Raw genomic sequence first — 72,089 nt, 5'->3', positions numbered from 1 at the left:
TCCAAAGAGTAGGCTCTTCATATAAGGTGGCCAAATTATTGGAGCTTCAGCTTCAGCATCAGTCCTTCCAATGAATATTCAGGGTTGATTTCCTTTAGGATTGACTGGTTTGATCTCCTTGCTGTCCAAGGAACTCTCAAAAGTCTTCTCTAGCACCGCAATTCGAAAGCACCAGTTTTTCAGCTCTCAGCCTTTATAGTCCAACCCTCAAGAAGATATTAAGAAGAGATGGCAAGAATACACAGAAGAACTGTACAAAAAAGATCTCCTTGACCCCTATAATCACAGTGGTGTGATCACTCACCTAGAGCCAGACATCCTGGAATGAAGTCAAGTGGGCCTTAGGAAGCATCACTACAAACAAAGCTAGTGGAAGTGATGGAATTACAATTGAGCTATTTCAAATCCTAAAAGATCATGCTGTGAAAGTGCTGCACTCAATATGCCAGCAAATTTGGAAAACTCAGCAGAGGCAACAGGACTGGAAAAGGTCAGTTTTCATTCCAATCCCAAAGAAAGACAATGCCAAAGAATGCTCAAACTACTGCATAATTGGACTCATCTCACACGATAGTAAGGTAATGCTCAAAATTTTACAAGCCAGGTTTCAGCAATACATGAACTGTGAACTTCCAGATGTTCAAGCTGGTGTTAAAAAAGGCAGAGGAACCAGAGATCAAATTGCAAACATCCACTGGATCATCGAAAAAGCAAGAGAGTTTCAGATGAACATCTATTTCTGCTGTATTGACCATGCCAAAGCCTTTGATTGTGTGGATCACAATAAACTGTGGAAAATTCTGAAAGAGATGGGAATACCAGACCTCCTGACCTGCCTCTTGAGAAACCTGTATGCAGGTCAAGAAGCAACAGTTAGAACTGGACATGAAACAACAAATTGGTTCCAAATAGGAAAAGGAGTACGTCAAGGCTGTATATTGTCACCCTGCTTACTTAACTTTTTTTTTCTAATTTTTCTTTTCTTTTTCATTTATTTTTATTAGTTGGAGGCTAATTACTTTACAATATTGTAGTGGTTTTTGGCATACATTGACATGAATCAGCCATGGGTTTACATGTGTTCCCCATCCTGATCCCCCCTCCCATCTCCCTCCCCACCCCATCCCTCTGGGTCTTCCCAGTGTACCAGCCCTCAGCACTTGTCTTATTTAACTTACATGCAGAGTACATCTTGAGAAACACTGGGCTGGAAGAAGCACAAACTGAAATCAAGACTGCTGGGAGAAATATCAATAACCTCTGATATGCAGATGACACCACCCTTATGGCAGAAAGTAAAGAAGAACCAAAGAGTCTCCTGATGAAAGAGGAGAGTGAAAAAGTTGGCTTAAAGCTCAACATTCAGAAAACTAAGATCTTGGCATCTGGTCCCATCACTTCATGGCATATAGATGGAGAAACAGTGGAAACAGTGGCTGACTTCATTTTTTTGAGCTCCAAAATCACTGTGGATGGTGATTGCAGCCATGAAATTAAAAGATGTTTACTCCTTGGAAGGAAAGTTATGGCCAACCTAGACAGCATATTAAAAAACAGAGACATTACTTTGCCAACAAAGGTCCGTCTGGTCAAGGCTATGGTTTTTCCAGTGGTCATGCATGGATGTGAGAGTTGGACTATGAAGAAAGCTGAGCACCAAAGAATTGATGCTTTTGAACTGTGGTGTTGGAGAAGACTCTTGAGAGTCCCTTGGGCTGCAAGAAGATCCAATCAGTTCATCCTAAAGGAAATCAGTCCTGAATACTCATTGGAAGGACTGATGCTGAAGCTGAAACTCCAATTCTTTGGCCACCTGATGCGAAGAGCTGACTCATTTGAAAAGACCCTGATGCTGGGAAAGATTGAAGGCAGGAGGAGAAGGGGACAACAGAGGATGAGATGGTTGGATGGCATCACCGACCCAATGGACATAGGTTTGAATAAACTCTAGGAGTTGTTGATGGACAGGGAGGACTGGTGTGCTGCAGTCCATGGGGTCACAAAGAGTTGGACATGACTGAGTGACTGAACTGAACTGTGTGTATATAAGGGTATGTGTTTTCTTACTTGGTCTATAATCTCACCAGATACACAAAAATTTACCCTCACACGTGAACACACACACAGAGTCTTAATCCAGCTTTTTCACAAAATATGTATCTAATTTGTATTTAAAATATATTTCAAACTATATATATATAGAATATATACACAAGTACACACAGTTTCATGCATGTAGGAATGTATGAATTTATATAATACGAGATTGTCTATGTCCCATTGATTCTATCTATGTCCCAGTGGTTCTCTTTGCTGTAGAACCCTGACTGAGACCCAATTTATTACAAAAATTGAATTCATTTGGCTTCCTATGGTTTGGGGTTGCTACTTGAACTCTGTCCCTCTCGTTGCTGGCAGAGAGCTGAGTATCCTCTCATCATTCTTAATGATGAACGAACAAGAGCCACTCCCAAAAGTAAAAAATGAAAATGAAAGTTTTGTGTGCCTCTCTTTCATCCACAGCCTGCTTTTAGTTACTTACTGTCATAATTTAAAATAAATACTTAGTTTGGTGGGTTACACAGTGATGACAACTGGCACAATGACAAACGGGAGTGTTCCATTTGGCAAATTGACCAGGATATTAGTCCCTTAGACCAGCTGGTTTTCAGAAAACTGGCTGGGCTTAGTGCTTTCACATATAATATCTCATTTAACCCTCACAATAACCTCATGAACAAGGTACTATAATCAGATCTGAGGAATAGGATCATCTTTGCTTAGGGCACCCAGTGGGTAAGTGGCAGGGGTGGTACTGGCTTAGGGCACCCAGTGGGTAAGTGGCAGGGGTGGTACTGATCTTGGGTTAGTCTGTGTCCAAGGCCCTTGGGATCAACCTCGTCACCCTGCTTCTGTCTGAACAAGCCTCAGCCCCTCTCTGCAGAGATGGTGAGACCTGTAAGCTCTCTTGGTGGTCTTAGAATATGTGCTCTAAAAGAGACTGAGGCCAGTGATGTGGGAATATGCAAGGACCAGGCTTTACTCTGTGTGGGCCATTCTGTGATGCATGGGGAGGCTAGCTCCATGCTGTGGGTCCTTGAGAAGCCAAGGTGACTATGGTTACTTCTGCTTTCTAAGGCATCAACATTAACATCAAGGCCACTTTCTCCTGGGACTCCTGGCTCAGCTCCTCTAATCCCTTCACAGTCACCTCTCCAGGGGAAGGCAAAAAATTAGGTAAATAGCTCAGGTAGGCTCCTTCTCTAATCAGAGATCAGGGTTGTTTTCCTGCTGGTATTAACCTGGTTGGTGAATGGGGATATTCTTGCTCACTTTTCTGCTGCTCAGAGACAGGCATGAAACATTTAGAAGATCCTTAGGTCACGAGAACTTCTTCTTGTTCCTTGGATACTGGTTTCTTGCATAGCAAGTGAAGGCTCAGGAAACAGCCTTGAGCAAAGTTGTCTGAGCTCCCAAAGTATTGTCACAGGTCAGAGGAAGATGGAAAATCATCTCTTGGCACTGCATGTATATGTCCATGCAGGAATGTGTGTGCACATATGTGTCTTTGTATTTGTACATCCCAGTGTATTCAGTGGGTAACTGAATCATATATCGACTCTCAGTATGTAGGAAGGATTTAGATAGATTATAAAGGGCTGAAAAAATCTTACTGGTAGTGTGTGTGTGTGTGTGTGGTGTACATGCACATGCTGCCTAGGTTTATGTTTGTGTGTTTTAATTGACTGCATGACTGCATGTGTATCTGTGTGTATGTAGTATGCACTTTTTTGTGGGTTGTACTTTGTCTCAAGGCTAGGTGTGATGTTTATGTGTTGTGTTGTATGTATGTGTTAGTTTGTTTGAAAGTAACACACATCTGACTGTTTTTAACCTAGAATGAGTATCAGTCATAAAGTGAATGGATGTTGGTCTCTGAGGTCTATGATTTGTGTGTGTGTGTGTGTGACTACATGTTATTTTCTGTTCTATTCCCAGTGTCAAGAATAGTGTCTAGAACATGGCTGAATAAATCAAGGTATTTACATTAGTCTCCTTTGAAAGAAAGCCTTGTTTGCCACTGGAAATCTCATGCACTCTGTGACCAAAAGGATGCAGACAGAAAATTACAGCAGAAAATATGCAGTTTGTCTGAATTTTGATACAGTCTCTAGGCAAAAAAAAAAAAAAAAAAGCACATGGTTGTAATGTACTCATGGTGACAACAATCACCATACCTCAGTCTTTGATTTTTTTACTCCCTTTATCCCCAGCAGAGATTAAGAAGAGAATGAGGAGGGAAAACCAGAGCAGCGTGTCCAAGTTCCTCCTCCTGGGGCTCCCCATCCAGCCAGAGCAGCAGGGCGTGTTCTTTGCCCTGTTCCTGGGCATCTACATGATCACGGTGCTGGGCAACCTGCTCATCCTCCTGCTCATCAGACTGGACACTCGCCTCCACACCCCCATGTACTTCTTCCTTAGCCACTTGGCCTTCTCTGATGTGTTTTTCTCATCTGTCACTGTCCCTAAGATGCTTGTGAACATGCAGACTCAAGATCGATCCATCCCTCATGCGGGGTGCATAGCACAGATGTATTTTTTCCTACTTTTTGTTTGTCTTGACAATTTCCTTCTTGCAGTGATGGCTTATGACAGGTACATGGCCATTTGTCAGCCACTCCACTACACCGCCATCATGAGGGAGGGGTTGTGTGTCCTACTGGCAGCTGGATCCTGGTTCGTCTCTTGTGTCCACGCCCTGTTGCATACTGTGCTTCTGTCCCAACTGTCTTTCTGTGCAGACAATACCATCCCCCATTTCTTCTGTGATCTCGCTACCCTCTTAAAGTTGACCTGCTCAGACACCTCCCTCAATGAGTTAGTTATCTTCACTGAGGGGGGCATGTTTGCCTTCTTGCCATTGAGTGCTATTTTGGGCTCTTATATCCGCATTGGGGCCACCATCCTGAGGGTCCTGTCCATCAGGCGAATCTGCAAAACCTTGTCCACATGTGGCTCCCACCTCTTTGTGGTATTTTTGTACTATGGGACTCTTGTAATGATTTACTTCTTTTCTTCAGCAAACAATTCCAAAGTCAAAGACATAGTTGCTTCAGTTATGTATACTGTGGTGACGCCCATGTTAAACCCCTTTATCTACAGCCTGAGGAACAGAGACATGAAATTGGCCCTGGGGATTCTTTACAGGAAAGGGATTATTTTTGCCAAGTAACAGTTACCCACTTAAGGATGCTTTCAGAGACAGGTCCTTGAAGAATTGTGTAGGTGACGGCAGTAGATTGTAAAAAGGGCCACAATATTTTGCAGCCCTTCCTTCCAAGTGGGAGTTTATTTCCCTACCCATTGAATCTGGGCAGGACTTGTTACTTATTTTGATTAATACATTCAGTGAAAGTGAGGTTGTGAGTGTCCCAAGCCCAGGTAGATTGTGTTCCTGCCACTCTCAGAACCTTGAGACCTCCAGGTGAACTAGTCCAAGCTGGGCTGTGTGAAGATGTGGGGCCACATGGAGGAGAAGCAAGGTGCTCCAGCTAACAATCAGCCTGTTCCCAGATGACCTGGCAGATGACTGCAGAGGTATGAGTGAGTCTTGATAGCTCAGTTGGTAAAGAATCTGCCTGCGATTCAGGAGATCCTGGTTCAATTCCTGGGTCGGGAGATCCACTGGAGAAGGCATAGGCTTCCCTCGTGGAAGGGCTACCCACTCCAGTATTCTTGGTCTTCCCTTGTGGCTCAGCTAGTAAAGAATCCACCTGCAATGAGGGAGACCTGGGTTCGATTCCTGGGTTAGGAAGATCCCCTGGAGAAGAGAAAGGCTACCGACTCCAGTAGTCTGGCCTGGAGAATTCCATGGACTATAGAGTCCATGGGGTTGCAAAGAATTGGACACTACTAAGCAACATTCACTTTGCTGAGAACAGTTGAACCTAGCCTAGACTAAAAGCACCATCCAAGTGAGCACAGTTCCAGCCCAAATCGCCAGCTTGTGGAAATGTCATATAAACAAGTGGTGGTTGTTTCAGTGACTAAGTTTTGGGGTGGTTTGTTATGCAGCCAAAGCTAACTGATACTGATACTGCCCTTGTCTCTGGTACCCATCAAACTTTCCTTGATTTCAATGGCCCCTCCTCCTTTTTGGTTCCCTCTATTTGGATTGTGTTCCCTGCCTATTTTTCTAGAACCCACTGACTTTACAACCTCTGATATTATAACTCATGGCCTTAGCTTTGGGTATGTCTCTTATCTTCATTATTTTTTAATAACCTTTGGAATCTGGCATTACCAGAAACTCTACTTTTGTAAAGTCAACATCTTAAATTGCATCCTTATCTATTTGAATGACTTACTATAGTATCAACACACACGCACTTCCTTTTCTGAAGGGAAATATTACATATTGTATGTTTCCTCTCTAAGAAGAGAAGCAATCTTTGGCTATGATTACAGGTCTGAATAATATTGCATTCTGTGTGTTACACCTTCTTTCAGTTCAGTTCAGTCGCTCAGTCGTGTCTGACTCTGCGACCCCTTGGACTGCAGCGCGCCAGGCTTCCCTGTCCATCACCAACTCCGGAGCTTACTCAAACTCATATCCATCGAGTCAGTGGTGCCATCCAACCATCTCATCCTCTGTCATCCCCTTCTCCTCCCGCCTTCAATCTTTCCCAGCATCAGGGTCTTTTCCAATGAGTCAGTTCTTTGCACCAGGTGCCCAAAGTATTGGAGTTTCAGCTTTAGCATCAGGCCTTCCAATGAATATTCAGGACTAATTTCCTTTAGGATGGACTGGTTAGATCTCCTTGCAGTCCAAGGGACTCTCAAGAGTCTTCTCCAACACCACAGTTCAAAAGCATCAATTCTTTGGTGCTCAGCTTTCTTTATAGTCCGACTCTCACATCCATACATGACTACTGGAAAAACCATAGCTTTGACCAGACAGAGCTTTGTTGGCAAAGTAATGTCTCTGCTTTTTAATATGCTGTCTAGGTTGGTCATAACTTTCCTTCCAAGGAACAAGTGTCTTTTACTTTCATGGCTGTAGTAACCATCTGCAGTGATTTTGGAACACCACCCCCCCACCCCCAAATAAGGTCTGTCACTGTTTCCATTGTTTCCCCATCTATTTGCCATGAAGTGATGGAACTGGATACCATGATTTAGTTTTCTGAATGTTGAGTTTTAAGCCAACTTTCTCACTCTCCTCTTTTTCCTTAATTTACTGATGCTGAGTTGTGGTTAGGACTCTAGGCTTTTGCTGCTGAGAGGACAGGTTTAATCTCTGGCTGGGGACTAAGATCCCACAAGCTGTGGGGCACAGCTAAGAGAAAAAAGAATTTTCAAATGTGATATGATATTTTTCTTTAGAATAAAATTCCTAAGAGAAGTTAGAATCAAGGTATGTGGAGTATTATTTGTGGATAAATGTGGATAAATGAAAAGTCATAGAAATAGTTAAGATGAAATGAATAATAATTCATAGTGTGTAATAATTCTCATGTAAATGAGATAGAAATAAGCTGTTTTGTTTCTTTGTCCTTTTGTCTATCATTCTTAATAGTTATAGAAAGTAAATATTACTTAAAGTAATGAAGTTGAGAATGTTTGCTTTTTTAAAAAAAAATTAATGTTTGCATTGTTAATGTAGTTACAAGTTATATGTTGCATCTGTTTCCTGAAATCTAAGTATACTGCAAACATTTTGAATTCATTTTTCTTAAATTTGTCTTCCCTATAACAAAAGCCCAATAAATGAACACAGGACTGATGGAAGCAGGAAGATCAGTTAGAAGCTACAGTGTCCCTGAAGTTAATAAGTGGTAGGTTAGGATAAAAGGTCCATCTAGTCAAAGCTATGGTTTTGCCAGTAGTCATGTATGTATGTGAGAACTGGACTACAAGGAAACCCGAACCCCAAAGAATGGATGCTTTTGAACTGTGGTGTTGGAGAAGACTCTTGAGAGTCCCTTGGGCAGCAAGGAAATTAAACCGATCAATCCTAAAGGAAATCAGTCCTGAATATTCATTGGAAGGCCTGATGCTAAAGCTGAAGCTCCAATACTTTGGGCACCTGATGTAAAGAACTGACTTATTGGAAAAGACCCTGATGCTGGGAAGGATTGAGGGCAGGAGGATAAGGGGATGACAGAGGATGAGATGTTTGGATGGCATTGCCAACTCGATGGACATGAGTTTGAGTAAACTCCAGGAGTTGATGATGGACAGGGAAGTCTGCTGTGCTGCAGTCCATGGGGTTGCAGAGTTGAACATGACTGAGTGACTGAACTGAACTGAAGTGAGGTTAGGGTAATAACAGAAGTAGTAAAAATTCAGTAAAGACTGATTAGCTGTAAATTAGGACCAACAAGAGTTGTTGACTAATTGGACATGAGCAGAGTGTGAAAGATAGAGTCAAAGATGCCTACATTTGGATTTAACAACATGCAATTGTCATTACCTACAATGGTGATTGTAACTGTGAGCTTCCCAACGGCTTAGCGAGTAAAGAATCTGCCTGCAATGTAGGAGACACAGGAGACATGGGTTTTAGCCCTGGTGGGGAAGACCCCCTGAAGAAGGAAATGGCAACCCTCTCTAGTATCCTTGCCTGAAAAATCCAATGGACAGAGGAGCTTAGCAGGCTACAGTCCATGGGGTCACAGAGAGTCGGACATGACTGAGCATGAACACCGTGATGACGACAATGGTAATGAAACAAATTGTGTATGCATGTGTGAGCAGCTGAAAGTGATGTTTCTAAACAATAAAAAGATAATAAACAAAATGCCAGACAATGTTAGTAGCGCAGACGGTAAAGCATCTGCCTGCAACACAGCAGACCTGGGTTCAATCCCTGAGTTGGGAAGATTCCCTGGAGAAGGAAATGGCAACCCACTCCTGTATTCTTGTCTGGAGAATCCCATGGACAGAGGAGCCTGGTGGGCTACAGTCCATGGAGTCACAAAGAGTCAGACACTACTAAGCAACTAACACACAATGTCCTAAGCACATCATGTGTTTCAACTCATTTAATCTTTTCAACTACCTTAAGGGGTGAGGGGGTTTGACTGTTACTCTTACTGAGCAATTTTAATGACAGAAATGGTGCAACCATGACGTATCTAAACTGGAAATGAAGGTGAAAAAACATTGGCAAACGTCACACATAGACACTCTCCACAGATAAATATTTGAGAGTTTTCAGATGCTCCATAATTTTCCCTGAAGACCCAGTTGGCCAGACATACCTTCCTGGTTTTTTTCTTTCCTCTCTATAGGTATGCATCCTGTTTTTGCCATTTCAGTGATAGCTGACTATTCTTTGTTATTTCTTATATTTTTTAGCAGGCTTTCAAACTAAACCAAGTGTATCTGAGTAATTTTTTGCTATCATTTAATGGAAGAGAAAAACATGTGATACTATAGCCAAACTTATAGGCCACAATGATACCTATTGTAATCCTAAAACTAATAGTTACACTTTGCTTTATATTCTAATTTTTTTAAATTTATATATATATATATATTTTACAAATAAAGAAATAATTTTTAACACATATATACCTATATGATTTAACTGGACCCTAAGATAGCAAAGGGGCTTCCCAGGTGGCACAGTGGTATAATCAAATGACCTTCTTGTTATTACTGTATTAAAAAAAGAATTCATCTTTGAGGATACTCATGCCTTTCTTCTCAAGTATGCAAAATAAATTCTTAGTTCCTCATATTTGATTAATAGCCCTGTGTGGTAACTGACCAGGAGGGCACTAAGACACTAGTTCTGGCCAGTGTACGGTGTTGTGTGCAGAATATATATGTTTCGGGACCAAGGTGTGGAAGTAGGTTTGGGCTGTCTACCATCACCCTGGTGGCCACTGACATGAGACATAAAGATACACTTTGTTCTCACTCTTAAGGGTCTTTTTTTTTTTAATGTAAGAAGCAGAAATTTTGTAAAACAGATTCCATACAAATAACATAGCTAGCAGTCATAAGTAAGAATCAAGCTAAGAGCTTCCATGAGGTGCAGCTCAGTATATCCCAGGTCACCTGACTTAGTCTACTCTGTACCAATCCTTATCTTTCAGGGAAATTATATACTGACAGTGTCCATAAGGTACACAGCCCAATTTCCTAGTGTTACTAGACTGATTATCCTTAGTATGATTTAATTGTTCACTACATAGAAGAGACTTTAAACTTAAATTACCATCAGTTCAATTCAGTCGCTCAGTCGTGTCTGACTCTTTGTGACCCCATGAATTGCAGCACGCCAGGCCTCCCTGTCCATCACAAACTCCCGGAGTTTACTCAAACTCATGTCCATCGAGTTGGTGATGCCATCCAACCACCTCATCCTTTGTCGTCCCCTTCTCCTCCTGTCCCCAATCCCTCCCAGCATCAGGGTCTTTTCTAGTGAGTCAACTCTTTGCATGAGGTGGCCAAAGTATTGGAGTTTCAGCTTCAGCATCAGTCCTTCCAATGAACACCCAGGACTGATCTCCTTTAGGATGGATTGGTTGGATCTCCTTGCAGTCCAAGGGACTCTCAAGAGTCTTCTCCAACACCACAGTTCAAAAGCATCAATTTTTTGGCACTCAGCTTTCTTCACAGTCCAACTCTCACATCCATACATGACCACTGGAAAAACCATAGCCTTGACTAGATGGACCTTTGTTGGCAAAGTAATGTCTCTGCTTTTTAAATTACCATAGCCTGGTGTTATCTACATAAATCCATCCCATAATTGTGGGAGATTTTATTCCTTGCCTAAAACTTTGCATGTTGCTCTGGTTGAGCTTGAGTAATAGAAGAAAATATTTTTATGGCCAGGGTCAGAGCAGGCATTATTAATTGGCCACATGAAGGGAGTCCATCTAGTGAATCAACAGTGACCTGAACATGACTATAATTTTTCTTTTGAAGTAAATTTCCTCAGGGCCAACCAATTAGAGCCTTGGAGTGGAAACATTCACCAAGGTAACCCAGAAGTGCTGGACACAGGTAATCGGTCACAGAACCAACTACTGGCTTGATTTAGAAAACTAGCGTAGGATCATGCCTATGATAGAAAAACATTTGATTCATATGCAAAGATCTAAGAAATCAACTTTTCACTAAGAAGAATCAGATTAATAGATTAAATCAGAATTCATTGATCAGATAATTCAGTCATCATTCAATATGAGTGCTATATCAGTGTCAATGATCCTAGATGTAATTATATTTTTTTTGAAGATACAAAGATAATAATGTCAAGAGCTGATGTTTATGGTGCACTTATGGTGTGCTTAAGCATGAATCACCTCATTTAATCTTGATAATAACTTCAAGATGACAATGCAGTTATTATCTGCACTTTACAGCTGATGAAATAGGGTTGTACTTAATTTGCTCAGGGCCAACAGTTAACTGGCATAGCCCAGACCCAGTTCTTCTGAGTACTGAGCCCAAGGACTCAATCTTCTCCCCCTACACTCTCGTAGAAAGGCTCCCCTCCATGCTCTGGAGTCTTTCCCAAAGGAGAAAATGTTCCTGCAGCATGTGAAGTCAAAGCTAGATTTGAGCTCACGTGGTAGCAAGTATAAGTGGTGTGGGGGTTTGCAGAAGCCAGACTTTCTATGCTGCTGGGAGAAGCTGACCCAGTGCATCGACAGCATTAGTGGTGGAGGATGACTGAGCCATTCCTACTTCCCAACTGGAACTTGGAGCAGGCAGAGAGGAGCCCAGGGCATCCCTGAGGTCTGGGGCACCCTCTCAGGTAGCTTTAGAAGCTCAGCCCTGTCAGCCCCTGCACAGGCTCCTTCCCAAGGTCTGGTAGGAATTGAAGGCAATTAGTCAACTTTGACTTTTTCTTCAACCGGGACCTGAGGGACTTCTTGGAATCCTCTCTGAGGCTTGTAAAATGGTCTCCTCCTGCCTGTAGCTCTGGAGTTCAAGGACAGACACAGGAAGCTCAGGAGGTTATGGGCTCACAGAGGTTTCCTTACTTTTTTGTTCCTGGTGTTCTCATCAGAAGCTCAAGACTTGGGAAATTGCTTGGATTACAAGGTGCCCGAACTCACTAAGGAGCGGCACAGGACAGAGGGAGCTGGGAATCCTAGGTGGGCAAGGTCTGTCTGTGTCTGGAAGTGTGTACCATCCCACACAGGTCTGTGTGCTGTTTCTTTGCTCCTTAATGTGGATATATGTATGTTTTCTTCATGAGTAGTGTGTGTGTGTATTTACTCTACATTGTATCTATAGGTAGTATTTACTGGGGGCAGCTCATTGGTAAAGAATTCACCTGCAACGTGGGAGACCTGGGTTTGATTCCTGGGTTGGGAAGATCCCCTGAAGGAGGGCATGGCAACCCACTCCAGTATTCTTACCTAGAGAACCCCCCAAAACAGAGGAGCCTGGCGGGCTGCAGTCCATGGGGTTGCAAAGAGTCAGACATGATTAAGCAACAAAGCATAACACAGCATAGTATCTATTGGGTAGTCCTTCTGAGTGAATGGAGCCTGAGTGCCTCACTCATTGACTGCCTTCACCTAACTGGGTGTAGATCAGTGGAGGCTAAAAGTGAAAGTCGCTCAGTTGTGTCCGAGTCTTTGCGACCCCATTAACTGTAGACCACCAGGCTCCTCTGTTCATGGAAATCTACAAGCAAGAATACTGGAATGGGTTGCTGGTTCCTTCTCCAGGGGATCTCCCCTACCCAGGGATCAAATCTGTGTCTCCTGCTTAGCAGGCAGATTCTTACTATCTGAGACACCAGGGAAGCCTAGGAGCATTTCATTTTGCAATGACAGTATATGTGTGTGACCACGTATGTTGTTTGTTGCCTGACTGTGAAGAGGCCTGTCTGTGCCATGGTGTGCTTCTTGTATGATTTCTGTGTGATATGTGTGACCTTGTGTTTTTTTGTTATTTAATATGTGTGTTTGCATGTATGAGTCTCTATTCAGAGTTAGAGTTTACACCTAATACGTGATTTTTATGAGTTACTGGTTGTTTTATGTTTGTGCTACGATTATACAAGTGTTTGTGTGTAGTTATATGGATTATTTTGTGTGTACCATCTCACGTATTCTTTGTGAATTTATTTTTATAATCTTTGGGTAACTGATCTATAAGTCATAGTTACTGTCCTATAAGTCACAGGTGGTAAGAAATCACAAATCAGTGTTTTGAGTGTGCACATGAATGTGTGTTTCATGTGCAAGTTTCAGGGGCTTCTGATTCACCCCATGAGCCCAAATATTGCCTTAACTGTCTTTCAACAGTGGCCGTACCACTGCAATGAGTGGGGAAGTGCATTTCCAAAACCCGTGGGTAGCTGCCACATACTAATGGATATGAGTTCAGGGTCTGCACTGTGTCAGATCAGAGCCTAATCCTCAGTCTGGCCCTTAAATGTTTTTATGATCTTAGGAAGTGATTGCAATTCTCTGAGGTTCAGAATCCTCCCTGGCAAAGAAGAAATAACTGTTCCTACTTCACAGTGATATTGTGAGGATTAAATGAGGTAGTACATACAAATTGTTCAGCACCAAGCCTGGCACATAACTGGTACTCATTAACAAGGAGATACTTTTATTATGTTCCTACAAACCCCATGGATGTGTCATGGAACTTCCTCTTTCAACATTGTCTGGTAAAAGAAGACAACAAGCCCATCCAAAGGCCCTGTGTCATACTTCAAGATCAGGGTCTGACCTTTCCAGGGCTCATGGCCCGCTGCCTCTTTCACAAGGTCCTACTTGAATCAAGGTTGCTGTTTGGTTCCGGTCATCTTGCTTTCTTCTGGTTTCTCGACAAGGACTGACCCAATGTGTGTTGGCGAGCAGCCACGCTTCCCCATAAGGATCAAGTCACTGTCTTCCTTGGTGACCATGAACTAAAAAAAATCAGTGCCCCTGATAAGAGTTCATGGTCCTGTTATTGAGTCCAAGCTGAATAAATCTGCTTGCCACATGACAGGTCAATAAATTGGGAGACGAATTGTTAGGGCAAGAAATAATGACTTTATTGGGAAAGCCAGAAGACTGAGAAGATGGTGTTCCAAGGAAACATCTTCCCCTAGTTAGAATTCAGGCTTCTTTCGTGTTGAAAGGGAAGGGGACATGGTTGGTTGTTGCAAACTTCTTCATGTCTGAATCCTGTGTTTTTTTAGCTGTCCGCTTAGGTCAGGTCAAGATGTTCCTGTAAACCTCCAATAAGACAAATGCTATTCTCTGTTTTGCAACTTTTTTATCCCTATATGAATAGAAAAGTATTATATCTTTAAAGATCAGAGTCTTGAGAATGGGCTAGCCTTTATGTTTAAGGCTATAAGCAACTTTCTTTTCTTTTTTTTAATAGTTTGTTTAACAGTGCCGGTTCTTCATTATGACACATGAGATTTTCAGTCTTCATGGGATCTAGTTCCTGACCAGGGATTGAACCCAGGCCTTTTCCATTGGGAACTTGGAGTCTCAGCCACTGGACCACCAGGGAAGTCCCTAGGCAACATTCTTAGCTTGTAGCAAAAACAATAGAATACAAATGTTAAAGTAAATTAAATAGATCCAATATGGAGTCAGATTTATTCTTCCCTCTTAGTCTCTAATGGGGACTCATTGTCCTGCTCCCCTACTTCAGGGAGAATGTCAGTCTTGATTCCCTCTTTAGGTCCATGTGGTTAGTAATCTTTACGTGTAATCTAACTTGCAAAGAAATATTAAACCTGGAATCCACCATGAAAGAGCTGAGTCACCTTAGGTAAGTCTTTTATCTCTTTAGCTTCAGTTTTCACATCTATAAGATGAGGACATAACATTTGCCTTGTGTAACTAAGCAGTCCCTAAATTATAATTATTGCTTTAAGAGGTTAAAATCCATGTGAAAGTCCTTTGTAAATTGTATAATGTATAAATATAAGTGGTAAATTTTTCTTTGAGTTAGGAACATTTTAGAGGAAGGTAACTAACATAACATAGCTTCTCTGAAAATTCTAATGAGGATATAATTTCTATGCAGAGTGGTTAAGAGATGGATTCTGGACAGATAGACATACGTTGTGAGTCCATCTGTTGCACTTAATTGTGTGTATCTTTGCACATTTAAGTAATGCACACTTGAGACTTCCTCAGTGATCCAGTGTTTAAGAATCTGCCTTCTAGTGCAGGAGATGTAGGTTCAATCCCAGATCAGGGAACTAAGATCCCATATGCTGCCAGGAAACGAAGTCTGCATGCCAATTGCAACAAAGACCCAGAGCAGCCAAAAAAGTAAAAAGCAAAGTAAATGTTACATACTTCTGCTTTTTATGATTAAAATATGTTTAATAATACTCACTTGTTAGAGTTATCATGAAGATTCCATTTGAAAGTACATGTAAAACACTTGGAATAGTGCTTGGCACTATTGTTGTTGTTGGTTTGGAGACCACTTTTTTTGTTTTTAATTTATATAGCTGTGCTGGGTCTTAGTTACAGCATGCAGGACCTTTTAGTTGTGGCATGTGGGACTTTTTTTCTTTAGTTGTGGCATGTGAACTCTTTGATGAGGCATGTGGGATCAAGTTCCCTGACCAGGGATTGAACTCAGGCCTCCTTCATTGGTATAGTGGAGTCTTGGCCACTGGACCACTAGGGAAGTCCCTGGACACTTTTTGATAACAGGGAATTTTAAGTGACTCAAAGCAAGTAGGATGCAGCCAATCATACTGAATGCTCATGACAAAGCTTTAGTAATTCTCCTTCAGTTTAGGGACTTGCACATCCTTTTGATGAGGAAATGGCTGATACCTCTGACCTGGTACCCTTTTCACATTGTTTAACATATTTATTTATTTTTAATTGAAGAATAATTGTTTTACAGTATTGCATTATTCCTACCCAACATCAAAATGGATCAGCCATAGGTATACCCATGTCCCGTCCACTTGAATATCCTTCCCTCCTCCATCCCTATCCCACCCTTCCAGATGGTTACCAAGGCCTGGTTTGAGTTCCCTGAGTCAATTCCATTGGCCATTTATTTTACACATGGTAATGTATGTTTCCATGTTACTCTCGTCCTACCTCCCACCTTCTCCTCCCCACCCCCAGCTATGTCCATAATTCTGTTCTCAATATCTGTATTTCCATTGTGCTGTGCTGTGTATAGTTGCTCAGGCATGTCCATCTCTTTGTGACCCCATGCTCTGTGGCCCACCAGGCTCCTCTGTCCACGGGATTCTCCAGGCAAGAATACTGGAGTGGGCTGCCATGCCCTTCTCCTGCTGCTCTGAAAATAGGTTCATCAGCACCATCTTTCTAGATTCCATATATATTCATTAGTATACGATGATTGTTTTCTTTCTGACTTACTTCACTCAGTATAATAGGCTCTAGGTTCATCCACCTCATCAGGGCTGACTCAAATGTGTTCCTTTTTAAGGTTGAGTAATATTCCTTTGTATATATGTACCATAGTTTTTTATCCATTCATCTGTTGATGGACATCTAGGTGGCTTTCATGTCCTAGCTATTGTAAATAGAACTGCAATGAATGTTGGGTTACATGTGTCTTTTTCAATTTTGGTTTCCTCAGGTATATGCCTTATGGTAGACTTATTTCTAGTTTTTTTTTTTTTAATTTCTAGTTTTTTAAGGAATCCCCATGCTGTTCTTGGAGAAGGAAATGGCAACCCACTCCAGTACTCTTGCCTGGAAAATCTCGTGGACGGAGGAGCCTGGTAAGCTACAGTCCATGGGTTCGAGAAGCGTTGGACATGACTGAGTGGCTTCACTTTCACTTTTCACTTTCACGCATTGGAGAAAGAAATGGCAATCTACTCCAGTGTTCTTGCCTAGAGAATCCCAGAGACAGAGGAGCCTGGTGGGCTGCAGTCTATGGGGTCGCACAGAGTCGGACTCAACTGAAGCGACTTAGCAGCAGCAGCAGCAGCAGCATGCTGTTCTCCATAGTGGCTATATCAATTTGCATTCCCACCAACAGTGTGAGAGGGTTCTCTTTTCTCCACACCCTCTCCAGCATTTATTGTTTATAGATTTTTCAATGATGGCCATTCTGACCAGTGTGAAGTAATATTTCATTATAGTTTTGATTTGCATCTTTCTAATAATGAGTGATGTTGAGCATCTTTTATGTGTTTATTAGCCATCTGTATGTCTTCTTTGGAGAAATGTCTGTTTAGGTCTTTTGCCCACTTTTTGATTGGGTTGTTTTTCTGGTATGGATTTGTATAAGCTGCTTCTATATTTTTGAAATTAATCCTTTGTCAGTTGTTTCATTCGCTATTATTTTTTCCCATTCTGAGGGTTGTCTTTTCACCTTGTTTATAGTTTCCTTTGCTGTGCAAAAGCTTTTAAGTTTAATTAGGTTCCAATAATTTATTTTTGTTTTTATTTCCTCTCACAGTTTTGATCCTATTAAACTACAGAGGTTTGAACCCCACTTGATATAAAGGTGAAAACTCCCTAAACATGGAGACTTCTCATGTCTTGTTCATTATTATGTGCTTAATATGGGATGAAACTGTTTTTTGATAAATATTTATTGAATAAAGAACAATGTCCTTTGCTTTCTGTGGAAAGAGACTTGGTTAATGTGAGGGCTTGATGCATTATGAAAGCCAGAATGGGACAGACTGATTCATTCACCAACAATTATGAGAAATAAAGAGAAAGGGAGCAAAAAGTAAGAATTTTCATACTAAAGAGGACTTTATGATATTATGGAATGTTCACTGACATTTCCCACATTCTCCACTTTTCAGCAGAAATTAAGAAGAGAATGAAGAGGGAGAACCAGAGCAGCATGTCCGAGTTCCTCCTCCTGGGGCTCCCCATCCTGCCAGAACAACAGGGCATATTCTTTGCCCTGTTCCTGGGCATGTACCTGACCACAGTGCTGGGGAATCTGCTCATCCTCCTGCTCATTAAGCTGGACCCTCGCCTCCACACCCCCATGTACTTCTTCCTCAGTCACTTGGCCTTCACTGATGTTTCCTTTTCATCTGTTACTATCCCTGGGATGCTGATAAACATATATACTCAGCAAAAATCCATCCCCTATGTGGAGTGCATTTCCCAGATGTATTTTTTCATACTTTTTGGCTGTCTTGACAACTTCCTTCTCGCAGTGATGGCATATGACAGGTACATGGCCATGTGTCAGCCACTTCACTACACCACTGTCATGAGGCAGGAGCTGTGTATCTCATTGGTAGCTGTGTCCTGGTTCTTCTGCTGTATCCATGCCCTGTTGCACACCCTCCTCTTGGTCCAGCTGTCCTTCTGTGCTGAAAATACCATCCCCAACTTCTTCTGTGACCTCCCTGCCCTCCTGAAGATGAGCTGCTCAGACATTTCCATCAATGAGCTGGTCATCTTTACCGAAGGAGGAATGCTGTTCATCTTGCCTCTGAGTAGCATCTTGGGCTCGTATGTTCGTATAGGGACCATTGTCCTGAGGGTCCCCTCCACTAAGAGACTCTTTAAAGCCTTCTCCACTTGTGGCTCTCATCTCTTTGTGGTATCTTTATACTATGGAACACTTGCTGGTGTTTACTTTTTCTCCTCATTATGGGACTCCAATGACAAATATATAATTGCTTCAGTCATATATGCAGTAGTTACTCCCATGCTGAACCCCTTTGTCTACAGCCTCAGAAACGGAGACATAAAACAAGCCCTAGAGATATTTCTCAATAGGGCTAACTTCCTGAAATGACAGTCACTAAATCCTCTTATTGCAGCCATGAGCACTGTAAGATATATCTCCTAAAATTATTGTATGGTTGGCAACTTTGTGTAACTTCAAGTGAATATACATTCTGATGTCATGTTGTAGTGTTGTTAATATGCCAACAAAGTCCAGTTTGTTACTTGGACTCTTAAATATTCTTTATCTTCAATTTTTTCTGCTTGTTCATCATCTTTCATAAAATATGTGGAAAATATTATGCCAAACATTTTTATACTGTGTTGCTGAGGACACACAGATTTAGCATCATGATCTACTCCTGGTGGGCTAATTCTTCCTTGTAAGGTGTGCTGAAATTGGATGCACTGGCTTCAAGCTGATTATGAACATCTCTTTTTAACTCCATATTCAATGACAACATGCTGGTGGATTGAAATCAGCCATAATGGGGATAATTACACTATGAAAATTGGCAAATGCTACAAAGCAAGTCTCCCTACAATAGAGAGCCATTTTTTATCCATTTAACAGTACACCACTGCACTTACAATTAAGAGACATTTCTCTTTAGCAATGGCTCCTAACTTAACGTCTCATTTACTTCTTCTGATGTTTGTATAGATATACTAGCTTTCTTTTTGTTAGTATTTACATGGTACTTTTTCCATCACTTTAAACTTTGTTATGTTCTTCTATCTGTAAAGTGTCAGTTGTTAACAGTGTGAAGTTGGGGTTTGCTCTTTTACGTAGATTGGCAATCATTTCTGGAGAATTTCTCTCTTAACATCTAATCTAATCTAACCAGAATATACTTGAAGTTATATTTTTCATATTTCTATATGTTTTCTTCTATTTGTTTGGTTTTTTTGGCTGCACTATGTGGTATGCAGGATTCTAGTTCCCTAACCAGAGATCATCAAATCTATGCTCCTCACATTGGGGGCATAGAGTCCTAACCAACGGACCACCAAGGAAATCCCTGAATTTCTACAAGTCTTCTAGTTGAGATATCTGATTTCGTATTTATTGTCTCTTCTCTTTCTCCCTTTTGATTAATTAAATATATATTTTAGTATTCCATTTCCCCTCTGCTAACAAATTAATCATATATTATTATTGATTTATAATTCTTTTCTGTAATTTATGTAGAGACTATGTCTTGCTTTTTCTTTAAAAATTTTTTATTGTAATATAATGCATACAACCTGAAATTTACCATTTTAACCATTTGAGGTATACAGTTAGATGGCATTTGGTACATTTATCACTGCTATCTTATCCTAGGGCTTCAAAAGGAAACTTTGTGGAACATCATGCAATTGAGCCCTTCAAAGCTATGAAAAAATAATGACAAAGATATCTATGAATCAATGTGGAAGGATTTCCAAGCTATATTATTTAATGAAAAAAGAAATATGTAAGACAGCATCTATAGCATGCTACTTCTTGTGTAAAAATAAAGGGAAAATAACATATACATGTAACTTCCCACTGAGCAAGAAGAAGCACACAAAGAATAAATCAGAAGCTAATGAAACTGCTTACCTACAGGAGGTGGGTGGGTATGGGATAGGAAAAGATGGAGTGATAGTGTATTTATTTGTATAGTTTGATGATGTTACCATTTACCTACTAAAAATAAATAGAAGATGATGGAGAATAAAGCAAAGTAGAACAAAACAGAAAATGAGCCTAACTACATTTCAAATTAATACCATAATCGGACTAAGGTGGGGGGGAATAAAATAATCAAGTAGTTATTAAACACAGAATTTTGTCTATAAACTACTCTCACAGTAAAGAAAAAATTAAGCAAGGTTGAGCTGAAGTTAGTCTGTCATTAACAGTGGTTTGAGTTTAAGTGACATTACTTGTATTCAAAGATATAGCAAATAAATAAACCTATTCTGGAAAAGGGAGTAATTCATCAGTTGGGGAAAGATGTCACATACATGGAAAAGGAGAGGCTGGAAAGAACTCTACGGTGTCAAGCTAGAACTGGACATAAATCAACTTGAGCTCGTGGGTTTTATTATGTCTAAACAGACTGAAATTTATTGGTTCCCATCGCACATATTCAGTGGTGTTGGGATCTCAAGGACTAATACTGCTCTGTCTGGACCTTACTGTGATATATGGGGAGGCAGAGTCCATTGCTGAGTTCTTCAAAGGTCAAGGGCATTCACCTCTCCTCGTCCTCATGAGCAGGCAGAGGAGCGGCTAACATGTCGGTGACATTAGGGACACCTTCTCCCGGGACTCCTGTGGCTCAGCCCTTTGGCCTCTGCAAGGATCCATCTCAAGAAAAAGGCAAGAAATTGGCCAATTAGCTCAGCTGGATTCTTTTCTAACAAGAAGCTTGGGGCTGAGTCCCTGGGGCCTTACTCCTATTGATAAAAATGAATCTTCCTGCTCATTGTTCCAGTTCTTGTAGTCAGGCATGGAAGGTGCTAAAGATTCTTAGGTCTTGGAGGTACAAGATATGGATATTTAGGTAGCAGCCTGAACCAGCAAACATCAACATCAATCTGAGGAAGGTGGGGAAGCATCTCTTTTCCTAGATATGTGCATTGATGCGAAGACTAGGAGAAAGAGAAAAGGTATGTTTACATTGCTAGTACAACCATGTGTTCACTGGTTCACACAAATGACTAAATGGTGCTACCAGCCACAGGTGGCCATAAAATTAAAATAAATTAAAATTACCTAAAATTAAAAACTTGGTTCTTTACTTGTACTAGCCTTATTTCAAGTCTTTGGTAGTCACATGAGGTTAGTGCTACTGTATTGGACAAAGCAGATGTAGAATATTTCCACCACTGTAGAAAGTCCTATAATGGGTTGATAACAGACCATGAAGGGCTGGAATTCTCCTGCACTGCATGGGTGTGTGCTTGTGTGGGTGTGTGTAAGTTATTTCTGTGTTGGGTTTGACTATATGTGATTCAGTGTGTATAGTGGAGTTTCTCTATGTGTGTGTTTGATTTGTGAGCTGCCTGGATGTAGTCTTAGCATGTCTGTTTAAAACAGCTTTTTTGGTGTGATGGTTATACAATACTGTACATATCTAATGTATACAATCTGAGGAGTTTGGACATATGCACACACATATGAAGCCATCACCACAATCAAGTAACTGACATGTCTATCTCCTCTAAAAATTTCCTTGTGTCCCTTTTTTGTGGTAGAAAACTTTACACAGGTTTCATTACCACTTTGTGATCACAAAGTGATAATTGAAACTCTTTTAATGAGTTTTTAAGTGCACAATATAGAATTTTTGACTCTAGGCAATATGCTGTATAGCAGGACTCTAGAACTAATTCATTTTGCATAAATGAGACTTCATATCAATTGAATAACCACCCTGCATTTTCCCCTCTTTTCCTTTCCAGTGCTTGACAACCTCCATTTATTCTCTGCTTCTGTGAATTTCTTAAACTGAAATCATGCAGTAATTTTCCTTGTAAGACTGGCTTATTTCACTTAGCATAATGTTTCCCAGGTTCATCCCCATTGTCACAAATGTCAGAATTTCCTTTTTTAAAGGCAAAATAATATTCCATTGCATGTCTATGCCATATTTTCTTTATCCGTTCACCTGTCAATGGGCATTTGGGTTGTTTTCATAACTTAACTTTTGTGAATAGTACTGCAATACACATGGAAATGTAGAAATATCTTTGAGATCCTGATTTCTATTCTTTCTGATATATACTCAGAAGTGGAATTGCTGGATCATATGGTAGTTCTGTTTTTAATGTTTTTGGGGAAACTCCATACTGTTTTCCATAGCAGCCGTACCATTTACATCCACACCAACAGTGTAGAAGGGTTTTGTTTTCATGATTTTTAAGTTGTATAATGACAAGTATTTCATTTTAAAGTTGTGTGTAGTTGGTTTGAATCCATAAAAACCTCTACGCTTCTGTCTAAGATAAGTCAGAGAGGGTCAAAAAGAAGCACTTTGTCACTCTGTGTGTCTGATTTTGTATCCAGCACCCTCACAATCTAATTCTCCTCTCCTTGAATGAGTGTAGAGAAGAGTGGGCTAAGTGACTTAGAAACATGTGTTTGCATTTGACCTGGGGAGATAGTCTTGCAGCCTGACTCTTCTCTTGCCTCAGCTCTGGACGTAAACAGGCAGCTCTAAACAAAGTCCTCTTTATGCTAAGTTTGTGGAAGGTTGTCCTGGTGGCTTGAAAGTATCAAACTTCTCCAAGGCCCCAAGTTTTCTTCATCAACATTTAATTATTTCCACATTTCCACTTTGGGGGACATTCTGATAGAACTTCTTGGTCCTACAGCATCTTTAATGTCTTGGCTCTCGGGCCACACATTGAGCAAATTCTCATGTCACTCACTTTGGTTGTATGCTCAGAGCTCACTCAAGCATTTAAAAACACTGGAGATGGAAGGGGAGAGAGAGACAGTGGTGCATATGAAGGCAATTATGTGTGAGTGTGCTCATTTGCTGTCACGTCCAACTCTTTGTGACCCCACGGACTGTAGCCTGCCAGACTTCTCTGTCCATGGGATTCTCCAGGCAAGAATACTGGAGTGGGTTGCCCTTTCCTCCTCCAGGGGATCTTCCTGATCCAGGGATTGAGCTGGCATCTCCTCTGTCTCCTGCATTGGCAGGCAGATTTATGAAGGCAGTTATTAACATATATTGGCAAATTTATTAAAAATGCAGTGAGTCAAGTGTTACGGATGTGTTCATCTTCAGGAACCATGGTCTGGGCCCTTATTGTTTCTTTGGATGTGAGAGCAAGACCCCAGAAGTCAACACGCATTTTCAGGAAGCTTCTTGATGGCCCCCTCATATCTTTGTTATCATTAGTTCCTGACCTGGGATCTTGATCATTCATCCTGCCTAAATAATGAATTGATTTATTTAGTTTTGGGGGTCACTCTCCTTTGACTGCTTCTCTTTAGTCAATGCTTTAATATCCCTTGTGGCATATTTTTGAATGTAGACATTTTTTATTGTGGTAAACATATATATAACATAAAAATTACCATTTCAATGGTTTTTAAGTGTACAGTTCAGTGACATTAAGTACATTCACCTTGTTGTACAATCATCACCACCAGACACCTCTAGAACTTTTTTAGCTTTCTAAACTGAATCTCTGTTTCCTCACTTTTCTCTCCCACACAAGTCCCTGGCAACCACCAACCACCATTCTACTTTTTGTCTCTGTGAATATAACTATTCTAAGGTCTCATATAATTAAAATCATATTGTATTTACACTTTTGTGACTGGCTGATTTTACCTAGCATAACGTCTTCAAGGTTCATCCTTGTAGCATGTGTCAGGGTTTCTTTCCTTTTTAAGGCTGAATAATATTCCATTGTATGTAAAGGCCACATTTTGTTTATCCATTCATTTGTCGATGAACACAGATTGTTTCCATCTTTCAGCTACTGTGAGTAATGCTATTTTATACATAGGTGTACTAATATCTCTTTGGCCTCTGCTTTCAATTCTTTTGGATATATTATTAGAAGTGAAGTTTCTGGATCATATTCTATGTTTTAAGTTTCTGAGGAACTGCTATAACATGTGTGTGTGTGTGTGTGTGTGGCATGCGTCTGTGTGCGGGACAGACACAAACACATAAGCAGCAGTCTGGCTATAAAGTTATGGAAGAGACTGTGTATTATTTATTATTCTCCTAATGTCTCTCACAGTGTCTCCACTATGTTAAAAAAATGAACTCTACTGATTTCCATTGAAGAGTTTGATTGATGTTTGCTTTATTGATGCTTGATTGATGTCTCCAAGTGAATATGTCAGTGTTCAGATAGATCATATTTTCATTGTTGTTCCCAGACTGGATGAGCGTCAATGTGTGAGCAAAATAGAGTGAGATTTGTCTGTATATTGAAAGAGCCACTGGGAGATATTGGTAATGTATGGTAATTGCTATGCTCAGTATGTCTAAGTTCCTGACATTTCCAGCAGAGATAAGAAGAGCATGAGGCCTGAGAACCAGAGTCATGTGTCCGAGTTCCTCCTCCTGGGATTCCCTATCCAGCCAGAGCAGCAGGGCATGTTCTTCGCCCTGTTCCTGGGCATGTACCTGACCACGGTGCTGGGCAACCTGCTCATCATCCTGCTCATCAGGCTGGACCCTCGCCTCCACACCCCCATGTACTTCTTCCTCAGCCACTTGGCCCTCACTGATGTCTCCTTTTCATCTGTCACTGTCCCTAAGATGCTGATAAACATGCACACCCAGGATCAATCCATCCCTTATGCAGGGTGCATAACACAGATGTATTTTTTCCTACTTTTTGGCTGCATCGATAACCTTCTTCTTGTAGTGATGGCTTATGACAGGTACGTGGCCATCTGTCACCCTCTCCACTACACCACCATCATGAGCAGGGGGCTGTGTGTGTTTCTGCTGGCTGGATCCTGGCTCCTCTCTTGTGTCAGTGCCCTGTCCCACACCATCCTCCTGGCTCAGCTGTCCTTCTGTGCGGAGAACATCATCCCACATTTCTTCTGTGACCTTGCTGCCCTGCTCAAGCTCTCCTGCTCAGACACCTCTCTCAATGAGCTGCTTATATTCACTGCAGGGACTGCAGTTGTCATTCTCCCACTGAGTGGCATCCTGGTCTCTTATGGCCTCATTGGGGTCTCCATCCTGAGGGTCCCTTCTACCAAGGGGGTCTGCAAAGCCCTGTCCACCTGTGGCTCCCACCTCTTTGTGGTGTCTCTATTCTATGGAACCATTATGGCACTGTACTTTTCCACCTCATCAGGCAAGTCCAAGAACAAAGACATGATTGCCTCACTGATGTACACAGTGGTGACCCCTATGCTGAACCCCTTCATCTACAGCCTAAGGAACAGAGACATGAAATTGGCTCTGGGAATTCTTTTCAGAAGCAATAACCTTTTCATCCAGTGAGAATCACCTAACCATGTTCTTATTTCACCCACTGACGTTGTCAGATATACCCTCTTGAAAAGTTGCGTGTTTACCATCCATGTCTCTAGCATCTTACCAACTGTCCTTAAGTGGTCACAATGTTATTGGATGAATTCCTTTCACTTTAGTCATATCTACTGCCCATTTATTCTTCCATAATCCTCAGTATGGGATTGCCCACAACACACATGCAATTTGTGGTCTTCAAAGCCCCCAACTCCTTATTAGTCAAATATGTGACTTATTTGAATATGCTGCACTATTGTTTTATCTTCCTGAAGAGAGAAAGACTTAAGATAACAACACACACCAACCATCACTCTCAAAAGGAAAACATTATGCTGACATTTTATACTTCTGTTTTGATGATGAAAGCAGGTTTGTTTTAGGCTAAGATTAGAGGCATGAAACACAATTCCATTTTGGACCAAGCTATACATTTTCGTATCCTGAGTTTCTTATCTTGAGGTGGTAGATGGTCAGGATTTTCAAATATGTTATAGCACTTTACTTTTCTATGATGAACATTTGGAATCTCAGGTAGAACCAGTTTAAGTTTGTGTAATATTCTTTTGCTAGGTTAAAGAATCATCTTTAGTAATAGGTGATGTAACTTTTCTTTATAATCTGCAGTTTCTAACTGTTGAAATAAATAAGATATGAACCAACTTCATATTTCTTCTTTCTTGTCTAGTCTTTTCCAGAGCTACAAATATTGTTTCTCATGTTCAGTTTTAGTAAAGTCCAGAATGCTTACCTTATCAATGCAGTATCTAGTTATAAAGTACTTTTGATGGTTTGCTAAAACTGAAGTAAACTTTAATTTTACTGTGCTTCTGACAATAGGGAACCACAGAGTAGTCAGTCAAATTACCAAATTTCCCCATTCTAGGAAGACTATAATTTTTCCCTCTGAGTTGGATTTTTGTGTTGAGAGTAGCCTTCAGCTGTCTGATTAATTTTAGTCTGGGAAAATGAGTGTTGTCTTTTTCCCAGAGGTCTCACTTCTAATAGGAAAAAATTAAATGCATAAATTTACAATTTTTGCACACAAAAATATTTACTGCATGACACTATATACCAGGCAATTTTCTACTTTCTGGGAATACAGGTTTAAAAAATTGATCCCCTTTTAGACTTTTTATTCCAGCACTCCTGATTCTGCTCATCACACTCCTTTTTTTTCCATAGCAGTTTTGAACTAACACACCATAAGCTTTACTTATTTTTTAATTGTTACTGCTTCTTTACTGGAATGTGAGCTCTACAGAAGATGGGTTTTGCATTTGCAATAAATCCTAAGTTTTGCTTCTGGGCAAAATCTTCTATGAATAATGGAGGCATAAAAAGGGAGGGCAAGCACGCTGGGGATGGAGTTCATAATTTAACATTGTATGATCCAGGAGGTAGAGCTTGTTGGAAAGGTAACAAGCAAACAAGACATTAGTGAGGACAGGTAAGTCAGCCATGGGGCTATCTGGGTAAAAGTATTCCAAGCATGGACATCAGACCTAGAAATACTCTGAGGTGAGTGTGTGCCTGGCCTGTTCCAGGGACATTAAGGGGCCTGTGCAGCTGGACAGGGCTGAGTTGGGGAGAAATGGTAGGCAATAAGCTTAGAGATATCAGAGGGTCAGATTTGTAGGGCACTTAAGGTTATAGCAAGTGTATTAGTCAAGGATCACTAGGGAAATAGAACGAATGGTGTGTGTGTGTGTAGAAAGAGTGTTATTGGAATTGGTTCATATAATTGTAGACACTAGCAAGTCCAGTTTTGCAGGGTCAGTTGGCAGCCTGGAAACCCATGGAAAACTTATAGTTTGAGTCTGAAAGTAGTCTGAGAATAGACATGCCTCTCTTTTCTTGGCCAGGGTCGGGGGTCAGTTTTTCTCTTAAGACCATCGGCTCATTGGATGAGACCCACCTACATTATGGAGGACAATCTGCTTTATCAGAGTGTGAGCATTAAAATGTTAATCTCATCCAAAAAATAGCTTCGTGGAAACAGCTTGAGTTGTATTTGACCAAATATATGGGTCCTGCAGCCTAGCCAAGTTGACACATAAAATGAACCATTATAGTAGACTTTCTGGTTTTCAGTCTGAGGATTTGGGAACCCTTATAAAAAGGGATTCAATAGAGAAATAACAGGGCCACACTTGTTTTTGTTTTTTTTTTTTAATTGTTTCTTTAAAAACACCCAGATTTGGGGGAGTGTAAGTGACATACAATAAACTTTGTACATCTAATGTACACTATTTGACTAGTTTTGACATTTGTGTACACCCATAAGACTATCACTGCTGACCTTAAAGATCATGGATTTTCCTGGCACCTACCTTACTTTTCTCTCCGCTTGTCTCTTCTGTCCTCAGGGGAAACACTGATCTGTTTCTGTCACATGGATTAGTTTGCATCTTCTGGGCTTCCCTGATAGCTCAGTTGGTAGAGAACCTGCCTGCAATGCAGGAGACCTCGGTTCAATTCCTGGGTTGGGAAGATCGGCTGGAGAAGGGATAGGCTACCCACTCCAGTATTCTTGGGCTTCCCTTGTGGCTCAGCTGGTAAAGAATCAGCCTGCAATGCGGGAGACCTGGGTTCGATTCCTGGGTTAGGAAGATCCCCTAGAGAAGAGAAAGGCTACCGACTCCAGTATTCTGGCCTGGAGAATTCCATGGACAGTATAGTCCATGGGGTCACAAAGAGTAGGACATGACTGAGTGACTTAAAGAAAAAAGAAAGAAAGAAAAAAAAGAAATTAATTTAAATGGAATCATACAGTTTGTGTTTATTTCTTGCTGCCTTCGTTCCCTCAGTGTAAGCATTTTGAGACTCATGCATGTGGTGCTGTATATCAGCAGTTCATTTCTAAAAATTGGTAAACAGTATTCCATTGCATGGATATACCACAGCTTTTTTGATGGATCTATGGGCTATTTCCAGTTTTTGCTATTAAATAAAGTTGTTATGAACATTCTTGTATAAATCTGTGTATAGATGTATACATTCTTTTTCTCTGGACAAATACCTAGTCCCATGCTAGGTACAGTAACCTCAAGTTGCAAACTTCCAAAGATGCAAATGTGTCCCTTTGTACAAGTTGTTATATTGTACTATTGTCCTTTTCAAGGTACTGTTCTATAAGATTAAAAATGTTTTCTTTACTTTTTTGTATTTGTCTTTTATGTATTGTGTGAAAAATATTATAAATTATAGTACTGTACAGCCGACTGTGTTTGTTGGGTACCTATGCCAACTCTGTTGGACTTGTGAGCAAATTGAACTAATAAACGCACTCTCAGAACAGAACTTATTCATATGTAAGGAACTTAATGTATACTTTAACTTTTTTCCCCACTTCACTACTTTTATTTTTTTAATTTTGATTGGAATATGGTTGATTTACAATGCTATATTAGTTCCTGCTGTATAGCAAAGTGAATCAATTATACGTATATCCACTGCTTTAGATTCTTTTCCCAAATAGGTCATTACAGAGTATTGAGCAGAGTTCCATGTGCTATGCAGTAGGTCCTTATTAATTATCTATTTCAGTATATGTTTAGCTTTAAAATAAAATTTCAAACTGTTTCATATTCCCACAAGCAGTGTATGAGAGTTACAACTCTGCCATAGCTTCAGTGACACTTGATGGCAGTGGTCCTTTTCATTTAGCCATTTCCATTTTAGCCATTCCAATAGGTGTGCAATGGTATAAACGAGTTTACAGATCTGGAGTCACTTGATTGGAGGGATATCTGGGTTTCTGTGAAAAATAACCCTGTGACACTGGGTCTTTTGAGAACTTCTTCATTCTCCCTAACTCTGTGTCTGATTTTTATCATGCCCCAGCACTTTTGACCATTTATCTGCTATTCATTTTGCATTAATAATTTTTTTTCTACACCACTCCTACTTGGGTGTGTATTTCACAAAAGGGATATATATCTGTTGATATTATTCACTGTTAAGTCTCCAGAGCATACATTAGTGTTTACTTTTATGAGAGCCTTAATGATTATTTAAGCACATGAATGAAAAGATGAATTCATTCAGCGATTTTGTGTGTGTGTGTGTGTGTGTGTGTGTATCCAGGCGCTCAGTCCTGTCCTGGGCTCATTGCCACAACATGGACTGTAGTCCGCCAGGCTCCTCTGTCCATGGGATTCTCCAGGCAAGAATACTGGTTTGGGTTGCCATTCATTTCCCCAGTTCAGCGATGACCAGGTGTCTATTGTGAGCCATAGCTGATCCTTAGTGACAAAAGGGGTTTCACAGGAGGCACTAGTGGTAAAGAACCTACCTGCCAATGCAGAAGACTTAAGAAACGTGGGTTGGATCCCTGGGTGGGGAAGATCCCCTGAAGGAGGGCACGCAATCTGCTCCAATATTCTTGCTTTGAGAATACCATGGACAGAGGAGCCTGGTGGTCTACAGTCCATAAAGTTGCAAATAATTGGACACGACTAAAACGACCTAGTGTGCACGAACTCAGTGATAAAGACATTGACAATAAACCTTAACATTTGTCAAGCTTTCCATAAAACTCATTTATGCATCCTTCAAATTGACGTGAAGAAAACAATTATTACTTCTACTTTGAGGAAACTGAATCTGAGCTCTCTGATAACTTTCTCAGTCATGTTCTCTTACTAGGGGTAAGCCCTGAGTTTTTTTCAAAGTTATAGATTCAGTTCCCCTACTCCTGAACAAGGCATAGACCATACCCTAGAGAACCTCACAGAAGAGTGTGAAGACCTGTACATTTTAAGGGACTTTGTGTTCTAACAGAAGCCAGTGTAGATGTTAGGAAGCCTACAGAAGCTTGCTGAGATCATAAGGACTGTGTGTACCATATATCAGTAGAGAAAAGCTGAACTCACGATGCAGAGGCCACAGGGAATGGGGGAACAGCTGCCTCCCAGCTGAGACTTGACCAGAAGCCCAAGGTACCACTGACTTTAGGGACAATTTCTCCTGTGGCTCCAGGTATAGCTCAGCCCCTCTGTACTCCAAGTATGCTCCCGCCTGAGGGGCCAGGAGGAAGCTGGGCAATTAGCCCCCAGTTGACTGCTTCTCTAGTCAGGAACTGGGGGCTATTTCTCTCTGGGGTTTCTTTCTAATCAGTCAAAGGAGACCTTCTTGCCTGTGGTTTTGAGGCTGCTGAACAGACATGAGAGTCTGTAAAGGCCCTTGGGCCACCAAGGTTTGCTCTTTTTCTTTGGATGCTGGGTCTTTCGGGGAGAAAGTGAAGATTCAGGTAACAGAAAGAAGCGGAAGGTATCTGAACTCATAGCACCGTTATAGCTCAGGAGGAGCCCAGACATCTCCACAGTGGTGCATGTGTGTCTGCGTGTAAATGTGTGCATGTGTGACCATGAGGGACATTGCATGCATCTGTGTGTGTGTGCTGTGTTGTATGATTATGTGTGTTTGTGTAACTGGATTCCCAGAGAAGCTGGAAATTTCCTATCAGTGTGTGCTCATTTGACTTGCATTCTTTGCTTGTGTGCTGTGTGTAAGACCTTCTGTGTGGCTCATGATTCAAATATGAATAACCTCCTGGACTGCAGTATCTGTGTAGAGGATGCTTGAGAGATCTCTGTGTGTAGCTGAATTGTACATGTGCATTTTGTTTGTGATTTTTGCTGACTCACATCCTGACTGTATTCACCTATTAATAGTTTGAGTGTGTGTGTGTGTGTGTGTGTGTAATTGTGCTCAGTCATGTCACTGTTTGCGACTCCATGGACTGTAGCCCACCAGTCTCCTCTGTTCGTGGAATTTTCAAGGCAAGAAAGTTTTCTCTACTTTCCAGATATAAATAAACACTGATGGATTGAATAAAATTGAAGGCAAATAAAAGCCATTTAAAGACTAAAGAATAGCAGGAATATGAGTGTTGACAGTTATCTGAGCAGAAGACTCCATCAGATCTTGAAATAACACATCTTAAGGTCCTGACTATTTTCTCTAACTAAAGAGAGTCAGAAATAGTAAAGTCATAGGAATAGACATTGCAATAAATTTTAAAAAAACACAAGAGATGATTGTGACTATAGAGGCTAAGTATGAACAAGCTAGCTTCCTACTCCTTCTGAGTATGTTGACAATGAAGGTTAATAATACCTACCTCTTAGGACTGTTGAGAAAAATTAGTGAAGCTGTTATCTAAAAATGTATTCGTCTAGCAAAGTGTTCATTGTATGTCAATAATTATTCAGTGTGAAGATCAATATTGGGAAATAATGAATGGTCAATTAGGCAACCAAATTCCAATAGACCCTTCCAATCCTTCAGTATCTCCTAGCTCTCAGATCCCAGAACTCAGGTGTCTTCCTACCTATGAACACCCAGATCCGAGTCAACATGAAGCACCAGAAATGTTTGGAGATACATGTACAGAAGGATGGTTATTTCTTGACAAGAAGATAAACAAGACAATTAATGACACAAAGGGAACATTTGAGGCAAAGATGGCCTCAATAAATAGCAGAAACAGTATGGACCAAACAGAAGCAGAGGATATTAAGAAGAGATGGAAAGAATACACAGAAGAACTGTACAAACAAATGTCTTAATGACCCAGGTAACCATGATGGTGTGATCACTCACCTAGAGCCAGACATCCTGGAGTTTAAGTCAAGCGGGGTTTAGGAAGCATTACTCTGAATAAAGCTAGCAGAGATGATAGAATCCTGGATGAGACATTTCAAATCCTAAAAGATGATGCTGTTAAAATGCTGCACTCAGTATGTGAACAAATTTTCATAACTCAGCAGTGATCAAGGCACTGGAAAAGGCCAGTTTTCATGTCAATCCCAAAGAAGGATAATGCCAAGTAATATTCAAACTACTGCACAAATGCACTCATTTCATATACTTGCAAGGTCATGCTCAAAATCCTCCAAGCTAGGCTTCAACAGTACATGAACCAAGAACTTACAGATATTCATTTGGATTTAGAAAAGGGAGAGGAACCAGAGATCAAATTGCCAACATCCGCTGGATCATAGAAAAAGCAAGAGAACTCCACAAAAATATCTACTGCTACTTCACTGACTACACTTAAGCCTTTGGCTGTGTGAATCACAACAAGCTATGGAAAATTCTAAGAGAGATGGGAACACCAGACCATATTACCTGCCTCCTGAGAAACCTATATGGAGGTCAAGAAGCAACAGTTAGAACTGGACATGGAACAACAGACTGGTTCCAAATTGGGAAAGGAGTATGTCAAGGCTGTATATTGTCACTCTTCTTATTTAACTTTTATACAGAATACATCATGCAAAATGCCAGGCTGGATGAAGTACAAGCTGGAATCAAGATTGCCAGGAGAAAGATCAATAACCACAGATAGGCAGATGACACCACCCTAATGGCAGAAAGCAAAAAGGAACTAAAGAGCCTCTTGATAAAAGTGAAAGAGGATAGTGAAAAATCTGGCTTAAAACTCAACATTAAAAAAACAAAGATCATGGCGTCTGGTCCCATCACTTCATGGCAAACAGACGGGGAAACAATGGAAACAGTGATGACTTTATTTTCTGCGGACAGTGATTGTAGCCACGAAATTAAAAGACACTTGCTTCTTGGAAGAAAAACTATGACAAACCTAGACAATGTATTAAAAGGAGAGGCATCACTTTGCTGACAAAGGTCTGTATAGTCAAAGCTATCATTTTTCCAGTAGTCATGTACGGATGTGAGAGTTGACCCATAAAGAAGCCTGAGTGCCAAAGAATTGAACTTTCGAACTGTGGTGCTGAAGAAGACTCTTGAGAGTCCCTCGGACAGCAAGGAGATCAAACCAGTCAATCCTAAAGGAAATCAACCCTGAATATTCATTGGAAGGACTGGTACTGAAGCTGAAGCTCCAGTATTTTGGCCACCTGATGAAAAGATCGATTCATTGGAAAAGACTCTGATGCTGGAAAAGATTGAGGGCAGGAGGAGAAGGGGGCGACAGAAGATGCGATATTTGGATAGCATCATCGACTCAATGGACATGAGTTTGAGCAAACTCTGGGAGATAGTGAAGGACAGGGAAGCCTTGTGTACTGCAGTCCATGGGGTCGCAAAGAGTCGGATGTGACTGAGTGACTGAACAACAAAGATATGTTCTCCCAGGGAATTTATCCCACTAATAGGATCCAAACTCAGAAGTTCACCTTAAGGGTGTGAGAACTCAGATAGATGCAAATTTTAGGCCAGTTTCTTGGTCCTTGTGCTGATCATAACACTGTTTTATTAAGTCCCTGAATTTGATACTGGGTTTTTGGATACTTATCCTGTCATAAAAGTAATCGATAAAATTCTGCTCTTAGATAATTAATGAACTAATTAATGTGCATTGAATTATAACCCTCTGATTAACTCTAAGAATGTGTGATGTGTGATATTGGTATCTCAGCATTACAGAGGCACAACAAGAGGCTACGAGCCTCTACTAGCATCCCAAGTCACACAGCTAGAAAGCAGTGCGGCCAGGATCACAGCATGATCTGGCTTCAGGTCCACTGCGTTAGTCAGTCCTTTGGCAAGTGTTCCTTAGAGGGTTAGTATCCAGACAGAAGAGGCCCTGTGCATCCTGTTTATTCCTGTATCCTGACTCAGCTGATAAAGAATCCGCCTGCAGGGTGGGAGACCTGGGTTCGATCTCTGGGTTGGAAAGATCACCTGGAGAAGGCAACAGCTACCCACTCCAGTATTCTCGCCTGGAGTATTCCATGAACTGTATAGTCCATGGGGCCACAAAAAGTCAGATTCGACTGAGCAATTTTCACCTTCTAGTCAAAAGCTTAGTGCCAGAAACATGGTTAATTAAAAAGAAAACTAAAGAATGAATTTACTCTGGTCTCCATTCAAATTAATCTATTGAGCGTCGAGGATTTTCACTTGCTCTGATAGCATTAGGTGATAAAAGAAATTTAGGAGAAAATTCTTCTTCTCTATGAGTAAGTTAGGGACCTTAGTGTGTGTGTGTTAGTCGCTCAGTTGTGTTTGACTCTTTGCAATGCCATGGACTATAGCCTGCCAGGCTCCTCCATCCATGGGATTTTCCAGGCAAGAGTACTGGAGTGGATTGACATTTCCTTCTCCAGGGTATCTTTCCAACCCAGAGACTGAACCCGGGTCTCTCGCATTGCAGACAAACTCTTTACTGTCTGAGCCACCAGGGAAGACAGAGAGACCTTAGTGTGGCAGCCATAATCACAATATCAAAGCTTCTGACATTTTCCCCCTCCTTCATCCTCAGCAGACATGAGTGGAGCATGAGGAAGGAAAATCAGAGCAGCATGTCCGAGTTCCTCCTCCTGGGGCTCCCCATCCGGCCAGAGCAACAGGGCATGTTCTTTGCCCTGTTCCTGGGCGTGTACCTGACCACAGTGCTGGGCAACCTGCTCATCATCCTGCTCATCAGGCTGGACACTCGCCTCCACACCCCCATGTACTTCTTCCTCAGTCACTTGGCCTTCTCTGACATTTCCCTTTCCACTACCACAGTTCCAAAGATGCTGATGAACATGCAGACTCAGCAACAATCCGTCTCCTATGTGGGATGCATTTCCCAGATGTATTTTTTCATACTTTTTGGCTGTCTTGACAACTTCCTTCTTGCATTGATGGCATATGACAGGTACGTGGCCATATGTCAGCCACTTTACTACACCACTGTCATGAGGCAGGAGCTGTGTATCTCATTGGTAGCTGTGTCCTGGTTCTTCTGCTGTATCCATGCCCTGTTGCACACCCTCCTCTTGGTCCAGCTGTCCTTCTGTGCTGAAATACCATCCCCAGCTTCTTCTGTGACCTCCCTGCCCTCCTGAAGATGAGCTGCTCAGACATTTCCATCAATGAGCTGGTCATCTTTACCGAAGGAGGAATGCTGTTCATCTTGCCTCTGAGTAGCATCTTGGGCTCATATGTTCGTATAGGGACCATTGTCCTGAGGGTCCCCTCCACTAAGAGACTCTTTAAAGCCTTCTCCACCTGTGGCTCCCACCTCTTTGTGGTATCTTTGTGCTATGGGACACTTGCTGGTGCTTACTTTTTCTCCTCATTATGGGACTCCAATGACAAAGACATAATTGCTTCAGCCATATATACAGTGGTTACTCCCATGCTGAACCCCTTTATCTATAGCCTCAGAAACAGAGATATAAAACAAGCTCTAGAAATATTTGTCTTTAGGGGTAACTTCTTCAGATGAGAATCACTAAATCCTCTGTTGACAGTCTTGAGCACGGTGATATATATCTTCTAAAATTATTCTATGGTTGGCAACTCCGTGTAACTTCAAATGAATATGCATTCTGCTTTCATGTTGTTGTTTACTCATTCAGTCATGTCCAGCCTTTGCAACCCCATGAACACCAGCATGCCAGGCTTCCCTGTCCTTCACTATCTCCCAGAGTTTGCTCAAACTCATGTCCATTGAGTTGGTGATGCCATCCTAGCATTTCATCCTCTGTTGCCCCCTTCTCCTCCTCAATCTTTCCTAGCACTGGAGTCTTTTCCAGTGAGTTGGATCTTTGAATCAGGTGGGCAAAGTATTGGAGCTTCAGCATCAGTCCTTCCAGTGAATATTCAGGGTTGATTTCCTTTAGGAATGACTGGTTTGATCTCCTTGCTGTCCAAGGTACTCTCAAGAGTCTTCTTCGGCACCACAGTTCAAAAATATCAGTTCTTCAGCACTCTTCACAGTCCAACTCTCATATCCGTATGTGACTACTGGAAAAACCATATCTTTGACTACATGGACCTTTGTCACCAAAGTGATGTATCTGCTTTTTAATATGCTGTCTAGTTTTGATACAGCTTTTCTTCCAAGGAGAAAGTATGTTTTAATTTCATGGCTACAGTCACTATCTGCAGTGATCTTGGAGCCCAAGAAAACAAAGTCTGTCACTATTTCCATTTCTCCCCATCTATTTGCCTTGAAGTAATAGGACCAGTTGTCACGTTGTAGTGTTGTTAATATGCCAACAAGGTCCAGTTTGTTACTTGGACTCTTTTATATTCTTTTTTTTTCTTTTATATTCTTAAATTTGTTTTTTTCTGTTTTTTCATTATCTCATAAAATATGTGAAAAATATTATGCAAAACATTTTTATACTATGTTGTTGAGGACACACAGATTTAGCATCATGATTTGCTCCTGGTTTACTGATTCTTTTATGTAAAGTGTGCTGAAATTGGATGCACTGGCTTCAAGGTGATTGTGAATACCTTATTCCAAATCCATGTTCAATGACAGCATGCTAGTGGATTGAAATCAATCATAATTGGGGAGAATTACACTTTTGAGCAAGTTCTGGGAGTTGTTTTTAGACAGGGAAGCCTAGTGTGAGGCAGTCCATGGTTCACAAGGAGTCGGACTGATATGAAATAAATGGAACACTATGGAAATTAGCAAATACTACAAAGCAAGTCTCCCCTACAATAGAGAGCCATTTTTATTCATTTAATCGAATACCACTGCATTTATAATTAAGAGACATTTCTCTTTAGTAATGTCCCCTAACATAACATCTCGTTTACTTCTGATGTTAGTAAGATATACTAGCTTTCTTTTGGGGTTTCTCACATAGCTCAGTCAGTAAAGAATCTGCTTGCAATGCAAGAGACCCAGGTTTGATTCCTGGGTCAGGAAGATCCTCTGGAGAAAGAAATGGCAGCCACTCAAGTACTCTTGCCTAGAGAATCCCGTGGACAGAAGAGCCTGGGCGGCTACAGTCCAAGGTGTCACAAGAGTCAGACGTGACTTAGTGACTAAACCACTCCCAGCTTTCTTTTGGTTAGTGTTGTTTACGTGGTATTTTTTCCATCACTTTGCTTGAAACATTTTTATGGCTTTATCTGTAAAGTGTCAATTGCTAGGAGTGTAAAGTTGGGTTTTGCTCTTTTTATGTGGATTGACAATCATTGTATTTCTGGAGAATTTATCTCAACATCTAATAAAAAATGATAGAATGTATTTGAATTTATATTGTCCATTATTTCTATATGCTTTCTTCTTTTTTCCTTTTTGCTTATTTTTTGGGGTTTTTTTTTTTTTTTTTGGCTGAATCATGTGACATGTAGGATTCTAGTTCCCCAAACAGGGATTGAACCCATGCCACCCACACTGGGAGCACAGAGTCCTAACCACTGGACTGCCAGGGAAGTCTCCGTATATCTACAAGTTTTCTAATTAAGATATCTGATTTCACATTTATCTTCTCTTCTCTTACTCCTTTTTGATTAATTAAACATTTATTTTGTTATTTCATCTCCCTCCCTATTGAACAATTAATCATATATTATTATTTTACAATTCTTCTTCTGTGCTTTATGTAGAAATTATGTCTTGCTTTTTCCTTAAAAATTTTTTTATTGTAGTATAATATGTGTGTGTGCTCAGTCACTCAGTTGTATCCAACTCTTTTCAACCCCGTGGACTGCAGCTTGCCAGACTCCTCTGTCCATGGGATTCCCCAGGCAAGAATACTGAAATGGGTTGCCATTTCTTTCTCCAGGGCATCTTCCCAACCCAGATATAGAACTTGCATTTCCTGTGTCCTACAATTATTTGCAGGTGGATTCTTTGCCACTGAGCCACCCGGAAAGCCCATTGTAGTATAATGATGCAACATGAAATGTACCATTTTAACAATTTGAAGTATACAGTTAGATGGCATTTGGTATATTTATCACTGTTCTCCTGTTCTAGGGCTTCAAAGGAAACTCTGTGGAACAGCATTGCAAATGAGCACTTTGTAGCTATGAAAAAATAATGACAAAAATTATGAATCAATGTGGAGGGATTTCAAAGCTATATTATTAAATGGAAAAAAGATATGTGTGAAAGAGCATCTATAGAATGCTACTTCTTGTGTAAAAATGAAGGGAATCTAATACTTGGTTGGCCAAAGTATTTGTTTGAGTTTTTCCATAAAATGGTATGGAAAATCTGAATGAACTTCTTGGCCAACCCAATATATACATGTAACTTCTCACTGAGCAAGAAGCACACAAGCAATAAATCAGAAACTAAAGAGACTGTTTACCTACAGGAGGTGGGTGGGAATAAGATAGGAAAAGATGAGGAGATGAGTATATTTGTTTGTATAATTTGGCTATGTTATCTTTTACCTACTAAAAAATAAATAGAAGATAATGGAGAATAAAGCAAAGTAGAATAAAACAAAAAATGAGCTTAACTATATTTCAAATTAATACCATAATCAGACTAACAGGGAAAATAAAATAATTAAGTAATTATCAAACACTGAATTTTGTATGTAAATTGCTCTCACAGTAAAAAAAACATTAAGAAAGTGTTTGAGCTGAAGTTAGTTTGTCATTAACAGTGGTTTGAGTTCAAGATTCTGAAATTACTGTATTCAAAGATTTAGCAAATAAATAGACCTATTCTGGAAAAGGGAGTAATTCATCAGTTGGGGAAAGATGCCATGTACATGGAAAAGCAGAGGCTGGAAAGAACTATGGTGTCAAGCTTGCATTGGGTATGTATCAACTTGAGCTCGTGGATTTTAATATGTCTAAACAAGCTCAAATTTTATATTCCATATCAATACTGGTTCCCATTCCACATTCTTTCTGTTCCACTCCTGACCTGTTGCCTATGGGTAACCATTCCTTTAGTTTATTAGATCTTAGTTCATTTTCATCAAGGTTGTTCTGGCTTCTGTGGGTCTTTTGTGGTTCTATACAGATGGAATAAATAGTGACAGTGAAACGAGTGCTCTAATACAGTTCGATGTCAGTGGTGTGGGACTCTCAAGGGTTAATACTGTTCAGTCTGGACCTTACTGTGACATATGGGGAGGCAGAGTCCATTGCTGGGTTCTTCAAAGGTTAAGGGCATTCACCTCTTCTCCTCCTCCTCCTGACCAGGCAGAGGGATGGCTAACATGTCACTGACATTAGGGACGTCTTCTCCTAGGACTCCTGTGGCTCAGCCCTTTGCCCTCTGCAAGGATCTATCTCAAGAGGAAGGCAAGAAATTGGCCAATTAGCTTAGGTGGTTTTTTCTCTAGCCCGAAGCTTGGGCTGAGTTCCCTGGGGCCTTGGTCCTATTGGTAGAAATGAATCTTCCTGCTCATTGTTCTAGCTCTTGTAATCAGGCATGGAAGGTGCTAAAGATCCTTAGATCATGGAGGTATAAGAGATGGGTGTTTAGGTAGCAGCCTGGACCAGCAAAAATCAACATCGATCTGAGCAAGGTGGGGAACCATCTCTTTTCCTAGAAATGTGCATTGGTGTGAGGACTAGGAGAAAGAGAGAGAAAAAGTGTGTTTTGGTTCACACACTGACTAAATGGTGTTACCAGCCACACAAGTGACCATAAATTTAAAATGAATTAAAATTACCTAATATGAATAATTTGCTTTCTTACTTGCACTAGTTATATTTCAAGTCTTTAGTAGTCACATGAGGTTCAGCCAGTTTAGTTCAGTTCAGTCGCTCAGTTGTTTCCAACTCTCTGAGACCCCATTTAATTGCAGCATACCAGGCCTCCCTGTCCATCACCAACTCCCACAGTTTACTCAAACTCATGTCCATTGAGTCGGTGATGCCATCCAGCCATCTCATCCTCTGTCATCCCCTTCTCCTCCTGCCCCCAATCCCTCACAGCATCAGGGTCTTTTCCAATGAGTCAACTCTTCGCATGAGGTGGCCAAAATATTGGAGTTTCAGCTTCAACATCAGTCCTTCCAATGAACACCCAGGACTGATCTCCTTTAGGATGGACTGGTTGGATCTCCTTGCAGTCCAAGGGACTCTTAAGAGTCTTCTCCAACACCATAGTTCAAAAGCATCAATTTTTTGGCACTCAGCTGTCTTCACAGTCCAACTCTCACATCCATACATGACCGCTGGAAAAACCATAGCCTTGACTAGATGGACCTTTGTTGGCAAAGTAATGTCTCTGCTTTTTAATATGCTATCTAGGTTGGTCATAACTTTCCTTCCAAGGAGTAAGTGTCTTTTAACTTCATGGCTGCAGTCACCATCTGCAGTGATTTTGGAGCCCAAAAAAATAAAGTCTGACACTGTTTCCAGTGTTTCCCCATCTATTTCCCATGAAATATTTCACATGAGGTTAGTGCTACTGTATTGAACCAAGCAGATGTAGAATATTTTCATCACTGTAGAACGTCCTATAATGGGCTGGTAACAGACCATGGAGGGCTGGAATTCTCTTGCAATGCATAGGTGTGGGCTTGTACTGGTATGTGTGTGTTATTTGTGTGTTGAGTTTGACTATAAGTGATTCAGTGTGTGTAGTGGAGTTTCTCTGTGTGGGTGTACTGTTTGTGAACTGTCTGGGTGACTGGATGTGGTCTTGGCATGTTTTTTTTAAAATAGCTTTTGCTGTGTGATTGTTATATAAAACTGTACATATCTAATGTACACAGTTTGAGGAGTTTGGACATATGCACACACATGTAAAACCATCACCACAATCAAGTCATCAACATATCTACTCTAAAAATTTCCTTTTGTCCCTTTTTTGTGGTAATAAATGAATTTTTAAAAATTTTTAATGAATTTTTAAGTGTACAATATAAAATTTTTGACTCTAGGAAATATGCTGTATAGCAGGTCTCTAGAATTAATTCATTTTGCATAATTGAAACTTTATATTGATTGAATAACATACTACATTTTCCCCTCCTCTCCAGCCCTTGATAATCTTCATTTATTCTCTGCTTCTATGAATTTCTTAAACTGAAATCATGCAATATGTTTCCTTAATGAACTGGTTTATTACACTTAGCATAATGTCCTCCATAATGTATCCCCACTGTCACAAATGTCGGAATTTCCTTTTTTAAAGGCAAAATAATATTTCATTGTATGTATATATGCCATATTTTCTTTACCCGTTCATCTGACAATAGACATTTGAATTGTTTCCATAACTTAACTATTGTGAATAGTACTGCAATGCACATGGGAGTAGATGATTTCTATTCTTTCTGATATATACCCACTCCTATACCCATTTCTATTCTTTCTGATGTATACCCACTTCTGGGTAGAAGTGGGATCACTGGATCATATGGTAATTCTGTTTTTAATGTTTTGGAGGAAACTCCATGCTGTTTTCCAAAGCAATTGCACCATTTACATCTGCACCAACAGTGTAGAAGGGTTTTTGTTTGCAAGATATTTAAGTTGTATAAAGACAAAGTATTTCATTTTAAAGTTGTGCGTAAGTTGGTCGGAGTCCATAAAAACCTCTACACTTTTGTCTAAGATAAGTCAGAAAGGGTCAAAAAGAAGCACCTTGGGTTTTGTTTCTCTGTCACTCTGTGTGTCTGTTTTCTGTACAACACACTCATAATCTTATTCTCCTCTCTTTGAATGAATGTAGAGTGGAGTGAGCTAAGTGAGGGACTTAGAAACAAGTGTATGCATTTGGCCTGGGGAGACAGCCTCACAGCCTGACTCTTCTCTTGTCTCAGCTCTAGACATAAACAGGCAGCTCTATACAAAGTCTTCTATATGCCAAGTTGGTAGCAATTTGTCTTGGTGGCTTGAAGGTTACTGAAGTTCTCCAGGGCTTTTTTTCCATCAACATTTAATTATTTCCATATTTCTACTTTGGGGGACATGGTGGAGTCAATTCTGGAACCCTGTCTAGTTAATCTGATGATTGTGAATTCTGATACAACTTTTTGGTCCTACAGCATCTGTAATGTCTTGGCTCTCTGACCACAATGTTGGGCAAATTCTCATGTGACTCACTTTGTGAGCATGCTCAGAACTCACTCAGCCATTTTAAAACACTGGAGAAGGGAAGGGACAGACAGTGGCATACATGAAGGCAATTATGTGTGCCATGCTCGGTCACTCAGTCATGTCCGAGCTTTATGACCCCAGGGACTGTAGCCAGCCAGGCTCCTATGTCCATGGGATTCTCCTGACAAGAATACTGGAGTGGGTTGCCCTTTTCTCCTCCAGGGAATCTTCCCTACCCAGGAATCGAACTGGCATCTCCTGCATCTTATCATCTATATTGTCAGGCAGATTTATGAAGGCAGATATTAATATGTATTCCAAATTTTTTTTTAAGTGTAGTGAGTCAAGTGCTATAGATGTGCTCATCTTTAGGGACCATAGTCTGGGCCCTGGATGTGAGAGGGAGACTCCAGAAGTCAACACACATTTTCAGGAAGCTTCTTGATCTTGCTTGATGGTCTTCTCATGTCTTTGTTATATTTAGTTTCTGATCTGGGATCTTGGTCATTCATTTTGCCTAAATAATGAATTGATTTATATAGTTTTTGGGTCACTCTCCTTTTGACTGCTTCTTTTTAGTCAATGCTTATTAACCCTTGTGACATATTTCTAAATTAACACATTTTTATTGTGCTAAAATATATATGATATAAGTATTACCATTTCAATGATATTTAAGGGTACAGTTCTGTGGCATTAATTATGTTCATATTGTTGCACAACCATCACCACCATCCACTACAGAACATTTTTATCTTCCCAAAATGAAATTCTGCACCTACTGAATAATAACTCCTCATTTTCATCCTCCCATGCAAGGCCCAGCAACCATCATTCTATTTTTTGTCTCTATGAATTTCACCATTCTAAGAATCTCATTTAAGTGGAATCATGCAGTATTTACATATTTGTGACTGGCTGATTTTACTTAGCATAATGTCCTCAATACATGAACTGTGAACTTCCAGATGTTCAAGCTGGTTATAGAAAAGGCAGAGGAACCAGAGATTAAACTGCCAACATCCGCTGGATCATCGAAAAAGCAAGAGAGTTCCAGAAAAAACATGTGTTTCTTAATTATTGACTATGCCAAAGCCTTCGACTGTGTGGATCACAATAAACTGTGGAAAATTCTGAAAGAGATGGGAATACCAGACCTCCTGACCTGCCTCTTGAGAAACCTGTATGCAGGTCAGGAAGCAACAGAACTGGACATGAAACAACAGACTGGTTCCAAATAGGAAAAGGAGTATGTCAAGGCTGTATATTATCACCCTGCTTATTTAATTTATATGCAGAGTACACCATGAGAAATGCTGGGCTGGATGAAGCACAAGCTGGAATCAAGATTTCTAGGAGAAATATCGATAACCTCAGATATGCAGATGACACCACCCTTATGGCTGAAAATGAAGAAGAACTAAAGAGCCTCTTGATGAAAGTGAAAGAGGAGAGTGAAAAAGTTGGCTTAAAGCTCAACATACAGAAAATGAAGATTATGGCATCCGGTCCCATCCCTTCATGGGAAATAGGTGGGGAGACAGTGGAAACAGTGTCAGACTTTATTCTTTTGGGCTCCAAAATCACTGCAGATGGTGATTGCAGCCATGAAGTTAAAAGACGCTTACTCCTTGGAAGGAGTTATGACCAACCTAGACAGCATATTAAAAAGGAGAGGCATTACTTTGCCAACAAAGGTCCATCTAGTCAAGGCTATGGTTTTTCCAGTGATCATGTATGGATGTGAGAGTTGGACTGTGAAGAAAGGTGAGTGCCGAAAAATTGATACTTTTGAACTATGTATGGTGTTGAAGAAGACTCTTGAGAGAGTCTCTTGGACTGCAAGGAGATCCAACCAGTCCATCCTAAAGGAGATCAGTCCTGGGTGTTCATTGGAAGGACTGATGTTAAGCTGAAACTCCAATACTTTGGCCACCTCATGCGAAGAGTTGACTCATTGGAAAGGACCCTGATGCTGGGAGGGGTTGGGGGCAGGAGGAGAAGGGGATGACAGAGGATGAGATGGCTGGATGGCATCACCAACTCAATGGACATGAGTTTGAGTAAACTGTGGGAGTTGGTGATGGACAGGGAGGCCTGGCGTACTGCGATTCATAAGGTCTCAAAGAGTCAGACACGACTGAGTGACTGAAATGAATTGAACTGAACTGAATGTCCTCAAGGTTTATCAATGTTGTAGCACTTGTCAGGATTTCTTTTCTTTTTAAGGATGAGTAATATTCCATTGCATGTAGAGACCACATTTTGTTTATCCATTCATTTGTCAGTGGATACAGATTCTTTTCATATTTTGGCTATTGTGAATAATGTTGCTTTAAACATGGGCTTCCCTTGGGGCTCAGCTGGTAAAGAATCCACCTACAATATGGGAGACCTGGGTTCAATCCCTGGGTTGGGAAGATCCCCTGGAGAGGAAGAGACTGCACACTCCAGTATTCTGGCCTGGAGAATTCAATGGACTACAGCCCATGGGGTTCAGAAAGATTCAGACACAACTGAGCGACTTTCACTTCACTTCACTTCAAACGTGGCTATACAAATACCTTTTAAGCCCCTGCTTTCAGTTCTTTGGGACATATTATCAGAAGTGAAATTTCTGAGGTGTTAGTCACTTAAGTCCACTTAGTGACATGTCCACCTAAGATCATGGCATCCAGTCCCATCACTTCATGGCAGATAGATGGGGAAACAGTGGCTGACTTAATTTTTCTAGGCTCCAAAATCACTGCAGATGGTGACTGCAGCCATGAAATTAAAAGAGGTTTACTCCTTGGAAGGAAAGTTATGACCAACCGAGATAGCATATTAAAAAGCAGAGGCATTACTTTGCCAACAAAGGTCCATCTAGTCAAGGTTATGGTTTTTCCAGTGGTCATGTATGGATGTGAGAGTTGGGCTATAAAGAAGGCTGAGTGCCAAAGAATTGATGCTTTTGAACTGTGGTGTTGGAGAAGACTCTTGAGAGTCCCTTGGACTGCAAGGAGATCCAACCAGTCCATCCTAAAGGAGATCAGTCCTGGGTGTTCATTGGAAGGACTGATGTTGAAGCTGAAACTCCAATACTTACGGCCACCTGATGCAAAGAGTTGACTCATTGGAAAAGATCCTGATGCTGGGAAAGATTGAGGGCAGGAGGAGAAGGGGACAATGGAGGATGAGATGGCTGGATGACATCATTGACTCTATGGATGTAGGTTTGGGTGGACTCCGGAAGTTGGTGATGGATGAAAGTAGGAAATGTCAGGAACTTAGACATACTGAGCATAGCAATTACCATACATTACCAATTTCTCCCAGTCGCTGTGTCAATATACAGACAAATCTCACTGTATTTTGCTGCGGTTCATGGTGTCACGAAGAGTCGGACATGACTGAGTGACTGAACTAAACTGAACTGAACTCTTTTGTGACCCCATGGACTATATATAGCCTACCAGGCTCCTCTGTCCATGGAATTCTACAGGCAAGAATATTAGAGTGGGTTGCCATTCCCTTCTCCAGGGAATCTTTCCAACCCAGGTATTGCACCTGAGTCTCCTGCATTGCAGGCAGATACTTTACCACTGAGCCACCAGGGAAGTCCTGAAATTTCTGAATCATGTGGTAATTCTATGCTTAATTTTTTGAGGAACTGACATAATGTTTCATTACTTCCTTTCTCCCTTCCTCTCTCCCTCCCTCCAATTCTTTTTCTTTCTATGTCATTCTAATGATAAGAGGTGAGTTTATGGGTTGAGCGCTTATTTTGTACATGGTGTATTACTTTTACAATAACACTTTAAGTGGTATCTGTGTGAGTGTGTGTTTTTGTCTGTGCATGCACAAGACAGACACAAGCACGTAAGCAGGCTGGTTGTAAAGTCATGGAAGGGACTGTATCTTATTTATTACTCTCCCTCTAATGTCTATAGTAGTGTCTCCACTAAGTTTAAAAAAGAATGAGGTGTTATGATTTCCACTGAAGAGTCTGGTTGATGTTCATTCATTAATGTGTTATTGGTGTCTCCAAGTGACTGTGTCAGTGCTCAGACAGATCACATTTTCATTGTTCTCACTACACTGGATGAGGCATCAATGTCTGAGTGAAATGCAGTGAGATTTGTCTGTACAATGACATGGCCACTGGGAGAAAGTATGTAACCATATGGTAATTTCCATGTTCAATATGTCTAAGTTCCCGATCTTTCCCATTCTGTTCATCCCCAGCAGAGATAAGAAGAGCATGAGGCCTGAGAACCAGAGCCATGTGTCTGAGTTCCTCCTCCTGGGGCTCCCCATCTGGCCAGAGCAACAGGGTGTGTTCTTTGCCCTGTTCCTAGGCATGTACCTGACCACGGTGCTGGGCAACCTGCTCATCATCCTGCTCATCAGGCTGGACCCTCACCTCCACACCCCCATGTACTTCTTCCTCAGCCACTTGGCCCTCACTGATGTCTCCTTTTCATCTGTCACTGTCCCTAAGATGCTGATAAACATGCAAACCCAGGATCAATCCATCCCCTATGCAGGGTGCATAACACAGATGTATTTTTTCCTCCTTTTTGGCTGCATCGATAACCTTCTTCTTGTAGTGATGGCTTATGACAGGTACGTGGCCATCTGTCACCCTCTCCACTACACCACCATCATGAGCAGGGGGCTGTGTGTGTTTCTGCTGGCTGGATCCTGGCTCCTCTCTTGTGTCAGTGCCCTGTCCCACACCATCCTCCTGGCTCAGCTGTCCTTCTGTGCGGAGAACATCATCCCACATTTCTTCTGTGACCTTGCTGCCCTGCTCAAGCTCTCCTGCTCAGACACCTCTCTCAATGAGCTGCTTATATTCACTGTAGGGACTGCAGTTGTCATTCTCCCACTGAGTGGCATCCTGGTCTCTTATGGCCTCATTGGGGTCTCCATCCTGAGGATCCCTTCTACCAAGGGGATCTGCAAAGCCCTGTCCACCTGTGGCTCCCACCTCTTTGTGGTGTCTCTATTCTATGGAACCATTATGGCACTGTACTTTTCCACCTCATCAGGCAAGTCCAAGGACAAAGACATGATTGCCTCACTGATGTACACAGTGGTGGCCCCCATGCTGAACCCCTTCATCTACAGCCTAAGGAACAGAGACATGAAATTGGCTCTGGGAATTCTTTTCAGAAGCAATAACCTTCTCATCAAGTGAGACTCACCTAACTATGTTATTATTTAAACCCACTGACTTTGCCAGAAACGCCCTCTTAAAAAGTTGTGTGTTGACCATCCATGTCTCTAGCATCTTCCCAGCTATTCTTTAAATGGTCACTATGTTACTGGGCCAATTCCTTTCATTTTAGTTATATCTGTTTTCCATTCATTCTTCCATTGCCCCACAACACACATGCAACTTGTGGTCTTCAAAGCACCAAACTCCATATTAGTGAAATACGTGGTTGATCATTCTGAATACATTGTGCTATGTGTTTTTGTTTTTGTTTTGTTTTTTAGTATTTATTTATTTGTCTGTGTTTTAGCTGCAGCACACAGGATCTTTGTTGCATCATGTGGGATCTCTCTTTGCAGCACACGGACTCTCTGGTTGTGGCCCAGGGGCTCAGAAATTGCCACACATAGGCTTAGCTGCTCCATGGCATGTAAGATCTTAGTTTCCCAACTGGAAGTCGACCCTGTGCCCCCTGCTTGCAAGGCAAATTCTTAACCACTGGACCACCAGGAAGGTTTCATGAGTATGCTGCCCTATTGTTTTATCTTCCTGAAGAGAGAAAGACTTGCTAAGACAACAACACACATCAACCACCTCTCTTAAGAGGAAAACATGACAGCAGAATTTTACGCTTCCTTTTTAATGATGAAGCCAGGTTTGTTTTAAATTTAGGCTAGGATTAGAGCTGTGAAATATGGTTGTATTTTGGACCAAGCTGTACCTTCATGGGCTTCCCTGGTGGCTCTAGTGGTAAAGAAACTGCCTGCCAATGCAGGAGGTGAGGGTTAGATCCCTGGGTCAGGAAGATCCTCTGGAGTAGAGCATGCAACCCACTCCAGTATTCTTGCCTGGAGAATTCCATGGACAAAGGAGCCTGGTGGGCTACAGTCCACAGGCTCACAAGGAGTCAGACTGAAGCCACTTAGCAAACATGCACACATGTTCCTTCTCAAACGCTGGGTTTCTGATCCTCAAGTGGTGGATGGTCAGAATTCTCCAACATGTTACAGCACTTCACTTTCTATGATGAAATGAGCATTTTGGAATCTCAAGTAGAGTCAGATTAAGTTTTAGGGAATATTCTTTTGATAAGTTAAAGAACCCTCCTTAGTAATAGGTGATATAACTTTTCATTATAACTTAGAGTTTCTATATGTTCAAATAATTAGATATAAACCAGTCCCTTATTTCTTCTCTCCTGTCTAGTGTTTTCCAGGCACAAATATTCAGTTAAGTTTCTAATTTTTAGTTTTAATGAAGTCCAGAATGCTAGCTTCTCAATGCAGAATCTAGCTAATAAAGTACTTTTGATGGTTTGCTAAAACTGAAATAGACTCTAATTTAATTGTACCTGTGACAGTAGCAGACCACAGAGTAGTCAAACTGATTACCAAATTTCTCCATCCTAGGAAGACTACAATTTTTCCCTCTAAATTGGATTTTTGTGTTGAGAACAGGCTTCTGCTGTCTGATTACTTTTAGCATGGGAAAGTAAGTGTTGTCTTTTACCCAGATATCACACTTTTATTAGGATAAAACTAAATGCATGAACTCACAGTTTATGCACACAAAAATATTTACTGCATGACTACTATGGGTCAGGCAATCTCTACATTCTAGTAATACAAGTTAAAAAAAATGGATCCCCTTGTAGAGTTTACATTTCAGCACTCCTGCTCCTGCTCATTATGCTCCTTTTTTTTCCATAGTAGTTTTGAACCTTCCAACACACCATTAGCTTTACTTATTTTTTGTCGTTGTTACTTTACTGGAATGTAAACTCTACGGAAGATGTCTGATATAAATAAATTCTAGGTTTGTTGGTAGGTAAAAACTTCTATGAATAAAGGAGACTTAAAAAGGGGAATCAAGAGTGCTAGGGGTGAGGTCTGACTCTTTGCAACTCCATGGACCGTAGCCTGCCAGGCTCCTCTGTCCATGGAATTCTCCAAGCCAGAATGCTAGAGTGGGCAGCTGGTCCCTTCTCCAGAGGATCTTCCCAACCCAGGGATCAAACCCATGTCTCCCACAGTGCAGGCAGATTCTTTTACGGTCTGAGCCACCAGCGAAGCCCAACTTTCACACAAAGGGGGTTCAAGAGTGTTAGGGGTGAGGCTCATAATTTGATTTCATGCGGTCCAGGTAGAGTTCACTGAAGGGATAGCATCCAAAGTTGTTAGTGAGGACAGGGAAGTGAGCCATGGAGGTATCTGGGCAAAAGTATTTGAAGCATAGAAATTAGCACCTAGAAATGCTCTGAGGTGAGATGGTGCCTGGCTATTCCAAGGACACTGAAGGGCCTCTATAGCTGGACAGGGACGAGTAGGGGAGGGATGGCAGGTGGTAAGTTTAGAGATATCAGAGAACCAGATCTGTAGGGTACTTAAGGTCATAGCAGGTGTATTAGTCAAGGTTCTCTAGAGAAATAGAACAAATTGGATGTGTGCATGTGTGTGTCTCTGTGTGTGTGTGTGTGAGAGAGAGAGAGACTCATTGGAATTGGCTTGTGTAATTGCAGATACTAGCAAGTCCAAATTTGGCAGTGTGGGTTGGCAGCCTGGAACCCATGGACAAGTTGCAGTTTGAAGGTAGTCTGGGGACAAAAGTGCCTCTTCTTTAGGGAAATCATTCTTCTTCTAGTGGCTCAGTCAATAAAGAGTCTGCCTGCAATGTGGGAGATTTGAGTTCAATTCCTGGGTCGGAAAGATCCCCTGGAGAAAGAAATGGCAACCCACTCCAGTACTCTTGCCTGGAGAATTCCATGGACAGAGGAGCTGGTGAACTACAATCCATAGGTCGCACAGAGTCGGACACAACTGAGTGATTAACACTTCTTTCAACTGATTGAATAAAGCTCACCTACATTATGGGGGACAATCTGCTTTAATCAGAGTCCGGATTGCAATGTTAATCTTATCCAAAAATATCTTCATGGAAACATCTAGAGTTGTGTTTGACCAAATATCTGGGTCCTGCAGCCTAGCCAAGTTGACACATTAAATTAACTATTCTAGCAGACTTTCTGGTTTTCATTCTGAGGATTTGGGAACCCATTGAAAGGAATTCAGCAGAGGAACAACATGGTCATACTTGATTTTGTTATTGTTTCTTTAAAAACACCTGGATTTGGAGGGTTATAAATGACATGCAATAAACTTTGTACACTATTTGCCTAGTTTTGACATTTGTATAACCCATCATGATCATGAATTTTCCTAATGGCTGCTCTCCCTTTGCTCTTTCCATCTGTCGCCAGGGAAAACACTAATCTGTTTCTGTCACATGGGTTAGTTTGCATCTTCTACAAGTTTATTTAAGAAGTTATTTAAGTTTATTACAGTGTGTGTTCTCTTCTTGCTGCCTGCTTTCACTCAGCATAAGCATTTTGAGGTTCATTCATGTTGTACTGTGCATCAGTAGTTCATTTTTAAAAATTGGTGAGTAGTATTCCATTGTATGGACATACCAGAGATTTTTTTTTTGATGGGTATGTGGGCTGTTTCCAGTTTCTGGCTATTAAATAAAGCTGTTATGAACATTCTTGTGTAAGTCTATGTATAGGTATATACATTCATTTTCTCTGGACAAATATCTAATCGTGCTATGTAGTATATGTTGAACTTTTTCCCCTTTACACTACTTCTATTTTTAAAATATTTGTTGGAATATAGTTTATGTCCAAAGTTGTGTTAGTTGCTGTTCAGCAGAGTGAATCAGTTATACATATACATATATCCACTCTTTTTTTTTTTAGATTCTTTTCCCATATGGGTCATCACAGAATATTGAGTAGAGTTCTCTGCATTATGCAGTAGTTCCTTATTAGTTATCTTTTTTGGCATATATTTAACTTTTAAGTAAATTTCCAAGCTGACCAGTGTAAATGAGTTCCACTTGTGTCATGGCTTCAACAACATTTTATATCAGTGGTTCTTTCCATTTTAGCCAAACTTACGGGCGTAAAGTAGTGCAAACCAGTTTACAGACCTGGAGCCACTTGATTGGACAAACGTCTGGGTTTATGAGAAAAAGTTATCTTGTAACACTAGGTATTTTCTGAGCTTCTTGATTCTCCCTAGCTCCATGCCTGATTTTTATCAGACCCCAGAACTTTTCACCATTTGCCTGCCATTCGTTTTGCATTAACAATTTTTTTCTACACCCTCTCACACTTGAGTACGTGTTCCACAAAAGGGATTTATTTCTGTTTATATTATTTGCTGTTTTGTCTCCAGAGCATAAATCAGTGTTTACTTTAAAGAGAGTCTTAATGATTATTTAAGTGAACAAATGAATGAATAAATGAACAGATGAATTCATTCAACAATTACTAATCAGAATTGTCTATTGCGAGCCATAGCCGATCCTTAGTGATACAAAGACACTAACAACAAACCTTACCATTTGTTAAGCTTTCATTATGTGCTCACGTAAGCATCCTTCAAACTCACATGAAGAATATGATCATTGTTTCCAAGTTGAAGAAGCTGAATCTGAACTCTGATAACTTGCTCAGGTGTGTTCTCTTACCAGAGGGAGAACCCTGAGTCTTTTTTCCAGAGTTATAGATTCAGTGAAAGTGAATGTAAAAGTCACTCAGTCGTGTCCAGCTCTTTGCAACCCCATGGATCATACAGTCCATGAAATTCTCCAGGCCAGAATACAGGAGTGTAACCTCTCCCTTCTCCAGGGGATCTTCCCAACACAGGTATCGAACCCCACTCTCTCACAATGCAGGTGAATTCTTTACCAGCTGAGCTACAAGGGAAGCCCTACTTCAATCTCCCTACTCCTCAGGAGTAGGGAGCCCTGTACATTTTTAAAAATTAATTCATTTATTTTAATTGGAGGCTAATTATTTTACAATATTGTAGTGGTTTTTGCCATACATTGACATGAATTAACCATGGGTGTACATGTGTCCCCCATCCTGAACCCGCCTCCCACCACCCTCCCCATCCCATCTCTCAGGGTCATCCCAGTGCACCAGCCCTGAGTAGCCTGTCTTATGCATCAAACCTGGACTGGCGATCTATTTCACATATGGTAATATATGTGTTTCAATATTATTCTCTCAAGTCATCCCACCCTCGCCTTCTCCCACAGAGTCCAAAAGTCTGTTCTTTACATCTGTGTCTTTTTTGCTGTCTTGCATTGTTGCCATCTTTCTAAATTCCATATATATGCGTTAATATACTGTATTCATGTTTTTCTTTTTGACTTACTGACTCTGTGTAATAGGCTCCAGTTTCATCCACCTCATTAGAACTAATTCAAATGCATTCTTTTTAATAGCTGAGTAATATTCCATTGTGTATATGTACCACAGCTTTCTTATCCATTCGTCTGCCAATGGACATCTCGGTTGCTTCCATGTCCTAGCTATTGTAAACACTGCTGCGATGAACCCCGGGGTACACGTGTCTATTTCAATTCTGTTTTCCTCGGTGTGTATGCCCTGGAGAGGGATTGCTGGATCATATGGCAATTCTATTTCCAGTTTTTTAAGAAATCTCCACGCTGTTCTCTATAGTGGCTGTACTAGTTTGCATTCCCACCAACAGTGTAAGAGGGCTCCCTTTTCTCTGCACGCTTTCCAGAATTTATGCTCAACATCACTCATTTTCAGAGAAATGCAAATTAAAACCATAATGAGGTACAATCTCACACTGGTCAGAATGGCTGCTATCAAAAACCCTTATACATTTTAAGGGTCTTTGTGTTTTAATGGAAGCCTATGTAGGTGTTGGGGAGCCTGCAGAAGCTTGCTGAGTTCCTTACACTGTCTGTACAGAGAACCTGAACTCACAGTGCAGAAGCTGTGGGCAATAGGGGAACTTCCACTTCCCACTCAGAGATTTGACCAGAAGCCCAGGGTACCACTGACTTTAGGGACAATATCTCCTGTGGCCCCAGGTATAGCTCAGTCCCTCTGGACCCTAAACATACTCCCCATCTGGGGGCCAGGAGGAAGCTGGGCAATTAGCCCCCAGTTAACTGCTTCTCTAGTCAGGGATTGGTGGCTGTTTTCCTCTGGGCTTTCTTTCTGATGAGTCAAAGGAGACCTTCTTGCCTGTTGTTTTGAGGCTGCTGAACAGACGTGAGAGTCTGTAAAGGTCCTCGGGCCACCAAGGTTTGCTCTTTTTCTTTGGATGCTGGGTCTTTTGCGCAGAAAGTGAAGATTCAGGTAACAGAAAGAAGCGGAAGGTATCTGAACTCATAGCACCGTTATAGCTCAGGAGGAGCCCAGACATCTCCACAGTGGTGCATGTGTGTCTGCGTGTAAATGTGTGCATGTGTGACCAGGAGGGACATTGCATGCATCTGTGTGTGTGTTGTGTTGTATGACTATGTGTGTTTGTGTAATTGGATTTCCAGAGAAGCTGGAAATTTCCTATCAGTGTGTGCTCCTTTTACTTCCATTCATTGCTTGTATGTTGAATATAAGGCCTTGTGCATGACTCATGATTTGAATATGTGTGACTTCTTGGTCTGCAATGTCTGTGGTATAGGATGCTTGAGAGTTTGTGTGTAGCTGCACTGCACATGTGCATTTTGTTTGTGAGTTTTGCATAGATTTGAAGCTGACTCACATCCTGACTGTATTCACCTATTAATAGTTTGAGCATGTTTGTGTGTATGTGTGTGCAAAGTCATTTCTGACTGCTTTGCAACCCCATGGACTGTAACCCACCAGGGTCTTCTAGTCCATGAAATTTTCCAGGCAAGAATACTGGAGTGGGTTGCCATTTCCTACTTCAGGGGATTTTACCAACCCAGGGATTGAACCTGGGTCTCCTGTGTGCCACTGTGGTTCCTGGGAAGCCCAAATTAGAGAAAAATAAAAATCCATTTGGCAAGTGTTTGTCTGTGATGCTGTGTGAGTGCCTTTGTGTAAAAAATCCCACATCTTGACTTACTTCACACTGAAGATACAGGTTTGTGTGTGTGTGTGCATAATGGTCTCATATTTTAGCTCTCCATTTGGCTGAGACTATAATCCACACAGGCAGCTCCAAAGGAAGCCCACTTTGAGGCACTTCTGACATCCATTTGTCAGTGATGTAAATATTCCAACAGTAGTGGAAACCCAACACTTTTGACATCCTTCTTCAATTTTGGTAATACATTTTAGAAACAAAATACTCATTTCTGATGTCACAAATGTCTACATTCAAATCTTTGTCTTTCCCCCACTTAATAGCTTTGGATTTGGCTTTGGTGATGCTCAGCATCCTCTACTGTCAATGGAATCCTGATGATTGCTGAAAGATCTTGTGTGTAAGGTGCTTCAGACGTTCTAGACACATTGCAAGCTCTTATTCAATAGTAAATTGTAGGCTCATGGAGGCTAAGACACCTGACCCTCCATTTCTCCACTACTCAGGAGGCAAAATTTGGTATGAAGACAGGAAAATTAAGCCCATCCATAGGCTCTTTCCCAACCTTCTCCAGGCCGCACTCCCCCAGTTTGCCACTTCTCTTTATTACTGAGCAATTCTGTGACCACCTCATTCCACATGGTGTTGATGGAATCATAGAATCACTTCTGTATTATTCCCAGCTCCTTGTTGTCATTATGTGCTCTGTTTCTCCTCCAGGAGATCTTTGTGATCCTGGGTTAAGTCTGACCTAGCAACTTTCAGGGAGAAGGCAGTCCTTGGCAGAATAGTCCAGAGCCTGGACCCTTCTTCTGCCTTATGAACTGAGTCAATTAATGACCTCGAGCAACTTCCTGGTCTGGAGCAAGCATCTAGTGAGAGATCCTTACACAATGTTAATGTTTATCATTCTCTCCCAAGCGTATTTTACCTTTTCACTTTAACTTTTCATATTTCACATTTAAATGCTGCCTCTCTACCACCCATAAAAATAAATGAGTGGGTCCTCTCTCTAGTGAAAATATTATCAGAAAATCAACCTTTGAGTCCAGGCTCCACTATACAGTATCTATGTGAGATTATTTAATTTATTTCACTACTCCTGTTAGTGAAATGATGGGGAAAAATTACTATTTTCCAGATACAAATAAACACTGATGGACTGAACAAAATTGAAGGCAAATAAAAGCCATTTACACACTAAAGGGCTGCAGGAATTTGAGTATTGACAGTTATCTGAGCAGAGAGAATCCTTCAAATTTTGAAATAACAGTTCTTAAGATCCTGCCTATTCTGTCTAACTAAAGAGAAGGAGAAATAGTAGAGTCACAAGAGCAGAGATTCCAATACATTTAAAAAAACACAAGAGACAATTGTGACTATAGAAGTTACTGTGTGACCATGCTAGCTTCCTACTGCTTCTCAGTATGTTTACAATGAAGTTTAATAACACCTACCTCTTAGGACTGTTGAAAAAATTTAGTGAGCCTATTTTCCAAAAATGTTTTAGTTTGACATAGTGTTCATTCAATGTCAGTAATTATTCAATGTGAAGATCAATTTTGGGAAGTAGTGAATGGTCAGTCAGGTAACTGAATTCTAATAGACCCTCCAATCCTTCAGTATCTCCTAGCTCTCAGACCCCAGATCTCAGATCTCTGGTGTCTTCCCACTGGGGAACTGACCCCAGTGATATCTGAACTCTGTTCACCTTAGTGTGTGTGTGCTCAGATAGATGCAAATTTTAGGCCAGTTTCTTGGACCTTTGTGCTGACCATCTCATAATACTGTTTTATTAAATCCTTGAATTTGATACTGAGTTTTTTGGATACTTGTCCTATCAAAAAATAATTGAGAAAATTTTGTATGTATTTTATGTAGGACACTGTTCTTAGATATTAATATGCATTGAAATAGAATGCTCTTATTAACTCTATGACTGTGTGATGTTAGTATCTTTGCATTATAGAGGCACATGTGAGGCCAAGAGAGATTTAGCAACCCAAGTCATTTAGCTAAAAAGAGGTGGGGCCAGGATCACAACACGAGGAATCTGGCTTCAGGTCCATAATGTTGGTCAGTCCTTTGGCAGATGTTCCCTAGAGGGTTAGTATCCAGAGAGAAGTGGTCCTGTGTGTCCTGTTTATTCATGTATCTCCAGTCAAAATCTTAATGCCAGAAACACTGTTAATTAAAAAGAAAACTGAAGAACGAATTTGCTCTGGTTTTCATCAAAAGGAACCATATTGAGCATTGAGGATGTGTCGCTTGCTTTGGCAATACTAGGTGATAAAAGAAATTTAGGAGAAAATTCTTTTTCTCTGAGAGTAACTTTGAGACCCTAGTGTGGTCAAAGCTTCTGACATTTCCCTCTATCCTTCATCTCCAGCAGACAGGAGAGGAGCATGAGGAGGGAGAACCAGAGCAGCGTGTCCGAGTTCCTCCTCCTGGGGCTCCCCATCTGGCCAGAGCAGCAGGGTGCGTTCTTTGCCCTGTTCCTGGGCATGTACCTGACCACGGTGCTGGGCAACCTGCTCATCATCCTGCTCATCAGGCTGGACCCTCACCTCCACACCCCTATGTACTTCTTCCTCAGCCACTTGGCCCTCACTGACATCTCCTTTTCATCTGTCACCGTCCCTAAGATGCTGATAAACATGCACACTCGGGATCAATCGATCCCCTATGCAGGGTGTGTAACACAGATGTATTTTTTCATATTTTTTGGTTGTGTTGATAATCTCCTTCTTGCAGTGATGGCCTATGACAGGTACGTGGCCATCTGTCACCCTCTCCACTACACCATCATCATGCGAGGAAACCTGTGCATTTCACTGGTGGCTGTGTCCTGGATCTTCTCCTGTAGCAGTGCAATGTCCCACACGCTCAGCCTGGTGCGGCTGTCCTTCTGTGCTGATAACACAATCCCTCATTTCTTTTGTGATCTTGCTGCCCTGCTTAAGCTCTCCTGCTCAGACACCTCCCTCAATGAGTTGGTCATCTTCACTGTGGGGGCACTGGGAATCATCATACCACTCACTGGCATCCTAGTGTCTTATGTCCCCATCGGGGCCTCCATCCTGAGAGTCCCCTCAACCAAAGGGATTTACAAAGCCTTGTCCACCTGCGGCTCCCACCTCTCTGTGGTTTTCCTATTCTACGGGACAATTATGGTTCTGTACATTTTCCCACCATCAAACAACTCCAATGACAAAGACATAATTGCTTCAGTGATGTACACAGTGGTCACGCCTATGCTGAACCCTTTCATCTACAGTCTGAGGAACAGGGACATGAAGGGGGCTCTTGGGAGACTTTCCAGGTGGGAGATCTTCTTCTCTAAGTAACAATACCTCACCTTCTCAGCTTCTGATTCTGAAGAACCAAATGGCACCTGTCAGAGATTCCCCCGTGGACGTCTATGCCAAGGACCAGCCTGTTGCCGTACCCACTGTGCGTCCCTGCTTCCTGCCACTTGCTTTGCTTGTTCTTTTGTTTGCTCTTCCTGAAACCAGTGAGTCCCAGGCGTAGACACACAGCAAGTGCTATTTGTTGTAACCATCTGTGTTTTTTGAACCAACTTCTTTTTGCTTTAGCTTTATTTTTTGTCTCTTTCTGTTTCATAAGCCTTGGGATCTGGCAACACACTAAAGCACCATCGTTTCACTATCTTCAAAGCACCAAATGTCTTTTAAGTCATGAGTAGGAAGTGTCATCTTTAACAATTACACTATTGATTTATAGTTATGAACAGGCAAAAAGACCCCTTATTTTGATACATGTTTCCTTTTTAAGGAAAAAGAAAATTTGACTGCAAATTTATTTGCTCTTTGAATGTGTTAGAGCAAATAACAGTTTTTAAATTTTAATGTTATTTTTAAAAATAACATTTTTAAAAGCTATATCTTCTCATTCTTTAAGTTTCTGATGCCTATGTCAAGAATACTAGATGATGACACTTGGACTATGGTGATTAAGAAAAGCACAGGGAACTGAATCAAGATACATATTCTAAAAAATAAATGTCTACAACTACCCTGGGAATTCTATAGAGAATTTTTATGGTAGAATCCAGGAGGAAATTTTTGCCAAAGTTTTGCCACAGCTGAAAGAACATCTTATCCTTGGGAGCCTTGTGGATAATGAAATATGTACCAAAACCGAACACAAAGAATCATCGCTTGATGAGACATTGCAATAAGGCAGATATAACTCTGATCTCTTTAGATAGTGGCTGACTGCAAAAGACAGGCTTCCAAAGGAATCTGCTCTGAAAAATGAAGATGGATAAAAACATATTTCCATGTTTAATATTTCTGTGAAATGTCTTTGTATGGAAAGTATTCCCTAGTGTGAAAATTGTGTTAATTAAGATAATGGCGGGGGGGAGGTCTCAATGGAAAATATTTCTGTTGTTTGGGGACTCCGGCTTATTTCTAATTTTTCATTTTTATTTACAGTTTTATTGGGGGTGTAATTGACATACAGTTTTTAAAAGTTCAACTGAAGATATTTTGACATACACATGAACAGATGGCACCTTGATCTTGGACTTCCTAGCCTCTAGACCTCAGACAAACAGGGGTCTACCAAAGGGGCTGTACCAATTTGTATTCCTACCAGCACTGAACCAGGGTTCTTGTTGCTCCGCATCCTCACCAGCATTTAGCATTGTCAGTATTTTGGATTTTGATTTAGCTTTGTTACTCCTTTGTCTGTAGAAAGGGAGCTGATCTATTGATTATAACTATTACTGAGCCCGTCTATGTGGGCAGGCCTGTGTTAGTCAGCTGGACAAAGAGAAACATCAACCAAAGTGTCTTTGGCATACATGAAAATTTTTAGGGTCAGAATAAACGAACCTCATCATATTTGGAGGCAAATGTGTGTGTCTCAAGGCTGATGATTTGGGAAGCTTCTTAAAATGATACACAGCCTTGAGTAGGACCTAGAAAATCATGCATTTTTGAGAGATGGAGTACACTGGAGGTAGCTATCCCAGCAATTATGGTGATGGCAACTGTGACTATGGGTTGATTTAGAATGGCAAGGCAAAATGTGGATTTAGTATATTAGTCAGTTCTCTACAGATTTAATAAATTATTTGTTGGAGTGTGAAGCTTCCTCCTCAGAAAGAAATTTCTTCCTCCTTTCATTAAAGGTTATGAAAACATTCTCATTTGAATGAACTATTTTTTATTCATATCTAACTTTCTCAGGATGCCTACTCTGACTACTTTGCTTAAATGTGTTTCTAGTCACTTCTCATATCCCTATCCTGATCTGTTAATACCATGATGATTTTTACCAACTGCCAAGTCACAGATTGTACTATTTCGATTTTTTGTGTTCTTGTTTTACTATGTAGACTTGTTTTGTTTTGGGTTTTTGTTTCCTCCCCTTAAACTGCAAGCTATACCAAATAACATGTACTTCCCTGGTTGCTCAGGTGATAAAGAATCTGCCTGCAATGCAGGAGACCTGTTTGATCCCTAGGTTGGGAAGATCCCCTGGAGAAGGGAAAGACTACCCATTCCAGTATGTTTGTATTTTATCTACTCTGTGTCCCACAGCCTAGCTTGTCACCTTTGTAAAGTCTTTAGTCAATATATATCAGAAAGAACAAATGAATACATAAAGTTAATTAAATGTCCTGAGATTTAAAAATTATTGCTGATATCCCCTAACAATTATTACACATTTTCATGTACCAGGCACTGCGATAAGAATGCTAATGTGTATTATCTCTTTTAATCCTCACAACAACCTCTTGAGGAAGGTACGATTCGTAACCCCAAGTTACATTTCAGACTGAGTACTGTAGAACTGAATTATACTGTTTAGGAGCTCTTGTTTAGGAGCTCACAGTAAGTGACAGAGTCCAAAATCAATTCCAACAGTGTCTTTGTCATGACCTATGGGGTACATTCTTCTGTTCTTCAATGTTCTGAGCTAGGCTCAGCCCCTGCTCTATAGGAGCCTCTCCAGGCAGTGGGGAGACCAGTGAATTCTAGGCATGGCTTGTGCCAGAGGTCCAGGAGCCGTGCTCTGACATGGGAGCAGGCTTACTTTATCTCCATGAACATTTATGAAGCCCAAGACTGACTTTGGTCCCTTTGCCACCCACCTGAAACAAGCAGATCAGACAGAAAGGAGACCAAGTTATCACCAGCATCAGAAACACTGTCCCCAGGGACTCCAGGGTTTCAGCACCTCTGGCCCCTGCACAGGCCCCTCCCCTAGAGGCCAGCAGGAATGTTGTTCAATTAGCCCACATTGACTGTTTCTTTATTGGTGATCCTGGGTGTTTTTCCCTCATGTGTTCCTTCTTCTATAAAATAAAAGCCTCCTGCCCATTGTTCTGTTACTGATAAACAAACATGCAAGTCTATGACAGTCCCTGAACCACAGAGGCTGTATCTTGTCCTTTGGCTCCTGGATCTGTTGGAAAGAAAGCAAGGACTAAGGTAATATCCCAGAGCAGAAGGTATTTGAGCATATTGATAACAAACATGGGTCAGAAGGGGCTCGTGTAAACTGTGTGTGATTATGAGACTGAGTGTGCATGTTCTGTGTTTTCTACATGTGTGTTGCTGACTCATATACGGAAAATCTCCACCTGGGATGTGCATTGACCAGGCATGGCTAGAAATCTATGAGTAGTATATGTACTTTAGTGGTTAAGTCTATGTTGCCTGTGTAGTGTTTGTGTGACTCTCTGTGTTGTTGTGATTTGAATATTTGTGATTGTCTGGGAGTGCCTGTACATATGCATTTCTATTACATGTTTTTTTGTCAGTTCTTTGTGGGGCTCTTTGTATGTTATGTGTGCTTTGCCTCATAGGAGAGAATGCTTATTTATGAACTTCCTGTGAAACAGATTTATACCCTGATCATCTTCATCCATGGCATGCATATGTCAGAGAGAATAGGAAATTACCATTTAACAGTATGTGTGTTGTGAAGTATACATGTGGGAGAAAGAGAGAAACTACAGGTGTAGAGGTGTCTGTACTGTATTTAAAAGACTCACATCTCTACTAAACTCACCCAGAAGTGATAGGGGAAATGCAAGGGATTAAATTCTAATAAAGCTGTGTATGTGTAGGTGTGTTTGTGTATACACGCACACATGTGCCTGTGTGTAGGACAGTCTTTTCAGTGTTCCTCTTGACTCAGACCAGAACCCACCAAGGCACTTTCAAATTGGATCCTCCTCAGGACCTATTGCTGCCATTGGACTTGGTGAGTTGACTTTTCCTATAAAGTACCCAGAGCCCTAAACATGTCCCACTCGGGCCTTCAGTATTGTTCATATTGACACTTTAGGAGCATGGTAACCTGGTTCAGTGTCCAGGTTCTGGTGCTCTAGGAATCTGGTTGTGCCATGCAATAGTTTTCTGGGCTTAACATTTGATCTCTCTGAGGTCCGCAGCCTTAAATGTAAAATAAGGTAACAATATGCTATGAGATATTGTCTGCATGTCAGGCATGTAGTAAGACCTAGCCAGCTGTATATTATTTCCCAAATGGAGGCTAATGTCTCTGGCTGGCTCTTCTTCAGGTAACTCTAACATGGGAGAATATGTCATGTCAGTTAGAACAGAAAGTTCATGCAAAGATTCTCTCCCAAACGTTAGGTTACAGCTTCAGTCCTGAGTATCTCTCACATTGCCATTTAAACACATGATGAATGCTTCCTTTCTTCTGGTTCACCTCTTGACATGTAGCTCTGTGCCTGCTTCAGGCTTCCTGCTCACTCCATCCAGCACTCTCCCTTCCAGAGAAGCCAGAGCTCTTGGTTGAGGTTTCACCCAAAAATTGTCAATAAGCATCCAGACCCCATAGGGTGGGAGGTCACCTCCTTCCTTCTAGTGTCCTTGTGTTCCTGAGAATCACCTTGGTCTGGAATAAGGATCTACTACTATCAGATTTGCAGTCCTGCGTGTTAATGTCAGTTTCCTCTTCTAGGCGTGCATCATGCATGATAAGTTGCTTCAGCTGTGTCCTTCTCTTTGCAACCCTACGGACTTTAGCCTGCCAGGCTCCTCTGTCCATGGGATTCTCCAGGCCAGAACGCTGGAGTGGGTTGCCCTGCTGTCCTCCAGGGGATCTTCCTGTCACAGGAGTTGAACCCATGTCTCTTATGTCTCCTGCATTGGCAGGTGGGCTCTTTACCACTAGCACCACCTGTGAAGCCCCTTCTAGGCATTTGGGTATTTTAATTCCATTACCCACTCCCCCACCCCCAAATGGGAAGTCTGTCCCTAATGAACAGAGTATCAGCAGACTTTGAGATCAAGTTCTACCACCAAATACATTTTGTAAGTGACACACTTCTCACATTAGTAGAATGAAAGAAAATAAGTCACTGTTTTTGCTCCTTCTCAGACACAAAATGTATGCTGGCTGCATACAATTGAAAGCATATGGAAGCCATTTGTACAGGGTAGGCTGTGGGAATCTAAATGGATATAGGTATGAGTGATGGCAGATGGGTGCCTTGGTGGTTGAGGTCATATTGAGCATAGAAATCCTCTTTCAAAGACTGAAATAACATGTCTCAAAGGCATTGCTCTTCTGATCAATTAAATAAGGGAAGGGAGAGTATGTAAATAAGAGTAGAGACTTAATAAAAAGTTGAGTAAAGAGTGATGACTCTCACAGTTACTGGCTATGTGATCAAGGGCTGGTTTCTTAGCATCTCTTAGCTTGAGCATCACACACACATGATGTGTATACTAAAATCCATTTATTTTGTCTGGTGCATAGTAGACCCCATGCTCAGTAAATGTCAATTACATTAGGACTGATAGTGGGGACTAGCCATAGAAATCAGATAAATATTAATTCTAATAGGCATCACTTATCATATAGCATCTACCGTCTCTGATATCCTAGGGCAAATGTTCCAGTGCCTCACTGCATATGACTACCTAGATTGAGACAATTTGATTCACTAAAGGTAGATGCAGGGAAATGAACAACAATGGAGATGGGTGAAATACAATTTATTTTGCTCCAAATTAAACAAAATGCATCAAGTTAAGCTCTATCAGGAAATTAACCACAGGGTCTAGGGTGTGTGTGTGTGTGTGTGTGTGTGTGTGTGTGTGTGTGTGTGTGTGTGTCTGCATCTCCCTTGGGACATTAGGAGCCCATGTAGATTAACACAGCTTTGAGATCAGCTACCCGGTCTCCTCCCATTCCTGGTGTAGTGAATGGGTTTCTGAAGATAATCCAGGATCTATCTGGATACTCACACTGGTGTGAAGATATTAAATGATGTATCTCTGCCCTTACTATGTGAACATTGTACTAATATCATAACTCACATTGAATCATTTAATTCTTCTACAGTCCCTATGTGTGTTACTGTGGGTATTGGTAGAGGTTCAAAATGAAGCTGGCAGAGAGTAAGTTGATGCAAGTAACTAGAATGTCTTGGAGTCAGAACCCACTAGAAATCTGATCACAAATACAATGAACTGAGCAAGTTTCTGAAGAGGCTACTCCTGAACATATGAGCTCCCTGAAGGAAGGGTCTTTCTCTGTCTTTGTTTTCTCCAGCAAAGAGTCTCCTGATAGAACCTAACTTGTCTCTCATATTGTTAAACAAATAAATAAAACTGAAGGACAATTTTTGCTCATTGGAGCTCTGATAACTTCCTCCTGCTCCACTGGGGGAGGGTGGGGATTGAGGTGATAGCATGTGAGGAATATCCTGAGGAATTCCTCAGTGGAAAGTAGATAGCCCTACAGTGATTGTTGTTATCATGATTTATCATCTGGGACATTTCCAATCTAAGCAGACAAGGAGCATGAGGAGGGAGAACCAGAGCAGCATTTCTGAATTCCTTCTCCTGGGGTTCCCCATCCGGCCAGAGCAGCAGGGTATATTCTTCGCCCTGTTCCTGGCGGTGTACCTGACTACAGTGTTGGGCAACCTGCTCATCGTCCTGCTCATCAGGCTGGACCCTCACCTCCACACCCCCATGTACTTCTTCCTCAGCCACTTGGCCCTCACTGACATCTCCTTCTCATCTGTCACCGTCCCTAAGATGCTCATGAACATGCAGACTCAGCATCAATCCATCTCCTATGTAGGGTGTGTAACACAGACATATTTCTTCCTCTTTTTTACTGATCTGGATGATTTCCTGCTCACCTCAATGGCCTATGATAGGTACGTGGCCATCTGCCACCCTCTCCACTACTCCACCACCTTGGGACAGGGACTGTGCATATTACTAGTAACTGTGTCCTGGATTCTCTCCTGTGCCAGCGCCCTATGTCACACCCTCCTCCTGACCCAGGTGTCCTTTTGTGCTGACCACACTATCCCCCATTTCTTCTGTGACCTTGATGCCCTGCTGAAGCTCTCCTGCTCAGACACATCCCTCAATGAGCTGGCCATTTTCACAGTAGGAGTGGCCGTCATTGTCCTCCCACTAGTATGCATCCTGATCTCTTATGGCCGCATCGGGGCCACCATCCTGAAGGTCCCTTCCACCAAGGGGATCTGCAAAGCATTGTCCACATGTGGCTCCCACCTCTCTGTGGTTTTCCTATTTTATGGAACAATTATTGGACTTTATACTTTACCCTCATCCAGCACCTCTAATGACAAGAACGTAATAGCTTCAGTGATGTACACAGTGGTCACACCCATGCTGAACCCTTTCATCTACAGTCTGAGGAACAGAGATATGAAGAGGGCTCTCAGGAGACTTTCCAGGAGGGAGATCTTCTTCTCTAAGTAGCCGTACTTCACCGTTTCGGTTCTTCCTTCAGTGAATGGCACCAGTGTCAGACATTCCTCCATGGAAAACCACGCTGAAGACCATCCTTGTGCTGGTATCCACTGCACTCCCATGTTTCCAGCCACTTGGGTTGCTTGTTCTTTTCTGTTTTCTCCTCCTGAAACCAGTGAATTCCAGGCATAGACACACCAAGTGCTATTTGTTGTAACCACCTGTGTCCTTTTAAACCAATTTCTTTTTGTTTTAGCTTTATTTTATGTCTCTTTATGTTTCATAAGCCTTGAGATCTGGCAACATTAGAGCACCATCATCTTAGCTGTCTTCAAAGCACCAAATGTCTTTTAAGTCATGAGTAGGAAATCTCATCTTTTACAATTACACTATCGACTTACAGTTACGGGTAGACCAAAAAAATCCCTACTTCGATACATATGTTTCCTCTTCAAAGAAAAAGAAATTTTGACTGCTAATTTATTTGCTATTTAGATTTGTTAGGCATTTTAAACAGCTATGTATTCTCATTCTTTAAGTTTCTGATGCCTATGTTGAGAATATTAGAGATGTCAAATGTGCTGTGGTTTGGAAATGGTTATCTTTTGTAGTGTTTATGTGAACCTCTTATATGAGTTTGTATCAATGTTTGTGAAACTTGGTGGTGTTGGTAATTAGGTCACTCTTAAAATGGCTGTATAAAATTAATAATAATCCATATTTTAACAATCAACTCCTTAGTTTCACTCTCAATTTTTATCATATTTTATTCTATAGCTGTCTCAACTTAACTTGTAAGTTTAGGGTAAGAACATTCAAAATGCTGCTTTAGCTATAGGATCATCTGATCAATTAAATGCTTCTTATGGGTTTTCAAAGTCTAAACACAATACCAAACCTCTGACAGTTGATTCTAATGCACAGTCAAGGTTGAGGACACTTGGACTAAATGATTAAGAGAAGCACATAAAACTGAGTCAAGATTCATGTCTTAAAAACACCTGTACCTACACTGGACTTTCCTGGTGGCTCAGATGGTAAAGAATCTGCCTGCAATGCCAGAGACCCTGTTTTGATCCCTGTGTCAGGAAGACTCCCTGGAGAAGGAAATGGCAACCCACTCCAGTATTCTTGCCTGGAGAATTCCATGGACAGAGCAGCCTGGCGGGCTACAGTTCATGAGGTCGCAAAGAGTCAGACACGACTGAGCAACTAATACTTTCACTTTTGTACCTATACTGAGAATTGCTATAGAGAATTTATATGGTAGAACACAAGAGTAAAATTTTGCCAAAGTTTTGCAATTATCCTTGGGAACCTTGTAGATAACGAAATGTGGACCAAAACCAAACAAAAAGAATCATCCTTTGATGAGACATTACAATATGGCAGATGTAACTCTGATCTCCCATCCTTTAGATAGTAGCTGGATGGAAACAAAGCTTATTTCCAAAGGAATCTGCTTGGAAAATGAAGATGGAGAAAAAACATATTTCCATGTTAATTTCTTTGTGAAATACATTTGTGTGGAAAGTCTTCCCTGATATGAAAATTGGGTTAATTAAGATAATGGGGGAGGGGGTCTCAATGGAAAATTTCTCTGTTGTCCAAGGGGACTCCTGCATGTCTTATTTCTTCATTTTCATTTACAGTTTTATTGGGGTGTAATTGACATATAGTTTTTAAATGTTCAACTGAAGGTATCTTGACATCTACATGTGAAACAATTACCATAATCAAGATAACAATCATATCCATAATCCTCAAAGGTCACCCTGAACAGTTTCCTCATATACTTTTGTAAGCCTGCCCTCCCTTCACCTATACCTAATGTTTTAATTTGTGTCTTTTTTCTTAATCAACTTGGTTGACAACTTTTATTATTTTCTTCAAAGAACCAATTTTTGGTTTTATTGTTATTATATATTGCTTTTTCTGTTTTCTCTTTCACATATTTCTGCTTTTTTATTATCATTTTCTTTGTTTTGCTTACTTTGGGTTTTGGATTCACAAAAGACCCTGAATAGTCAAAGCAATCTTGAGGGGAAAAAAACACTTGAAGCAGCACATATCATGATTTCTAACTACAGTGCAAAGTTATAGCAATCAAAACAGTATGACATTAGCTTAAAACAGATGCATAGATATAGTGGAACAGAATAGAGAGACTGGAAGTATTAATAAACCTACATGTATATGGTCAATTAAGTTTACCAAAAAAGTACCAACAATATACAATGGGGAAAGGACAGTCTCTTCAATAAATAGTGTTAGGAAAACTGGACAGCTACATGAAAAAGAGTGAAATTGGACTACTATCTTATACTCCTAAAACAAGTACAAAAATTAACTCAAAATGGATTAAAGACTTGAACATAGACTTGAAAGCACTAAAATCCTAGAAAAAGATATAGGCAACAATCTCCTAGACACTGTTTTTGATGGTGATTTTTTAAAATTTTGACACCAAAAGCAAAGGCAACCAAAGCAAAAGTAAACAGTTGGTACTACATCAATTTATAAATTCACAGCAAAGGAAATCTCCACAGAATGAAAAGGCAACCTAACAATGGAAGAAAATATTTGCAAATAATATGTCTGAAAAGGGATTAATATCCCCCCAAATTATAAAAAATTTATACAACTAGATTATAAACAATCAGACAATCCAATGAAAAATGAGCAGAGGATATGAAATGGATATTTTTCCAAAGAAGACATACAGGTGGCCAATAGGCACATGAAATGATGCTCAACATCACTAACCATTGGTTTCGTTGCTAAGTCATGTCCAACTCTTGTGACCCCATGGACTGTAGCCCACCAGGCGCCTCTGTTCATGGGATTTCTCAAGCAAGAATACTGGAGTAGGTTGCCATTTCCTTTTCCAGAGGATCTTCCTGACCCAGGGATAGAACCTGGATCTCCTGCATTGCAGGTGGACACTGGGAAAATGCAAATCAAACCGTAATGAGATATCACCTCACTCCTATTAGAATGGCTATTATCAAAAAGACAACAGTAATAAGTGTTGGCAAGAATGTGGAGAAAGGGGAATGGTTGTGTACTGTTGGTGGGAATATAAATTGGTGCAGCTGCTGTGGAAACCAGTATAGAGGTTCCTCAAAAAATTAAAAATAAAGCTGCCATAGAATCCAGTAACTTCACATCTGGGGTGTTATCCAAGTAATATTTATTTGAAAAAAATTATACAAATTTATTCCAGAGAAAACAAAAACAGTAATTTAAAAGGAGATTCATGCATCCAAATATTCATTAGAGCATTATTTACAAGAGCCAAGATATGGAAACAACCTGTGTCCATCAGTGAGTGAATGGATGAAGAAGATAATTGTATGTATATATGTGCATGAAACGGGCAAAAAGAGTCCAAAGATGTAATTTTCCAGTTTTAAAATGAAGAAGTCCTGACGGTGTAATGTATAGCATGGTGGCTATAGTTATTAATAATAATACTATATTGCATATTCAAAAGTTGCTCAAAATCACTGCAGATGGTGACTGTAGTCATGAAATTAAAAGATGCTTACTCCTTGGAAGGAAAGTTATGACCAACCTAGATTGTATATTAAAAAAGCAGAGACATTGCTTTGCCAACAAAAGTCCGTCTAGTCAAGGCTATGGTTTTTCCAGTGGTCATGTATGGATGGATGTGAGAGTTGGACTGTGAAGAAAACTGAGCACTGAAAAACTGATGCTTTTGAACTGTGGTGTTGGAGAGGACTCTTGAGAGTCCCTTGGACTGCAAGGCAATCCAACCAGTCCATCCTAAAGGAGATAAGTCCTGGGTGTTCATTGGAAGGACTGATGCTGAAGCTGAAACTCCAATATTTGGCCACCTCATGCGAAGAGTTGACTCGTTGGAAAAGACTCTGATGCTGGAAGGGACTGGGGGCAGGAGGAGAAAGGGATGACAGAGGATGAGATGGCTGGATGGCATCACTGACTCGATGGGCATGAGTTTGAGTAAACTCCGGGAGTTTGTGATGGACAGGGAGGCCTGGCGTGCTGCGATTCATGGGGTCGCAAAGAGTCAGACATGACTGAGCGACTGAACAGAACCGAACTGAAGACTGCAGATCTTAAATGTCCACATCACAAGAAAAAATATTTTTGGAACTATGTATGAGGACAAATGTTAACTAGACTTATTGCGGTGATAATTTTATAATATGTAAATATTAAATATCAAATCATTATGTTGTACACCTAAAACCAATATAATTTATATGTCATTATGCCCTAATCCTAAAAACTCTTATAAAAGAATAAAACAATAAAGAACATCTCTTTTTAAAAAACTAAAGAGCATATTATATTTCATGGTAACATTTTTAAGCTTGCCTCCAAGATTTTTAATGAGACAAAGATTAATAATTTTTACTCTACTTTCCAACCAGAGCCTTTGTACTAGTATGATAAAACTGGCAGTGTTAAGAACTTAATCTATGAACATTACAATCTTTACAACATAGTTTTGGTCAGATTCTCAGTCACAGCTACTCTGCAAATACCCGAGGTAAAGAGAAATGCTTCTATTTAGGGTGCTCTAGGGGCACTCTGCAGAGAAGTCAAGGCAACCCACTCCAGTACTCTTGCCTGGAAAATCCCATGGGCAGAAGAGCCTGGTAGGCTGCAGTCCATGGGATCGTGAAGAGTTGGACATGACTGAGAGACTTCACTTTCACTTTTCACTTTCATGCATTGGAGAAGGAAATGGCAACCTACTCCAATATTCTTGCCTGGAGAATCCCAGGGACAGAGGAGCCTAGTGGGCTGCCATCTGTGGGGTCACACAGAGTCAGACACAACTGAAGCGACTTAGTAGCAGCAGCAGCAGCAGGGGCACTCTGATGCTTGTACTTATATTCAGTCTTTGGGTTTTTTGCTTGCTTCTACATACTCTTTGGGTAATCAGAATCAGCAATCCCACCCCATAAATATTGTGATTATTGTGTTACATTAATGACTCTATGTCATAGTGACTTGATCTCCCAATGCCTTGTCCTCCATCTCTATTATGTATCCAGCCACCACCAGTGATAATTTGAACAATCAGGATGCTACCATATCCCAAAGGTTATCTACCACTCATTGTCATGAAGGTCATCAGGACCTTTTCAAATATATGAGCAACCCAATCTCAGAATTCTGGTTTTAGTCTGTCTATCCTTTAGCAAGGACAATGCCTGCTATCAATTACTATTTTATGTAGGGTCCTGACAACAAACAATTATGCACTCAGATGGTGAGAAGGAGTTACCATTCATAATTATGAACACAGAAGATGTGAAAGCACTGTCAGCATAGTTAACACGCTCAGTCGTATCTGACTCTTCATGACCCCATTGACTGTAACCTGTCAGGTTCCTCTATCCATGGATTTTCCAGGCAAGAATACTGGAGTGGGTTGCCATTTCCTACTCCAGGGATCTTCCTTACCCAGGGATTCAACCTGCGTCTCTTGCATCTCCTGCATTGGCAGGGAGATTCTTTACTATGGCACTACTCTTAGTATAAGCCATGAGTATTCTAGCTGTGAGAAAGAGGCTACTTGAGATGAACTACAACCTATAGGTACAGGGACAAAGGCAAAACAAACCCTAGTCTGGCAGAGAAGAGGAAATCTCGACTTCAAATCTCCTCCCATGGCTTAACCCTACAAGAAGTCAGAGGCCCAAGAATATCAGAAACAAGAAAACCTTGGTTTGAAATAATACTGAGAAAGAAGGAAATAGTCACAACTGTTATTGTTTTGAAAAATATAGAAAATAACCTTCAAATATATATCCAAAATTTCAGAGAGAAGAAAAATAGGTAAGTTACCTTGGGGCATGCATACTAAGTAGCTTCAGTTGTATCAACTCTTTGTGACACTATGATCTGTAGCCCAAGAGGCTCCTTTGTCTATGGAATTCTCCAGGCAAGAATACTGCAGTGGTTTGCCATGCTCTCCTTCAGGGAACCTTCCCAATCCAGGATTCAAACCTGTATCTCCTGCATTGCAGGTGGGTTCCTTACTGCTGAGCCACCTGGGAAGCCCCAGTCACCTTGGTAGCAGTGTTAAATAGTTTAACTTGAGATGGAAAACCAGTCAAAGCAAGTGAAATAAAGTGAAATGTTCAGAGGGAATTATTACAATCTACTGCATAAAGAAAGGCAAAGCCAAAGAATGCTCAAACTACCACACAATTGCACTCATCTCACACACTAGTAAAGTAATGCTCAAAATTCTCCAAGCCAGGCTTCAGCAATACATGAACCGTGAACTTCCAGATGTTCAAGCTGGTTTTAGAAAAGGCAGAGGAACCAGAGATCAAATCGCCAACATCCGCTGGATCACTGAAAATGCAAGAGAGTTCCAGAAAAATATCTATTTCTGCTTTATTGACTATGCCAAAGCCTTTGACTGTGTGAATCACAATAAACTGTGGAAAATTCTGAAAGAGATGGGAATACCAGACCTCCTGACCCAACTCTTGAGAAACCTGTGTGCAGGTCAAGAAGCAATAGTTAGAACTGGACATGGAACAACAGACTGGTTCCAAATAGGAAAAGGAGTACGTCAAGGCTGTATATTGTCACCCTGCTTATTTAACTTATATGCAGAATACATCATGAGAAATGCTGGGCTGGAAGGAGCACAAGCTGGAATCAAGATTGCTGGGAGAAATATTGATAACCTCTGATATGTAAATTACACCGCCCTTATGGCAGAAAGTGAAGAAGAACTAAAGAGCCTCTTGATGAAAGTGAAAGAGGAGAGTGAAAAAGTTGGTTTAAAGCTCAACATTCAAAAAACTAAGATCATGGCATTGGGT

General features: G+C 40.9%; 5 protein-coding genes and 1 pseudogene across 5 annotated transcripts; all 6 read left to right on the top strand.

Moving 5' to 3' along the window:
- The first annotated feature begins 4,291 nt into the window (after positions 1-4,291).
- Positions 4,292-5,233, top strand: LOC133064511 (olfactory receptor 1J4-like). Its single transcript, XM_061154728.1, has one exon. It carries the CDS (start codon positions 4,292-4,294, stop codon positions 5,231-5,233), a length of 942 nt encoding a protein of 313 aa, XP_061010711.1.
- Positions 5,234-17,787: 12,554 nt separating this feature from the next.
- On the top strand, positions 17,788-18,726 carry LOC133065272 (olfactory receptor 1J4-like). Its single transcript, XM_061156089.1, has one exon. The coding sequence runs from the start codon at positions 17,788-17,790 to the stop codon at positions 18,724-18,726; it is 939 nt and encodes a 312-aa protein (XP_061012072.1).
- A 5,959-nt stretch (positions 18,727-24,685) lies between these two features.
- Positions 24,686-35,864, top strand: LOC133064510 (olfactory receptor 1J4-like; annotated as a pseudogene).
- A 10,788-nt stretch (positions 35,865-46,652) lies between these two features.
- Positions 46,653-47,594, top strand: LOC133064513 (olfactory receptor 1J4-like). Its single transcript, XM_061154730.1, has one exon. It carries the CDS (start codon positions 46,653-46,655, stop codon positions 47,592-47,594), a length of 942 nt encoding a protein of 313 aa, XP_061010713.1.
- A 9,304-nt stretch (positions 47,595-56,898) lies between these two features.
- On the top strand, positions 56,899-57,840 carry LOC133065271 (olfactory receptor 1J4-like). Its single transcript, XM_061156088.1, has one exon. It carries the CDS (start codon positions 56,899-56,901, stop codon positions 57,838-57,840), a length of 942 nt encoding a protein of 313 aa, XP_061012071.1.
- Positions 57,841-64,314: 6,474 nt separating this feature from the next.
- LOC133064512 (olfactory receptor 1J4-like) lies at positions 64,315-65,256 on the top strand. The gene has a single exon (XM_061154729.1). It carries the CDS (start codon positions 64,315-64,317, stop codon positions 65,254-65,256), a length of 942 nt encoding a protein of 313 aa, XP_061010712.1.
- Positions 65,257-72,089: the final 6,833 nt, after the last annotated feature.

The sequence above is a fragment of the Dama dama genome, chromosome 11 (genome assembly GCF_033118175.1).
Source record: "Dama dama isolate Ldn47 chromosome 11, ASM3311817v1, whole genome shotgun sequence".
Classification (NCBI taxonomy): Eukaryota; Metazoa; Chordata; class Mammalia; order Artiodactyla; family Cervidae; genus Dama; species Dama dama.
This window is presented reverse-complemented; position numbering and strand designations above follow the sequence as displayed.

What these genes read in the sequence shown, in the direction of transcription:
- LOC133064512 (XM_061154729.1), top strand. Translation starts at nt 64,315, where the DNA reads ATGAGGAGGGAGAACCAGAGCAGCATTTCTGAATTCCTTCTCCTGGGG.
- LOC133065272 (XM_061156089.1), top strand. Translation starts at nt 17,788, where the DNA reads ATGAAGAGGGAGAACCAGAGCAGCATGTCCGAGTTCCTCCTCCTGGGG.
- LOC133064513 (XM_061154730.1), top strand. Translation starts at nt 46,653, where the DNA reads ATGAGGCCTGAGAACCAGAGCCATGTGTCTGAGTTCCTCCTCCTGGGG.
- LOC133065271 (XM_061156088.1), top strand. Translation starts at nt 56,899, where the DNA reads ATGAGGAGGGAGAACCAGAGCAGCGTGTCCGAGTTCCTCCTCCTGGGG.
- LOC133064511 (XM_061154728.1), top strand. Translation starts at nt 4,292, where the DNA reads ATGAGGAGGGAAAACCAGAGCAGCGTGTCCAAGTTCCTCCTCCTGGGG.